At 38.0% G+C, this 70399-nt stretch overlaps 5 protein-coding genes and 1 long non-coding RNA gene across 13 annotated transcripts in view; 4 read left to right on the top strand and 2 right to left on the bottom strand.

Annotated features, from left to right (window-relative positions):
* mre11a (MRE11 homolog A, double strand break repair nuclease) overlaps positions 1-7385 on the top strand; it is a 10619-nt gene extending 3234 nt beyond the window's left edge. For all 4 annotated transcript variants that reach the window (XM_085183943.1, XM_085183941.1, XM_085183942.1 and 1 more), the window contains 14 exons: positions 1-64; positions 183-297; positions 1593-1778; positions 1868-2120; positions 2198-2324; positions 2469-2569; positions 2660-2830; positions 2911-2970; positions 3040-3211; positions 4398-4484; positions 4633-4694; positions 4798-4859; positions 4955-5051; positions 5250-7385. The exon at positions 1-64 is cut by the window's left edge and continues 78 nt beyond it. In XM_085183943.1, the coding sequence (XP_085040069.1) occupies positions 1-64; positions 183-297; positions 1593-1778; positions 1868-2120; positions 2198-2324; positions 2469-2569; positions 2660-2830; positions 2911-2970; positions 3040-3211; positions 4398-4484; positions 4633-4694; positions 4798-4859; positions 4955-5051; positions 5250-5282 (1590 nt within the window). In that variant the 3' untranslated portion in view covers positions 5283-7385. The remainder of the gene's footprint in view (positions 65-182; positions 298-1592; positions 1779-1867; positions 2121-2197; positions 2325-2468; positions 2570-2659; positions 2831-2910; positions 2971-3039; positions 3212-4397; positions 4485-4632; positions 4695-4797; positions 4860-4954; positions 5052-5249) is intronic.
* Positions 7386-7457: 72 nt separating this feature from the next.
* tmprss4a (transmembrane serine protease 4a) lies at positions 7458-21543 on the bottom strand. Of its 3 annotated transcripts, none has more exons than XM_085183958.1 (13): positions 21398-21543; positions 11333-11387; positions 10899-11048; positions 10638-10790; positions 10431-10557; positions 10205-10324; positions 9596-9639; positions 9167-9329; positions 8851-9017; positions 8555-8650; positions 8300-8442; positions 8038-8190; positions 7458-7872 (listed from the first exon to the last, which is right to left on the bottom strand). In XM_085183958.1, the coding sequence occupies exons 3-13, from the start codon at positions 11017-11019 to the stop codon at positions 7861-7863; spliced, it is 1299 nt and encodes a 432-aa protein (XP_085040084.1). In that variant the 5' UTR covers positions 11020-11048; positions 11333-11387; positions 21398-21543; the 3' UTR covers positions 7458-7860. The 3 variants fall into 3 exon arrangements, with proteins under 3 accessions (XP_085040084.1, XP_085040083.1, XP_085040082.1); XM_085183957.1 differs by lacking the exon at positions 21398-21543 and adding an exon at positions 18774-21330; XM_085183956.1 differs by lacking the exon at positions 21398-21543 and adding an exon at positions 11465-18767.
* A 4690-nt stretch (positions 21544-26233) lies between these two features.
* LOC146503935 (uncharacterized) lies at positions 26234-34185 on the top strand. Its single transcript, XR_014877832.1, has 4 exons — positions 26234-26574; positions 27267-27401; positions 28252-28279; positions 28397-34185. It is a non-coding gene; the product is annotated as an uncharacterized LOC146503935 (long non-coding RNA).
* il10ra (interleukin 10 receptor, alpha) lies at positions 31194-35680 on the bottom strand. Its single transcript, XM_085183947.1, has 7 exons — positions 35072-35680; positions 34425-34548; positions 34021-34190; positions 33778-33923; positions 33458-33623; positions 33037-33155; positions 31194-32886 (listed from the first exon to the last, which is right to left on the bottom strand). Exons 1-7 carry the CDS (start codon positions 35157-35159, stop codon positions 31975-31977), a joined length of 1725 nt encoding a protein of 574 aa, XP_085040073.1. The 5' UTR covers positions 35160-35680; the 3' UTR covers positions 31194-31974.
* A 7920-nt stretch (positions 35681-43600) lies between these two features.
* Positions 43601-58192, top strand: tmprss13a (transmembrane serine protease 13a). Its single transcript, XM_085183954.1, has 13 exons — positions 43601-43814; positions 50443-50617; positions 50764-50871; positions 51416-51586; positions 51956-52082; positions 52671-52766; positions 52856-52899; positions 54428-54590; positions 54855-55033; positions 55675-55773; positions 57039-57181; positions 57299-57451; positions 57534-58192. Exons 1-13 carry the CDS (start codon positions 43797-43799, stop codon positions 57546-57548), a joined length of 1491 nt encoding a protein of 496 aa, XP_085040080.1. The 5' UTR covers positions 43601-43796; the 3' UTR covers positions 57549-58192.
* A 105-nt stretch (positions 58193-58297) lies between these two features.
* fxyd6 (FXYD domain containing ion transport regulator 6) lies at positions 58298-70017 on the top strand. 3 transcript variants are annotated; one of them, XM_085183966.1, is made up of 8 exons: positions 58298-58489; positions 65675-65728; positions 66064-66090; positions 66773-66805; positions 66983-67057; positions 67296-67332; positions 67454-67503; positions 68744-70017. In XM_085183966.1, the coding sequence occupies exons 2-8, from the start codon at positions 65680-65682 to the stop codon at positions 68779-68781; spliced, it is 309 nt and encodes a 102-aa protein (XP_085040092.1). In that variant the 5' UTR covers positions 58298-58489; positions 65675-65679; the 3' UTR covers positions 68782-70017. The 3 variants fall into 3 exon arrangements, with proteins under 3 accessions (XP_085040092.1, XP_085040091.1, XP_085040090.1); XM_085183965.1 differs by having other exon boundaries at positions 58299-58489; positions 65672-65728; XM_085183964.1 differs by lacking the exon at positions 58298-58489 and adding an exon at positions 63425-64332 and having other exon boundaries at positions 65672-65728.
* Positions 70018-70399: the final 382 nt, after the last annotated feature.

Below are 70399 nucleotides of genomic sequence, written 5' to 3'. Positions count from 1 at the left end.
AAGATAGAGATCAGTCCCATTTTAATACAGAAAGGCATTACCAAACTTGCCTTATATGGTCTTGGTAGGTTCATGTTTCCAGATGGATCAGTAGTGTCCATTCCTAAAATAATCTTGTTGTTTCACTAAGATTTGTCAATCAATCAACGATTGATTTTAATTTTGTATTAATATGTCTCAAGGTTCTATTCCAGATGAGCGCCTGTACAGGATGTTTGTCAACAAACAGGTATCCATGCTTCGCCCGAAAGAAGACCAAGATGGCTGGTTTAACCTCTTCACCATCCATCAGAACAGGTAACTACATCATTTAAAAGCATTTGAGATGCAGCTGTGTCAAACTATGGAGTGCTGAAAGTGTCAAACAGTATTAAATAAATACATAAATAAATAAATACTTCATCATGTAATCAGTTAAACAGGTCATTAATATATTAATTAAAATTTGAAATACATAATAAATAATTTACAAAGTACATAATTAAGTAAACAGTGCTACTGGCGATTTAATTTGAAATGTATTCTGGGATACCTGGATACTCTAAATCCACATAGCCACCTATTGACATTGACACTGCATCAATCCATAATCTGGGATTGGGCCATCTTGATTTGCTGTGCAGGGTAACCAAGCAGATGTGTGGGTCTGTTGACGAGTTGTTGTGATAGTTTAAATGACTTCATGATCCAGGAACCATGAAATAAAAATAAATAAATAGTGCAATAGTAAAACATGTTTTTATGTTTTTAACTAATTAATGACACATTTAAGTAATTATTTTCTTTTGAATTTATTTATTAATTTGTTGAATTTATTTCCTATCTTAGTTAACTAGTCATACAGTTAAATAATGATGTCTTACCATGAATTATTTATATGTGTTAATTAATTAATTCAATAAATAAATAAACACACAATGGTGCATTCATTTATTTCATTTACTAAACAAGTCTGTCTCCAAGTGTAAGTAAAAATACAGGGTGTTGTGTATGTCAGAGTCTTATCTCTGATACTGCTGGATAAACAGAAACTCACTCAGGAACGAGGTCACACAGAGCTCAAGTTTTCACTCGCAAGAGGGAAGCAGTTGTCTCCAACCCACTTCAACTTGCTTTCCCCCTGCAGGTTGTTTTTATTGGTTACACACATGAATATTCATAAAGCTTGTTGCTGTATTACCTAAGAGAAATTACTATATCTGGTTACAAAGTGTAATTGTGCAAGCATGGTTATACAATGTGTGGTTATATGATGGGAGTGCAGCTCTCCCAGGATGTTGTCGGTGTCTCGTCCCAGCCAGGTGGCTTCCTTCATTGAATATAATCTGTTCTTCTCAAGGCTGCTTGTTCCCCTTATCGAGGTCGTGCACGTACTCATATGCGCGGGTTACATAGAGAGCAAATAGAAGCATTCTAGCTTTTTAAATGGCAACCTACAACACATACATTAAACCTAACAGTGTATATGAGAGGGAAGTTGTGACCTGAAAAAAATCTTGTATTAGTATAACTTGTTCATAAATATCTTTTTACTGCAGCACCTAATTACGTAAAAATACCAATAACTTTTTCTGTGTTTGTATTTTGTCAAGGAGTAAACATGGTCCCACAAACTACATTCCTGAGCAGTTCCTGGATGATTTCCTTGACCTGGTGGTGTGGGGTCATGAACATGAGTGTTTGATTAAACCCACACTAAATGAACAGCAGCTCTTCTATGTGTCACAGCCTGGAAGCTCTGTAGCTACATCCCTTTCTCCTGGAGAAGCCACAAAGAAGTATGAATGCACACATTAAATGAATCACATTCTGAATGTATTTTAATGTCAGTTCTCAAAACACTGTTTGTCTGTTTATTCGTATCTAGGAAAATTGGTCTGTTGAGGGTGAAAGGTCGTAAAATGAAATTGCAAGAGATCCCCCTGAAGACTGTGCGTCAGTTCTTCATTGAGGATGTGGTGCTGGCTGATCATCAGGACTGCTTTACACCAGATACACCTCATGTAACAAAGAAGGTGGAGGACTATTGTTTTGCAAAGGTCACAGAGATGCTGGACGAAGCAGAAAGGGAAAGACTTGGATGTCGGCTTACACCTGAGAAACCTCTTATTCGCCTGAGAGTAAGATGGATACACTGTGTGCATACATCCTAATGTTGCTGCTTAATTTAAACCTAAATATGAAATTCTCTTTGCAGGTGGACTACAGTGGCGGTTTTGAGGCATTCAATACCTCACGGTTCAGCCAGAAGTTTGTGGATCGTGTGGCCAACCCGAAAGACATAATTCACTTTGTCAGACGCCGTGAGCAGAAGGAAATCAAAGGTTTGGCTGCTGTGAATCTCTACACCATTAACTCAGCACTGAATAAATCCCATAATGTGGTGTAACATGCTTTTTTTATGTAGCTCTGCTTCAGAGAGTAAACTGACCATTCAGCCCTCTGATTTAATTCATTTTGCTTTTTAGATGAGAGCAGTATTGACTATGGGAAGCTTTTCAAACCTACTGCTGTCGAAGGGTTGAGAGTGGAGGACCTTGTCAAGCAGTACTTTGAGGCAGCAGAGCAGGTGTGCTCATCTTAAAACCGGCATGTTTAGTGTATGAAATCTCTTGTTTTCATCTGGCATTTGATCTTTGTATTCTTTCTGTATGTCTAGAAGGTACAGCTGTCCCTGCTGACTGAACAAGGCATGGGTAAGGCCATTCAGGAGTTTGTTGACAAAGATGAGAAGGAAGCCATCGAGGAGCTTATCACTTACCAGTTGCAGAAGACACAGCTCCATCTTCAGTCTAGAGGAGTAACCACAGAACAGGATATAGATACAGAGGTAAAAGAACGTGGCATGTAGTGGAAGTGGAGTGATTATTGTGGTCATATTATATATTTTTCATGTTTTTATATTTTCAGGTTCGGCTATTCAGAGATTCCAAAAAGAACACAGCTGAGGAGGAGAAAGACATCCAAGAAGTAAGTAATGACTTCACTGAAGCCTGAAATTCATTTCTGTGTTTGGTTAATTGTCTCTTTCTTTCTCAGGCTATGAACAGAGCCAAGGCTCACCGGTTGGAGCGTGGTGATGGTGACTTCGCAGATCAGGATGTTTCAGATGTTAATATGGACTCTGACGAAGGCTCAGTTCCAGTTGCTGCACCTACACGAGGCAGAGGGCGAGGAAGCAGAGGCCGTGGTGGCCGAGGGAGGGGCAGAGGTGAGAGCGATAAAGAGAAGCAGTAAAGGTGTATTTAAAAATCTTGATATGCAACAGTGCAGTGACTACGTACAAGTTCCCATAAATGTGTGGCACTTGTAGGTTGACTTGCTTTCACTCTTATGTCCAGTTCATCCCAAACCAGCTCGATGGGGTTTAAGTCTGGAGACTGTGTTGGCCACTCCATGTTTTCAAGCTTACCATCTTGTTCATTTTTTGTGAGGAGTTCTGGCATAGCTTGGACTTATGTTTTGATGTTGATGCCACACACTGTGGAATCATCCTTTCGCCTACTGACGCCATTCAAAGACCCTGCATGATGAACCGAAGATTTCAAAATTTGATTCATTAGTCCATAATACCTTCTTCCAGTCCTCAGTAGTCCAATGACAGTGTTTCGTAGCCCAGGCAAGCCTCTTTGTCTTATTCTGACATCTTAGCAGTGGCTTTCTTGCTGCAACTTGTCCTGTTAAACCTGCAGCTCAAAGTCTTCTCTTCTGAGACTTGTTTACTGCAAACACTATTAAGCTGTGCTTGAAGCTTTTGTCCTGTGTGCCACCTATCACGCAAGCTGTTAACTCTCAGAAATTTGTCCTCTGATTCAGTTGTGGCTTTGGGTCTGCCAGAGCTCTTCCTGTCAGAGTTTGCCCCAATTTCTGAGTAGCTTTTGATGGTGAAAGAAACTATAACGACTCCTTGACATTCTTTGCAATTTCTTTGTAGGAAGGACCTACATTTTTAAGTGTTATGATGCTCTGTCTCTCTTCCATTGTTAATTGCCTTTTTCTCACCATTTGTGTAGCAACACACTAGTTTCTGCAGTACAGTACTGTTCAACTGATGCTCACAAGGGTATGGTACCACAGTGTGTTCCAACACTGCTTTATACAGACAAAGGAGGTTGTAAGTAATCTAGAAAATTTGAAACACCTGTAGGAATTGTAGCACCAGCTTTTGACTTCCATTGCTGCAGAACAATTTTAAATTGTTAACCCATTTTGTGTTGCATGAAAAAGGAGTTTTTTGTATAATTCTGAAATGAACATTGATGATAACATGATGTCATGATGGGATGTCATTTCGCATAAATGTCAACAAGGCTAATGTGATAGTACAGAAAAAGCAGCGTATATAATACCAATCCATGATTTCAATGACTTGTTCCATTATTTTTCGGGCTGTTCAGGTGCGACCGCCTCTGAACCAAAGCCAGCTGGTCGGGGTCGGTCCCAGAAGTCCTCAACAACATCCCAAAGCAGGAACATTTTGCAGGGTAGGGGAATGTAAACTTCTGTTAGTGTGACTGTCTGTATGCACACATGTTGCACTTGTCTATCCACAAAAAGAACCACAGAAAATTCACAGAAATCTGTCCCACATCTGTCCCACGTCCACTGTATGTTTCCTCCCTCGCTCTTCAGCATTTCAGGCATCCTCTCAAAAGCCTTCTCGGACTAGAGCCACCAAATCTTACACAGATGAAGTGAGTTAATGATAAACGATAACACTCATAAACTCACACATCTCTATTTTTAAGTGAAGCATACCATCCACTAACATTTAATCTCATATTTATCCATCTTTAGGTGATCATTGATGACTCAGATGAAGATATACCTGTAACAAAAGCTGCCCGACCACCTCCAAAGTACGTTTGTTTAAACCTAGACTGTAGAAGTGTTATATAGTGTTGTATTTTAGAGCAATGGCTTTGCTTAAAATCTTTGTTCTTTTCTACACCAGACCGTCGTCCTCATCATCATCGTCCTTCTCTAAATACGGCTCTCAGAGCCAGAGCCAGTCAAGAGGAGTTGCATTTGAGGACAGCGATGATGATGAGGTAAAACGAGGCAAATTCATGTATAGGATGTGTCGTGTAAAGTTGGATTAACATTAAGTCATATAATTTTAGGTGCAATAAAAATGCATCTGAATTCATGACATCACACATATATTTATCCAGTATTGTTACATCTTTTAGTTTCCTCTGACTCGTGCCTTAATCCTTTTTTCTTCTTCTCTCTTTTTTTTGATACAGGATGATCCATTCAAAGCCCCGGCCAGAAGATAACCATAAGTCCATCTTAATTTTTCCAAAGTTGCAAGTTAGCTGCTCCGGTATTATTCTGAATGATTTCAAGGTCCATACAAATTCAATTTTCTCATCACTCATTCTTAATGTTAACATTTTCATCAGTCTTTTTTTTGGTGAAAGGTTAGATTGAAGGGTACATATGGGCAAGGTGGAGGTTTTGTCCTAGGTTTGCACAGTAAGTCTGTGCCTGTCAGTTGGTGGTGGACTGCATCTGTACATCAACAGTAACCACTAATGGGGTTTATCTCTGGCTTTTGTAGTACTTTTGTAGTTCTTGAAAAATAAATGTTGCTTTTGATATGTAATCAAGTGTTTTATTTTTGCAATATAACTCAAAGTCACACATACACTTACTGGACCCTTTATTAGGTCTTTCTAACTAGTACAAGGTCAATGATCACTTTTGCCTTACTCCTTTGTGACATAGATTCAAAAAGGATACTGGAAACATTTCTCAGAGACACAGATCTGGTCACTGTGGAGGGCGTTTGAGTACAGTGAACACATTTTCATGTTTAAGAAACAGTTTGAGCTTTGGTGCATGGAGTGTTACCTTGTTGGAAACAGCCATCAGAAGATGGGTGTACTGTAATCATAAAGTATAACAAGAAACTATTTTCGACACCTTTACACCAGCAGCAACGGCTCAAACCATTGCTACAAGGCAGGAAGGCTGACCCAACCATCTAAATTCTGCAGGAGACACTGGGCCTCCTTAGACTGCAGCTGTAGCTCATTTGCTTCAAGGTTTGAATGTTGTGCATTTAGAGTTGCTCTTCTGCATTTCTTGGTTGTAACAAGTGTTTATATAAGTTACCGTTGCCTTTCTATCAGCTTGATACAATCTAGCCATATTCTACGAATTCTGAATAACACCATTTTAGAAGTCAGGTATTAACCCTTTAAACCCTAACCTAATTTACCCTTTAAACCAGGGGTAGGGAACTGCAGGCCTCCAGGGCCGGTGTCCCTGCAGGTTTTAGATGTGTCCTTGAACCAACACAGCTGATTTAAATGGCTAAATTAGCTCCTGCAGTTCTCCAGAGGCCTGGCGTTGCCTACTCCTGTTTTAAAGGGTTAATGGAGTAAAGTCCCTGTACTTTGTTGACCATAAGGGGGCAGCATTTCTTTAGTCTTCAATCATGCTGAACAAATGATTGTTTCTCCTGGCAAGGTGGGCTATCATCTGATTGTGCAAAAAGTTTGAATTAAAAGTTTGATCTAATATTTCATAATCTTTTGTTCATAATGTAAATAATGATAAAAAAAAATTAATTCTTCACTTTAATTTAAGGTCTGTGGGTGTTTCTTTGAGGCTGGGATGACACTGAAACATTTAACAACACACAATTAAGAATAGAACAATTGTCCCAGTTAACATTGTTTTTATTGTCTTTGCAAACAACTCGTATATTAAACAACAACAACAACAACAAGAATAAAATGGAAAATATTCACAAATAATAATCCCCATGGCACTCATACTCATGTCCAACTCTATTATAATAAATATGATATAAAGTACTTTTTTTTTTAGTAAAGAAACAGTGTTAAAACAAATTCAGGTTGATTTCCTGTTTGAATGAGTTTTGGTTGAGTGCAAAAATTAACCAACTGCAATAAATTTGACAAAAACAAATTCTGCAGTACTTTTGGGAGAAATTCCCTTGCAATGAAGGAAATAACTTGATGAACACTAGTTGGAATATTCTGGCTATAGTGAAAATAGGAGCTGCGCATAAAGTGAGGTCCTTTAATTCTCACTTTCCACTTAAAGTGCTAAATCATCTTGAGGTCAGAAGTATCACATCTGCAGTCCTGCAAAAAAAAGAAAAAGAAAGTGCCTTTGCCCTTTAATAGGGTGATCATCTAAAATAGCACAATAAATGCATTAAACTCAGACCTTTTGTCACTTTTAAAATATTACCGATACCTGATAATAAGGTATGTTACCTTTCTCTGTAGCAGTTGGACATATTAACCCTAACCACACATTCCTAACCAAAAGTCAAGGCACACAGTAATCAAGTACATTATATCTGAGGCTTGCAGGACAAATTAGTGACAATATAAATAAAATAAACTTTGATGGTTCTTATCTAAGAAAAACAAAACAACAACACAAGTCAATTACTTGGGTCTGACAAAGACGCATACAAACACAAAAAATGCTTTAAAAACAAAAACATGTATGAGACTCTGCTATAAAGATCCCAAACATACTAGTTCGCACAGCTACAGGCATAAATACAATTGTCCCCTGAGATAACGAATATGAAATGGCACGAGCAGCACCTGACGTGTGTGTTTGATGAAGTGTGTGCGTGTGCTCGCGCACACTTTGTTTATGCATATGGCTGTGTTTCTGTTTCCATTTTGCTGTTGAGATCTTCAACTTCCCCTCTCTCTGCAACCTTCTCTCACCTTTTGGCAACCAAAATGGAAAAAAACCCTCAAAAAACCAAAACAAAACCAGGTTTGTTTAAGTTTCACACTCTATCAGAGGTAGACCGCACTGGATTCTCATGGTGGTTGTTTATCACAGTGGATGACATCATGGGTTTTTCTGTAGAGATGAAATAGAAATCATCTTGAGGATTGTATATATTAAATTACAATATTATGTTTTTAATATTTTTGAGGTAAATTCTTAGCCAGTGAAGTGACAAACATGTTGTGATGTGACTTTGTTTCAACATTCATGGTGCTATTATTAATCCATATGCAGTACCTCAATGACTGTTTGGATCCAGTTGAGCATCACTTCCACGTTGGTGTAAACACCTGGCTTTCCCTTCCGGGCACAGCCAACACCCCAGCTCACCACGCCTACCAGATTCCAACTGGAGTTACTGATATGCACCAAAGGGCCTCCACTGTCCCCCTGACATTTAAAATACATTTTAAAAATGAAGTTTGTTCACCAAAAATAACTATAATACCCAGAATACAAAATCTAATGTAAATTAGAAAATAAATTGGAGGCCTGTTACCTGGCAGGCATCAACCTTCCCTTCTGGGAAGCCAGCACATAGCATCCTATTTGTTATGGAGCTACCATAGACTGTGGGGCTGGAGCATTCTGACTGAGCTATCAGAGGGATATTGGCCTCCTGCATTATGTCAGCAACTGCACCTGAAGGCAGAACACAAGCACACAATGTTTGCAACCTCATAGACAGGCAAAAGTATCTTTTCTGTTTGCATTATTAGGTGATAAAGAATAGGTTACATGTAGGATTTCTCACCATTTTCTCGTTGGTATCCCCACCCTGTCACAGTCATGTAGGTTCCAGCTGTAATGCTATAGTCTTTAGGAGGCAGACAAACTGGTCTCCTGACATCTGGAAGAAAAACATTTAACAAAGTGGAAATTGTTATTTGTTTTATGTAACTTTGAGAGTTTGAAAATACATACAAAGATATAAGCTAATTACACAGACTGAATATAAGTTACTACGTAGTGACGCATAGCCACTAGAGGGCAACAGAGAGGTTGTTGAGCCTACTGAATACAAACATACCGAATACAATTGAAACTAACCTGACACTGTGATCGGCCTAGTGAGTCTCATCAGTGCTATGTCATAGTCATTTGTTTTTGCATTGTAGTCTGCATTCACTATAACTCTGTCCACAGAGGAGCCTCCCAGTGTGATTATGCGTGTCTGGCCTGACACCACTGCCCATTGCCTCAACTCCTTATTGCTTCTGCAAAAAAAAAAAAAAAAAAAAGAAGAAGAAGAATAAAAGAGAGAGAGAGAGAGAGAGAGAGAGCAAGAAGGAAACGGGATCATGAGGGTCATGAATAAGACAAAGCAAATTTAGTGGAAATGATATAGTATGGTAACTATACTGACCCAGTGAAGCAGTGGGCAGCAGTGACTACCCAGCGCGGTGACACCAGTGAGCCTCCACATGTATGTTGGCCAGACCGCTGCAGGCTGACCTGCCATGGCCAGCGGTCAATGGATGTATCAATGCCCCCAACGATGCGATCATCAGCGCCCACATTTCCACAGTCTGATAAGATATAATATTGTTATTTGCAAGGACCCGTGGTTCATTTCAAACTGCATTTTATATTATGTCTGTTTATTTGCTACTTTGTTATATGTTGCTAGGAAATAGTTCTGCTGTTTCCTGGAGACATGTATGGGCCTGTTAGTGTGAAACTCTCCACACAACAAGTAGTCTTCCACTTACAAAGCCAAGAACTTCACTCTGCCTTGTTAGGTGTTGTAAACAATATTAGTGACAGGTGCTGCCTTTGTAAAAATAAAACTCACCTGAACAGGATAAAGATACCACAGATCCAGACTGGCATACACTACTGTTGAAGAGATGTAAGAGGAGTTGGTCAGATGTCAGACATTATTCAGATGATCACAAAACAGCCTCACAATTAGTCAAATACAGAAAACACACATCCAATTGCTAACTTGTCTTCACCCTCATGCAGAATTTTGTTTGCATTTCTGCTGGGGTTTTATACAAAGTAAAATCTTTGTTTTGTTCACTTTCGTAAAGGATGAGATAGAAGGAACAAAAACTGTGGGACTTTTTGTCTTTCAGGAATAGAAACTAAAGACTCATTTGAAGGGGTTGCATATGAAAAGGGGGAAAAAAAGTGAAATCTAAAAAAGAAAAGGAGAGAAAAAGTGAAGATTTTCCTAACAAACAGGGATACCAAGCATGAAAAGTGTATATTGACATCCTGTTTTTAGCTAAATGCAGAAGCAACTTGCAAAGAGCCGGTGCTTCTTTGTAAGAATACATTTAGCAGAAAGTGACACACAGAAAGTTCCCTTATTAGCATTTCTATTTTGTGTAGTTTATGTTGCAATGGCAAAACATGAAGTCATGATTTGGCTCCCATATGACGACATCTTCCTTACCGGTCAGCAGTGGCTTGTTGTATGGGTGTGTTTGAGGTCCCTGGCCTGACAGCTGTAAATGGTCCAGTTTTCATCGGTGACATTAAGGAGCTTACTAAGATGTTTTTGCTAGTAGGATTCCTGTGGAATCGGGGGGGATTTTATGCTTGATTTCAGATCACATAACACGGATGTTAAATTTGCAAGGTATTCCTCAAATTTCAACACCTTGTGATTGTAAACTCACATTGTGTATCCCAGTTGTGTACATGCCGTCTGTGTGTGCGCTTGGGTCCAGTCGTCCGAACAAACAGTCCGCCAACCTGAGCCTGGACTGTAAACTTGCAAGACCTGATCATTCGACTGGAGTCGCACTGGAGAGAGGAATGAGGAGGCATTTTTCAGTTTTTCGTTTATTTATGATGACAAAGAAAGAGTGGGGAGTGCACTCTACCTGGAAACGTAGTGTTTACTTTAAAGGTCGTCATGCAGGTAATTTCATCTTCTGCTCCTGCACAGTCAATGTGCCCATCGCAGGTTTTGTCTAACGGGATGAATTTCACCGACCGTGTGCAAAAAAAGTATTTGCTTTCAATCAAGTTTTTAACTGAAAAGAAAAGAGAGGGACAGGATCACAAGGGTGTGGCCAGTTTTACATATTGCAGTGTGTAAAGTGTGTTTTGAGGAAGTATATTTTTTAGGAATTGTAACTCACTGAAGTATGCTGCAATGGCCAGTATGCCCAGTATCAACAGAACTGTCAGTGTAGTGATCAACACTTTGTTGATCTTCGCTCTCTTCTCTTTCTTCTGTTTCGGGGTGTTTGGAGTCGTCATGGGCCTTCTGTGGCGTCCTGGCCGAGGAACTGCAGAAAGAAGAATAATTAGAAGTGAGATAACAGAATGTAAAAAGAAACGTAAGGACGCAATCAACAGGAAACTGCGATAGCAGAATAGAAACCGCAGAACAGAGACCAAAAAGGGTAGAGAAATTTGTCAAGATGGAAAAAAAGAAGTGTGCACATGCAAATTCTAATTACTGCCTGGCCTGGCTGTTTCCAAGTACTTATCATACTATGCATAAAAACATTATTCCAGCGCAGCAAAAATACATATATTGATCCCAAACCAACACAAACTTATAGCTTACCTGGGTTTGTAGGATTTAATGGCCTTGAGGTTTCCTCAGGGAGCTGAGCAGCTGTCTGAGGACAGAAGAGACAAAAGCAAAGGTGAGGACTGGGGTGTAATCACATCAGGTGCCTGTGTCTCTAGGTTATACCTCCTTCAACTCCCCGAGCATGTACATGCTTTATTTACCATGCAAATGTCAGTGTAAGTAGCTGAGCTTGCACAAACTCTTTCAGCAGAGCTTTTTTGTGTTTACTTCCAGATAAGTGTTTAAATATGTGTAAAAATAGCTCTCTTAAACTTAAGTTTCCTGCAGTGCCTTTCTCTTCTCCATTGTGTCTTGTCTTCGTCTGAGTTGGGATGTTTGTGTGTGAAACACTAGACCCAATTTCCTAGTCTGCTTGTGACTGATCACAGCTGCCCTTCATCTGCCCATCTAGACAGCTGTGAATAAAAGGTAGGCCTTCATCTCCTCTCTGTTACATTGTTCAGTCTGCTAACATGATGGTATCAGTGGTCGTTAGGCCACCGGACCAATTAGCTTTGATTACCTTTTGTTGCTTTAGCTAGGGTTGTTTTTTTTTTTGTTTTTTGATTAACATCATTCCTGTAATTCAGGACGATCTGCCATGTTGTCAGTATGTTTCAATTAATCAACAGTGCTAAAGCCATTCAACCTCTAACCCATTTCCTCTTTCAGCCCTCACCCAGCCAACTACAGTAGGCCTGCCCCACCTGTTTTCACAGCTTTTTCAAGTGCTGCCATTTCAGCTCGCTTAGCCCTTCTGCCAGTAACCAATACTCATGGTTTTACCATTTCTTCAATTCTCTAAATATTAACAGTAAACCGGTGGATCTGTCTTTTATGGGTCTGCATTTGTAGATCAGTGCATAAAATACAATCTATGTCTAGTGGAGGATCACAGAAAAAGACCAGTTATGGAAACATGGCAGAGAATGTGTTGTTCACATTAAAACTGTGTCTTTTTGGAATAATCGCCCAAGCACAAAATACACCAACAGTACAAAGTGTCCCATGTAGTGAGGAGTATTGTGACAGGCTGTACGTGAAATTTCTGTTTAACTGAAGCTGATACTGTGGAAACAGTATAAACTGATACATCAGGGTGAGTGTCCTTCACATAAAATGAATCAGGTTAAAGGCCCATATTATGCAAGTCAAACAGCTTGTGTAAGTGCATACAGTCTATTTCAGTCACGAAATTTCAGTCACGAGTAATGCCTATATTCTTTTTGTTTCATTTTCATACTTTGGCTTTCAGATTAGGAAATGTGTCTAAATGACCTAACTACAGAAGACTTAAGACAGCAGCAGATCCATGATTTCAAATCAGTACACTTACTGATGACTAATGACACCTTGATTTTGTGATTTTTCATAAGGTTGAATTGTGCTTGAAAAAAGCTCTGCAGTGTCTTTTTAAAAATGTTTACCTTACACAGACTTCAGTTAGAAACGTGAATGTTTTTTCAGTAAGCTCATTTTACTTTGGTCTCTTTAGTGGAGATCGGTAACACCAAAGGGGTAATAGGAGCAGATGGTCTTTGACTCTGACATAAGTTGTTTGAATAATCCTTTTTTCCTGCTTACCTTTTTGCTTAACAGCACACAAAGTGGCTGGCTAGCTTACATTAGCCGCAGCATAGCAAGATGTTACTTTAGCTCATACATAACAGTTGTTCAAAGATGACTTTTGGTAATATTATTGCCATAGTTACTGTATATATAGTAACCGGTTATCCATTCCTTATCCACTCTGCACCATTGCACCATAAATATGCGATACATGTTGTTATGTGTTGTCTATGTCATGTTGATGCCATGTTTTCAGTATTGTCTGTTGTGTACACGGTGAGCAAAGAAATAACCAGTTTCTTGTATATGTACACATATTTGCTATATCAAGCTGATTCTGATGGTCAGTAATGATAACTAATGTAACTAATGAGGCTGGTTCCAAATGAGCTCTATGGGGTAGTTAGAAGTTGGCTTCTGATTTTACATCATACAAACAGCAAACAATCAGGCAACACTGACAATCAGTGTACCTCCGAAAAGTAGAGTGAGTGCTACATGTGCTAATTATCAAATGTGTCATGGGAGAGATTTGGGGTTTAGCCAGCGAATGGTTACATTCACATTAAAAAGACATTAAAAAGGTATTTGGTGCTGAGCTTGAAGAGTTTTACAGAGCTTGTGGTTAAAAACAGATGCTCCAAAGCTATTACTCAACTTGCAGGCGAGTTAATATACACACTTTTCTTTCACTCATTCGTTGCCTGTACTACACCAGAAAGTCAGTCACTACCAAGATTGATTGATATAATTTTATTTCGAACATGCAAATATAATTGAAATAACAACAGAAAAAAAACAAACAAAACAAAACATATAAATCATCAAGTTTTCATGTATATATCTTTGTCTACAGAATGCGTGTGCTCGAAAGGGATACGTGTCTCTTGTTCAATTATAAGTCAGAGTAGCATATTTTATTCTCTCATTCACTCAGTCATTTCTTCAGCTCTGAGGTGTCTCTCACATTCATACCATTAAGCTATTATGTGCATATTCATTACATCTAACCAGTCCCTTTCCTGCCTCACTGGCCCTCATTAGCTGTTGTTGACAAGACAAGCTACTTTTAGAAAACAACAAGAACAACTAATCTGTGAAGAAACTCAGGTAACAAATTATTTGAAGAATCAGGACCTACAGATTTCAGATTCAAGTAATAATTTACTAACTATTAAATCAACAGCCAGACAAGAGGAAAATTAATACCACAGTGCAATAAAGTAGTGAAGAATGATTTGCCAACATTGCAGAGGAGGATGATTGCATCAGGACGAGATGGAGGTATATGAACAGTCAAAAAAGAAGAAAAAGAGGAGAACTGTGACATGTTGTTTGACATTTACAGGTTTTATCAGGGCTATAGTTCATAATCTGAGAGTAACAGGGGTGTTTGTCTCTCCCTGAGTTCCTGTTTTTGAAACTTAAATGTTTCAGATCATCAAACAAATTCAAATATTAGGCAAAAATAACTCAAGTAAACACAAAAATGCAGTTTCTAAATGAAAGTGTTTATTACTTAGGGGGAAAAAAATTACCTTCATGGCCCTGTGTAAAAAGGTGATTGCCCCCTAAACCTCAGAACTGGTCGGGCCACCCTTAGCAGAAAAAAACTGCAATCAAGCATTTATGATAGCTGGCAATGAGTGTTTTACAGAGATGTGTAGGAATTTTGGCCCTCTCATCTTTGCAGAATTGTTATAATTCAGCCACATTGGAGAGTTTTTGAGCATGTACCACCTTTTTAAGGTCATACCACAACGGGACTAGGCCACTCCAAAGTCTTCATGTTGTTTTTATTAAGCCATTCAGAGGTGTACTTGCTGGTGTGTTTTGGATCATTGTCCTGCTGCAGAGCACACTTGGGTTCAACATAAACAAATGGCTGCACATTCTCCTCCATGTCTTGATAGACCAGAAAAATTCATGTTCCTGTGGTTCTTAAAGTTGTACTGGTGGTCTTTTGTGACCTCCTGGATGAGTCATATATGCTTTTTTTTGCAATTTTGGTCGGCCGTTCACTACTGAGAAGCTTCGCTACTGTTCCAAGTTTTCTCAGTTTGTGTATAATGGCTCACACTGTGGTTCACAGCGACCGTGGCTCAGGGGGTTGGGAAGCGCATCTGTAACCGTAAGGTCGGCGGTTCGATCCCAGGGATCTCTGTCCTGGTCGTTGTGTCCTTGGGCAAGACACTTTAGCCTACTGGTGTTGGCCAGAGGGGCCGATGGCTGTCAGTCTGCCCCAAGACAGCTGTGACTACAACTGTAGCTTGCCTCCACCAGTGTGTGAGAGTGAATGAATAGTGACATTGTAAAGCGCTTTGGGTGCCTTGAAAAGCGCTATATAAATCCAATCCATTATTATTATTATTCACTGGAGTCCCAAAGCCTTAGAAATGGCTTTATAATCCTTTCCAGACTGATATTGTACATGACAGTAACTTAGATTGTTGCATGATAGCCTGCTTTACTTTGTTGGAAAGGTTCTTTTTAAGCAAGTTCTTGATTCAACAGGTCTGCAGTAATCAGGCCTGGGTGTGCACAATGGAACTGAACTCAGATTTCCATGAAATGTAGTTAATTCATCATTTAAGAAGAGAGAAAATTACTTTTTTCACACAGGACCAGGTAGGTTTTGATAACATTTCTCCCTTAATCAAAGACATCATCATTTAAAACATAAATTTTGTATTTAGTCAGGTTTCCTTTGTCTAATCTTTAAAGTTGTTTGATGATATGAAACATATAAGTGCGACAAATATGCAAAAAAAGAAGAAGCAAAAAACAAAATTTAACCTAGAAGGGGGCAAGCACTTTTTCACACCACTGTATATACTGGTAAAATATCTTAGCTTTGTTTAGGTTCAAAAAACACTTGATAAACTTATTACCTTCTTTATTTCTTGTACAATAAAGGGACTGGGAAAAAAATCTATTTAAAAAGTATGGTGTTTCTGTCATACCGGTTTAAACTGCTCAGTCAAGCATGTAGAGTGTTCATAAATTTCACACAGCAGCGAGCAAAATACCGTGGTGAAAGTGTACAACACAGAAAAATTCCCATGGCTTCGGCTCGGAGTATCTGTTAGAGTGATTTCTCATGCTTGACTGCCATTACTGTTCCTCAAGTCCAGTCACCTTTGCAATTAAAATCGCAAGTTGTGTTCTTAATAAGAATGTAAAATTCTATAGTCTTTAATAGGAATTAAATAAACATTTTACTGAACAAAACTGGAGAAATCTTTTTCTGTACTGTGCTGTGTGAAATAATAACTACATTTTCAACTTCCCTCTTCAACTTCCTAAAATGCTACTGTAATGTTATTCCCCCTCGACAAATGCAAACCTTTACTTGCTTATCCCCAGCATCTCAACAACATATGTCAACATTTTGAATCTCAACCACTTTTATGCCTTTCACAAACAAAGGTTATCTGTGTTTTGCTATGCTCAATTATGACTGTTAGTCTCACTGCATTTCCAACATTTGGCACACATTATGCTAGTCATTGGGTTTCGCCTGTAGCATCATACTGTAGATCAAGTGTCACATCAATGTGGCTGCTGACTGGCCCAACAGAAGATTTTAGTATACGATATATTTTGTTACAGAGGGGTAGCTCGAAGAGCATTTTTCATCTGCCTGCTGTTCTACCTTTGTCTTGTCCTCAAAGCTCTTCAACCGCTAGATTACAAATACATTTAGCGTAGCACGTATGCTTCATATCGTCTGGTACAAAAACACAACATGTAGGTCACTAACCAGTGAGGACTTTCCAGAACCAAAACAAAAAACAAAAGACAAAGATTAAAACTGAGAAGAGTTATTTTCTTTCATTTTCACTACTGCTTATTTTTGATGCAGAAGTATCAGGTAATCCACCCTTCTATTTGCACATTTATGTGTCACTAGTGTCACTTAATTTGGTAGAGCTACAGAGAAGTATGAAGGCTAAATTTTGAAAACAGATCCCATAACTGCCACTGTCTGTCAGTGGAAATATACAAGTTGTGGAGAGAGAGGGGCGAAGAATGCTGTTGGGCAGGTTTTTTTTTTTTCTTTCTTTTTTTTTCTGAACAGTAGCTCAGTAGCTCTATGCTGGTTTTGCTCATGTGCTCATGTTCAGCATTCAGCTTTCATCTTAAAGTACAAGAGTTGAATACAGTGTATAAAAGAATGTGACACCTTCCTCTTTGTTTCACTTACTGACATTCCAGAAACCAACTGGAAGTGACGTTTATGGGGGGAAATAGGTAGGTACAGTAGGAGAAAGTAGGTTATCGTCTTGTGGTATAAATTACAGTTATTTCGGGAAGAAATAAAAGCAGGATGAACAAAACAGTGGGCAGGCCATACGACATGGGAAACCAGGAAGCCAGCTAAAGAAATTTCCCTGTAGTGGACCTTCCTGTAAAAATGCATTGTCATGCCATGAGATATGACGACAGTGTACTTGGAAACTTAGATGTTGTCATTGGTAGCAAGACAAATATAAACTATTTTATGAGTCAGGGCAGTATTTCAAAACAGCCTGGTAGTACTAGTTAGTCACGTGTTATTCAGAGCAACAACTAACCTGTTTATGAAAAACACTGGGAGTGCTGCACTGGATCAAAAACACTGTTGGTAATGTTTGCTCGTCAAAAGGCCAGTGGTGAAGTACAAGTGGGGAAAAAAATGACTGCCTATAAAACCAGGGGCTTCTATTGATAACAATGACTTGATATGAATAGAAGTCCTTGGTTTTACTTGGCTGTTAACCAAAATACTGTATGTAAATATAAATGTCCTTTATACATGAATTTAAAACAAACAAACAAAAAAACCCAGAACAAAAACCAACAGCTTTGTGTTTGGAGTTAAGGATACTCCTTCTAAGGGTATAACTTGCGATCGCAATAAGGTGAGATTCCTTCTGTATTGCCACCTACAGTAAGCTTCCGGTTTTAATAAGCCTAGCTGATTCATACAGTGGACTGCTGCCAAAAAGCCTTCAAGGGAAAAAGTACAACTGGGTCAAGTTTAACAGAAAAAAGCCGTTGATACGGTAAGCTCAAGTATGTTTCCCTTACTGCTTTGTTGTAGTAACACACACACACACACAAGAGTAATCCTCTGGGAACGTGTGTGATACTTTGTCCTTTTTCCTTTTTAACACAAGACCATTAATTGTTTATTGATGTTTTTAAAATCATAATAAGGCTGATATAATATATAGTTTTCTTTGCAATAGCCAATGCATGTTGGTCTTTCCTGTAGAGCCATTGTGGAGCATCGCTTGTTGCTTGGGATGAGTGTGAAGCTACTAATTTTAATATAACAAATACCTAGATCTCTCTCTATATAAAAAAAAAGACTTGACTGGAATAATTCTTTATGAACCCTGAAATGAGTAAACGTACACACTTCTTGTATACCCATGTTTGCGTTAAGTGTTACTCAGTTTTGTGAGTCCAACATTAATGGCTGTCTTTTCCGTGCTGTGTTATTATGAAAAGTATTGTATTCTTCATACGGCCTTGCGCTACATTCAAATATCAAAAATTCTATTGGCAAAATTATGAATGTGAAATGTTCCTGCGTGTTACTGCTACTTGTCACAGATCGTTGATAAGGTCCTCAAAATATGTCACTACGCAACATCTGTTCTGGTTTTGTATGAGCTATCATTTCAACATAGCTGCTGTTGTAAATAATATCAATGCAAAAGGTCTATCCAGTGTCTTTATATTACGTTAAATATCAAGTTTATTACCACGTAATATCCAGAGGTCATTATTCAAATCACTTCTTAAAGGCAAGCCATTGACTGTATACCTACACGATGTAAATAATGTTGATTGTACTTCCAGTTGCACTTACCCACATGGTGAAGGTGTCTCTTTTGGTAAGGCTTGATGTAGCTTGTCACAGAGTACAGAGTAAACACTGCCCTCCCTTTCAGGAGGTGGGATTGCTCAGAAACTTTGCTGTCCCTTGGCTATCTTTGTCCCCTTCCTCTTACCGCTCAGTTGAGTCTCCCACTGTCTTCCTTCTTCCTTCCTGTTTTCTTTCTGTATTACTGTAACTTAATCAGATGCCCCTCTTCAAAACCCCAAGGCCGCAATGAAGCTTGATAATACGTAGCCTTTCAAATCAACACGGAGAGCTTCTTTTAAACGATCGATTCCCACTGACAAAACAAAACTAAAGTCCAGGTAACCTGACACTTTAACCCTCCTCTTTCCCTTGCTTTCTGTCTCTCTCTCTACCTGTGCGCTTTTCTCATTTCTGTCCCTCCTCCCACACCGTCCTCCATATCTAAACTTCTTTAGCCTCTGCGACACAAAGCATGCTCTCTTTGTATTTTTCTCCTGTCATGTTCTTTAACCCCCCTTTCAGTCATTCTTTGGCTTTCAAATTTTACCCAAACACACATTCATGTGGCAAGCCATCTGCATGTATACAAATGGATGCAAAAACACAAACGTAGCACACAAACCAGTAAAACTTGAATTTTCCAGTGGCACGGCATACGCTCGGAGGTTTAGGTGTGTCTCCAATCTGGTTTTTTTTGACAGTCTAATGATTACTTTAATAACTTAGATTACTGTAATACTATATGTACAAGCACACCACAGTTGTAGTGACAACTGTGGTGACTGTTGAGATTGTGACTAAAGGTCCAACATCCCCGTCTGTTTCAGCCATGCCGCAGAATATCTCTTCTTAATATTTTGAAGAGCTAAATTATCTTTTAAAGGTGCGTTCAGTGACCGACCTGGTCACTAAGTCAGAGTTTCTAAAAATGAAGCCACTGTGAATGTCATGGGACACTGAGCATAGACGGCAGAGCAAGAAAAAAAGCTTCATTGGGAATGTTCGAGAGAGAAGACTGATAAGGTCATCTGAAGAGAAAGAACCATTGTAAATAAACAGGAGCTGACTGTGCTGTTTGACCAGGGCTACTAAAAGAAACAACCCTTCATCACTTGGACTCTCATATGGTATCATCAGTTGTCTCACAGCATACACTATATAAGAAAATAGAGGGACTGATAGTACTTCAGGTGTGCTGCTACAATATACAGGTAGACTTGCCGGAGTGAATCAGTTTGAAGCTAATCATTTTTGCTTAGGTCTCTTTCAGCCAATAACTGCTGTTACTTTGTTGGAATTCAGGCTGGGGTAGAATTAATAAGACATTTAGAGCCTCCACCCTGAATTACATGCATGAATTCTTTTTGTGAGTTTACCCATTGAAGCCTGTGGAAAATTGTCATCACAAGCAGCATTACACACTGCCACTTTTACCACAGTTTGCAAAGAAAATCAGGCATCATTTATACCCCCTTTGCTATATTACATTTCTCACAGGCAAACAATGTAAGTTGCGTGAATGCTGCAGTCGCAATATTTACCCTCTCCAACAGTCTGACATGATTAAACAATAGCTGACAAAATGTTTGCACACACGATAAAAGAGAAGACGAGAGACAGCCAGGGATCTAATAAAGCTATTGTAAGCCCTTGTTTGATTCCATTAAAAGACTGCTTCTTCTTCTTCTTCTTTTTTTTTTGACGATCCTATCAGTTCTGTGACGTGACATCCAGTCTAATGCAGATAAAATTAATTAACTTCTTTGTGGAAGCCACCTGTTGTGTTGTGCAAAGCTCAAGGACGGCATGAACATCTTGGTAATAAGTTACATATTAACTTAAATACATGTGTGTTTCTGCTGAGACTCAAAAGTAATGACGATGAACATGAACCAAATAAGAGAACTTCCTATTTTCAAGCGTTTGTATCGCTTATTCTACGAAAGCATTCTTGAGCGACAATTATTTTAGCAGCACATTTGAATTCTGTGCAAACCTCAGAAGAATTTAAGCAGAGTGATTTTGTTTCACATATTAGGTCGTTTAAAAACATATTAATGGCGTCGAGTATTACAATGCCAAATTTGCACAAATTAAAATAAAAATATGCTTGCAGAAACAACTCCAAAAATCTCCTGTTAAAACAGCTGATGATGTACTTTAGCCCATCACGAATGGACGCAACGCATACATGTTAATTCCGTTTCTTTTCAATGACATCAGAGATTGATCTTATCATTCCATAAAATTTCAGTGAAAGAATATTCATATGAAGAACTTTAAAATATGTGGGACTACAGAAATTTTAAATCTGGGAATCCCTTTAAAGCTAAGACATCTTTATCAGGCATGCTCTTATCAGAGTTTAGTAAAGCCGAAACTTGGAAACAGAATTATGAAAGTTTTCTCTGAGCTGGTGAAGTTCCCCATATCTGTAACTCATACAGGATGCTGTTCTTTCCTCAGTTTTCCCTTTTCTGGATGAATACAATCAAACACGTATAATGACGTAGACATTACCTAGATGCCATCACGATTGCAAAGTTGTAAAAAAAAGAAAAAAGAAAAACCACACTACTGCAGAATTTATACATTAACACAGATAAACATATATTGCTTTTCCTTACTTGAGAGATGGTTGTCGCTGTCAGTTCTTCTCAGTGAAGTTCTCAGTAAAGCATCTATTGAACAGGGAGCAGCCTGGTTGGAAGTGACACCTGGTATGCAAACTTCCACTCTGTAGACCGCTTACTTGAATGTTCCCTCTCTCTCTCTGTCTCTCTCTCTCTCTCTCTCGCCATCACATGCCTGGTCAATGTACCATCAAAGCTATTTCACTACTACCTCCCCACCAGTCAACGCAAGCCCTCCTTTGTCCACACAGGTGTGTATTTTGTGAAACTTGATATGTCCTCAAGATACCTGCGAGACTCAAAAAATAAACCGTTAATGATTAACAATCTCACATTTCAAGTTCCCGGGTCTCTCCACTTTCATCTCAAATCAATCCTTTTGTAAAAATAGGATCATTAAATAAGACTGAAATTTGTTTTAGCTCAAGAGAAAATTGACTCAAAAGACACAAACAGATAAATCAGTTTAGATATTTATTATATTTTAAGATGAATAGTGCTATTTTGGAACATGAGTGGACTGGATAAAGCAAATAGGGTTCATTTTCTTATTGGAATATGAATGTCTATCTCAACAAAACTCTAAATATGTGAGCCGTGGAAAGTAAAATATGCTGTGTGGTTTAATTGTGGAGATTTTCCGGAAACTATGATCATAACTCTGGTATCTATTTCTACCGGGAACACATTCAATTGTGTTATTGTGTCACCTGCCACCCACCCGCAGTATAAGGACTACTGCCTTATGCCCAGAAGTGTACTCTTTTACGGTACTTATGTGTGCCGCAAGCAGGTAGTCTGATTGTGAAAGACGATATCTTTATAGATGCAGGGCGGCGCAGCCTGGTTTTCTATGATTACTGTCATTGCAGAGGATCAGTGACACTTCTCAGTGTGATGTAATAGTAAAGGAAAATAGTTTACTGTAAATCTGCTAACTTATTTCCAAGAATTTTTTAAAAAAGATTCTTTTCAAGAAATGAATGGATTCGTGCTCTTATCAACTATTTCCTGCAGTACAGAAACAAGGGTTACATTTGAAGATTTGGATTGCTGATGCCTGTGGAATTTTTCTGAAATTTATGAAAAAGTATTCCCTGGTCTGATGACCGTCAATTCTGCTGCAGCATTCAGATGTCAGAATTAAGAATAAACAACATGATCTCATGAATCGGACTGGTAAATGGCCTGTATTTGTGTAGAGTTTTACTTGGTCCCTATGGACCCCAAAGCACTTTACATTACATTCAGTCATCCACACATTCACACACTGGTGATGGCAAGCTACATTGTAGCCACGGCTGCCCTGGGGCGCACTGACAGAGGCGAGTCTGCCAGACACTGGCGCCACCGGGCCCTCTGACCACCACCAGTAGGCAATGGGTGAAGTGTCTTGCCCAAGGACACAATGACCTAGACTGTCGGAGCCGGGGCTCGAACCGGCAACCTTCCGATTACAACTCTTGAGCCACGATCGTGGTAGTATAATACTATGAAGGATATTTTCTTGGTATATTTTGGGCACCTTAGCATCAACTGAGTGTTATTTAAATGCCACAGCCTATGTGATCATTACTGCTGATCATACCCTTCCCTTTATGACTACAGTGTACCCATTTTCTGATGGCTGTATCAAACTTGTTTCTTGAACTTGATAATGGGTTCACTGTACTCAAATGGCCTCCACAGTCTCTGTAACTTCTGAAACTTAATGATGGCCATTGTATCATTTGTCAACATCATATTTATATATATAGATATTAAAATACAGGGTGGGGCATTTATATGGATACACCGTAATAAAATGGGAATGGTCGGTGATATTAAAGTCCTGTTTGTGGCACATTAGTATATGTGAGGGGGCAAACTCCTCAAGATGTGTTTCCCTCTTTATGTACTGAAGCTGGCACGTTCCCTGAGTATTTCCAGCAAGCTGGTGCACCACCACATTATGGGTGCCAGGTCCGAGCATTCCTAGATGAAAAGATTCCTGGAAAGTGGATTGGTCGTCGTGGGCCAGTTGAATGGTCCCCAAGGTCTTCCGATCTGACCCCCTTAGACTTTTATCTTTGAGGTCATCTGAAGGCAATTGTCTATGGTGTGAAGAGGCGAGACGTGCAGCACCTGAAACTACGGATACTGGATGCCTCTGCTGGCATTTCTTCTGCAGTGTTGCTATCAGTGTGTGAAGAGTGGGAGAAGAGGGTTGCATTGACAATCCAACACAATGGGCAGCACATTGAACACATTTTATAAGTGGTCAGAAACTTGTAAATAACTCATGAAAGAATAAAGTTATGTTGAAACCAAGCACACCATTGTTTTTCTTGTGACATTACCAATAAGTTTGATGTGTCACATGGCCCTCTTCCTATTGAAAAAGTTGTATCCAAGATGGCCGACTTCTAAATGGCCACCATGGTCACCGCCCATCTTGAGGAGTTTGCCCCCTCACATATACTAATGTGCCACAAACAGGACTTTAATATCACCAACCATCCCCATTTTATTATGGTGTATCCATATAAATGGCCCATACTGTAGATGCAAAACTTAAGAAAGGCCTCAACAGTCACCATATTGTTGTTATTGGGAAAACCAATATATGCACTACAGTTTTGCAAAAAGAGACTGAAAGCAAAAAAAAAAAAAAGAAGATAAAAAATAAGGCTCAAAATAAAAAAAAATACTGTTAATCATGTTACTACAAATAACAATAAACATCAAACTAACATTTTCTGTTTGATAGAAATTGCAAAGCAAAGTGCTCAAATATCAGGTTTAGTTTTGCCTGCATATTTCAGTCAGACATCTGGCTTTGGGTGTAGGTACTGCACCCGGCAGCGTTGCTCTGTGAGCCAAGCTTCTAATCAGCAAGCAGCAGCATTTTGTGGACATCAGCAACGTGCAGCCACAGGAATGCAGTGACTGGGCATACGTTGCCAGTGGTCAAAATAGATAAAACTGCAGGAAGGTCAGGATCACTGTGCACATATAGATGGTTTGGGACTACAGGTTACACTGTTAGTCTCGATACATGTGAACTTCTTGTTTACTGTTCACATGCAAAGTGCTTTGTCACCCCTCCACAGCTGATCAATGATGGTAAGAAGTGCGGGTGAATGTCTTTTAGTTTCAATACTTATTTAACTGTTAAAAGCTAATGCTTACTGTGATGATTATCTTATTTTAAGAACAACAGGAAGTAAATGTCATTATGGTTAAAATTTTGGATGATTTAAAATTGTGACCATATGGTGCTGCGCAAGTAAAGTCAGTGAACTACAAAAACCCTCAGGAGCCAGAACTGAGGGCAAATACTGTTAATGTGGCTGGTCGAGTCAAAGTAGACTGGCTAAGTGAGATAAATAATACGCAAACTAATAATTCAAAAGTAGAGCACAACTGCAACAACAATTTCTTTGCTCTCTTTTGGTTCCTTTCAATAAGCAGGAATTTTCCCACAAGTAAATGCTACAATTCCACGTCATAAATACCTGGAGATGAAACAGCATTAAGGGTAGAAAAGTTGAATAATGGAAGGAAAAATAAAAGGGCTAAATGTGTTACTGAGGTAACACATTTAGCTCAAATTCCAGATAAATGTGGAGGTGTTAAAGACATTTTGATCTGGGTTTGTCAGCAGCAAGAGAATGTGTCACATTTATCAGTTTATGATATGCAGTTAGGGAAGGCATTTAACTTGCTGTGCAGCGTTGTGGTTTGCATTTTGTGATTAGGCTCGTGATGTCATAATATGATTCACTCAGACAGTTTTAATAACAGGAAACATTTAACCACTGGTAATGGCTCGTGTGTCAGCACGTCTTTTAGACTTGTTTTGCACAGTACTTGTTAAATTGTGGTGAGTTTATAGCAACCGTTTTCTATTCTCATGTGCAACAACACACAGATAGACAAAATATGCACAATATAATACAACAACATACAAAATACATATTAGGCTCAGTTTCAAGAAAACTTGTGAAGGACAAAAAATATAAAAATGAATCCCAAAAGGTTCACTTTAAGAATAAATGTTAATAAAGTCTTGAAGCTGGTGGGTCACTGCACTGGATTCTCCTTGTATATTCTACAGAAGCCCACCTATTATGTGATACTTTCACAGGGAAAAAACAGAAAATAAAAAACAACTAGCCAATAACAAAAAATTATCTTCTGGCTGGACTTATACAAAACCTTTGCAGCATGTTGTATTTTCAGACTTCTTTGTATGCAACTTGTGACTCAGTACCAATACTGCTTTTTTACTCAGATCTATTCATATGCTGTTTCACCTAGGTAAAATTTGGTTTCACCTACTGTTTGCTGTCACAAAGATGTGTGATAACTCAGCCATCCAGCAGGAGTCCCAATGCACCACCTAATTCAGGTGTCAAATAGATGGATAGTAAATGAACAGGATTTTATGTAGAAGACTTTTCTACTCAACTTGAGAACTTAAAGCAGTTTGTATAACATGCCTCATTCACCCATTCATACAATCACTTTTTCTTACATTTAAGTACTTTATATCAGGAGCATCTTGGGGTTCAGTCTCATGCCTAAGATACTGATACAGGGGCAAATACAGGGACTGCAGTCTTTATCTTAATGGCAAAGAGAGCCAGAGATTTAACTACCAATCTTACAGTTAGTAGATTGCTCTATGTCCTGATTTAAAGTCACAAAATAGTCTCATCACAAATGTAAGGCTCTATGTTCAACATAGTATTCTTAAAGCTTAACTTTCTATTTTTGAGTTTGCGTGTCCGGTTATTTAATCATCAAACTGGTGACTGATTTGTTAAAAGGATTTCCACTGCTCGCAGAGTGACAATGCAACAGGAATGACGGGCTAGTAGAACCACTTCTATTGTTCTAGCAATTGTTAATGAAGGTAGGGTAGAAGAGGTGGAGAATATAGAAAGAAGATGAACCGGTTTTAAAGCATGACTGGTATGGGGACATGGAAAAGCAGACGCAGGCGAAGACAGCGGACGACAGAGAACCTTTGGTCTAGTTCACAGTTGAGGCAAATAACCTAAAAAAGGCTGATGTAAAGTCGAGAAAGTGAGTGACGCAGCTCAACTCCAAACAGACGGAGGAGACTCAAAGAAAGAAAAGTGATAACAACAGTCATCCTGAGAAATCAACTATGGGGAATGGTGGTAAGAGTCTTTAAGCTGAGATACCTTTTTTTAGTTTTGTTTACAGTAAGTGTGACACACTCGAGAAAGTATCAAAAACTGTTCTGTGTAATGAGTCAGATTTATCTTTCTTGTCACGTACTGGACTTTCGCAGAAAGTTTTCTTCAAACTTCATTTCTTTTTGTTTTTTCTAGAGATACACTGCCTTTAAATGTGTTGCTGGTTTTGCTTTTCTGTTTCATACAGTGACTAAGCGTTTTACATGCATTATGTATTACAAGCTGTCAACTTTTAACTTACAGAGATCTTTCTTGAAAGCTGTTAACGGTTCTGGAAGTTTATAAAGAGTTTATGGTGTGATACTTGTTTTTATTGAAAGCAATACTCTTAACTGTCTGTACACTTGGTCTCTCAGTTTTGCATCAAAGAGAACCACAATGGCAATGGCCAGTTTTATTTTTTGCTACAGATTGATTTTCCAATCAGAATCAGGGACAATATTCATTCAAAACAAACACATATATATATTGATCTAATTAGGCCCAAGAAACCAGACAGACTGTTGGTAATTCATTTTTGTTAGAAATACCTCATGAAATTCAATTTCCGTGTCATTTAAAACCTTGTTTATTATTATTTACATGCCTGTAAGGCTATTGGAAAATGTATTAGTCTGTAGTATTGATCTAATTAACTAATTTTCTATTTGCAGAAAGCAGAGTAAACTCAACGGCCGTTGGGATTCTTGTTGGCTTTGGAATCCTGTTCATTCTATTCACCATAGGCATTGTACAATTCTGCTGCAAGTACAAATGTAAAACGTGTAAAAAATGCTGCAAGAAAAAAGGTGAGATAACAAAAGCATACATTTTCTAGTCTCCTTTTGGTCACGAAGAATATAGCTTGTGTCTGCAGCATCTCTGCTGCTTCCCCAATTAAAAAACGTACACTTAGTCAAGTCTAACAGTCATTATAAGTCATTATACTAACCTCTGACTGTGAGTAACATTAGTAACACAGTAACATCGTTTTGTTTGTTAAGCCACTTCAAACTGAAGTAAATTACATTGAGTAATTCAAGCATAAAAAAGGCAACTAACTCAAGGGACGAGCCAGTGTTGTATGGAGACATAGCATAAATTTAGAATCTGAAAGTCATGTTCTTAAGAAAGAGGAAACAATCCAGCAAAGGATTATTTCCTGACAGATGCATCTGGCTCTTCAGCTGATCGATCTACTGTGCACTAAGGCTTAATCAGAAATGGTGTCAGTGGAAAGGTGGCTTTCAAGTAGCCATTGTTAAGGAAGGGAAAAAGGGAGAAGAGGTTGAGGTATGCGAGACTGAAGATCAGTGGCAACAAAAAAGTTAAACTTTCCAAATATGAAATTTTTGGTTCTATTCAAAGTCAGTATGTACAGGAGGTCAAGAGAGAGTCAGTTCCACAGAAGTGGAATGAACCAGCTTATTTTTCAGAATCATTGATTTCAAAATGCACAAAAAAGGAAAATAAAAGAAACTATCCACATGGTGTAATAATTTGACTGAAACAACTCTCTAAATATCCTTCTGAAACTGTCATATGTGTGGTTAAATGCTTGACTGCATCACTGCCCAGCAGTAATGCTACAGCATGATAAATCCACTGGACTATTGTGCTTTAGAAACCTTACTTATTATGTCTCCTTTTATTCTGTAGCTCCGTCGGTGAAAGACAAAGTGCTCACGTAAGTAGATTTTTTCAACAATGACCTTTGAGTGTAGACCTTTCACATCATTTTAAAAGTTTTATTTCCTCCTTTGCTTCATGATCACATGGGTGCTTTTGATTTTATGCTTCACAGCAAAGTCGGCCTAAAGAAGGCTCCCCCTCCCTTCTCCATTAGCAGAAGCATGAAATAACACCTTGTCTGTGTTTCGATCATCACCTTGATGGAAGGCATTCAGTCGTTTGTCACTTTCCTACACACCACCTACCTTTTTTCAACATGTTTGGCTCTGTTCCTGCTTGTTATTTGCTGCTTTATGTTGGTGTAAAAACCTGAGGAAAACCCAGACTGAGGGGTTTGTTTACTATGTTACTTTTTGATTCCTTTTGATTATATTTCTATCATGCAACAACTTTATTCTATAGTTATGTTTAAGAAAATGCAAACTTATTCTTAAAACAAGGAGAGGTGTTGCATTTTTTCTGTATATGCAGAACTATGTTGCTGTTAATATCATGTGATTTTAAGAATATAAAATTATACATGTAAATAAATATTTGCATCCAATTTCGCACTGGCAGTTTTGTTATGTGTCATGAGAAACTGACAAGATGTTGCGGTGTCCCGTGATACAGATTTGAGTATGCACACACACATGCACACACACCAATGGGAGGAAGCATATATACACTTGTATTGCAGAGGAGATTTTTTTTTTTTTGCATTGAAGGCAGAATATCAACAACTCAACCACAGCAACACGGCAGTTTTCTGGTAAGCTGCAGGTGACTTCCCTCCTAATGCACATGCACATAATGGTTCCTTTCTGATACTTGTGATAGTTGGTAGAGTCCTTATAGTCTCATTATTTTATTTCCCATAATGAAACTGAACCTTGTCTAACTCATGTATTGAAAAAACAATGACCTCTCTGAGGTGGGGGTGAATAAATGTCATCTTTTGAATTCAGTGAAAATGAGTCATATCTCACAAAAGACAAAAGTTTTTCACAACTGAAATAGTTTTAGATGTTTTTTTTTTTTAACTCAAACTGTAAAAACAAACCTTCATATCTGTACAACAATACACTTACATCCTCTACTAAAGCTCTAAATAGAAAATATAATGTATTACTTTCAGTGCCCAAAATAGTTCACTGACTGCACATAAATTTTCATGTGAAGATATTTGCAGTCACTGATCATTGGATATGCATGGATTACTGAACTGACAAAAATCAGCTATGAAACCCCGGGGCAATGCATAAACCTTTTGGTTTTAGACATTGAGGTCTTATATCTTCACAACATCACTCAGATATTTTTTTTTAAGACAAAGATGTTTCACGTAGTTTAACAAGTCTCAAAAAATGAGTCAGCAAAGAGTAAATATAAGATTACATGCAAAACTGTCTTTTCTAATAGTAATTCTGAAACAGTTCCAATACTCTGGTTAACATTTAACATTTAATATTTATTGTTTTTATTGGTAAACATCACCAAAAATAGGTAAATAAAAGTTGCTCTTTTTTTACTTGGGTTCAGATTTAGATTTGCTGTTGTTTTATTGCAGGAATATTAGATTCTCAGCACTGATCAGTTGTATTGTTAAGGATTTAGTATCTACAATGTATTTTCTATAGTAGGATAGTAGTTTATTGACTCAGTGACTCAAGTGACAGTGTTTTATTATTAAATGGAGAACAGTTCCATATTTTTGTTATTTCATTGGGAATTAAGCTGGCGATCATGTGAGGAAGGCTTTTCATTTTTTTGATGAAAAGATGAAAACTGAGACTTTTCTTCTAACGTGTTTTATTTCTGTGATGTTAGTCTTTGCTGGCAACATAAGATAAAGCATAAGCTGCACTATAGTTCTTGTGATACCTGCCATAACCTGTCTGTGCATTTGCTCTAGTACTGTAAGTACAGTAACTTCTCAACAGAGAAGGATTTAATCTAGCAATAATGGGAAAAACAAAGTGACATGTTTCTCATTGTTAACTTATGTGGGTGCAGGCATATTTTGAAATCATACAGAGGACAAAACCCAGTTTTGGAAGTTTTGTGTTGCATTTTAATTGTCTTAAAATTAGCCAAATATTTTTCCAGTTTTGGTAATTGAACTGGGAGTTCCCCTCAAGTTCAATTACCAACCTGGAAAATGCACAGACATTCAAAAAAAGTAGGGGAACAGCAGGAGCGCAAAAAGAAAGTTTTACCACAGGAATTCCCAACATGTTAATGTTCTACAATAATCATCAGTGTATATGTAAAAATATTATGATAAGTTGCATGAAACTGTCTTACTTCCTGTATGCAGTTATACATAGAATACTTGTCACAGGATTTCCCTAATGCTGTGTTTGGTGTATGAAGATCAACCCATATTGACAATATTCATTCTCTTCTCGGGACTTTTAGAAATGGGGTAAGGCCTGACAGAGGAAGTGTTTGTTTCTCAGTTTAGAAGCTTCAAAACCACTGACCTGGTTCCTGTACATAATTTGCATATGGAGATCCCTAGTAGCCTACAGATTGTCTTGTGTAATGGTTCTTTAAAGAAGGCATCATTTTGTTGTCTCAGGGTTTTCCTTGGGTTTTCTTTAGTCATGGTTTCTGAAAACAGCATGTTGTCTGTCAACTGGTTTCACTGACTTGTGAGTGTCTAAAAATAATCTTCGCTTAAATCTAAATTGGATAAAAAGTTTGCTGTTCAACAAAATACATTGCAATGCCACATAAAGTTGCAGGTGACTGGATAAGACTTAAATTCGAATAAAAAGAGTTTGACTTTTTAGCTTACGTTAATAATTCTTTTCAAAAAATATTTTCACGTTCCACTTTCACTTTTTCCACTTTTCACTCACTGTTTAGCTAGGTTTAGGCATTGTTTTTAGGAATCTTGGCAACATATGAATTTTACAGACTAGTCCAAGGATAAAGTTTTAATCATGAGTAGCACATGTATCAACAAAGACATTAAATAAATAGACTAATAAATAGATTGAACAAAGAAGTAGCTGGTCTTATAAGCACAAACATGAAAATATTTTGCCATGTAAGAAAACATGAAAGAGAATCAGACACAAAATGCTTTTTATATCAAAGTTTGCTCGTTACAATAACAAGTAAGGTGAAATCACTTGTTATTGTAAAAAGTTTGTGGATTAAGTATCACAAAACTGTGTGAATTAAACACACTGCTGAGAAACAAGAACACTCCAATGTGGGCAACGGCAATAAAGTTCATTGTTGGCGGCGATGAAATCACAAAATGTCCAAGAGCACATAACTATCAAGCCGTTTCTCTTCAGTGCTCCCCGCACAGTTTCACTTCCGGCAGACAACACATTAGTCAGTTGTAAATAGACTCAGTGAAACAGGGTTAAAAAGGGCGTTTCTTAGAATCTTCTCAGTCTTCATCATCTCCCAAGACTCCTTCCAACAGTTACCAGTCAGTAGCTCTGTAATCTAACCTCTGTTTCCTTCCTACAGTATGTTCAGTAACTGCCTGTTAACCACTCGGTTTTATCCCCAAGATTTCCGCATGTTTTTTCAGTTTCTGGCACTGGAACATTTTACCTCACTCTAGTGCTTCTGTTTCATTAAGTGTAGAAAATGTGAGTTTATTGCTCCAGTATTGCACTGTAACATGCGGTGGCAGGATTCTTTTCTTTTTAAATAAAGTGTTTTGTCACATCTCACAGTTTATCAGTCAATTTTCAGCTGTACATCGCAGAGAGAAAGGGACACATTGTTCATATTGAAGTCCTGCCCACACTTCACTAAGGGCAGTGGGGACAGAGAGGTAAGCAGAGGAAAATCCCTCAGTGGAAAGAAATTTGATTCTAAGTCATCCATCATGTGTGTGTCAGTTTGTTTCTCTCTAGAGTAACCTGGATGTGTAACATCTCCTTTGTAAGAGTCTATTAAATCAGATTGGCTTACAAGTTGTCCATTTTCAATAGACACTTTTCTATATTGTTTGATGACTTTGGTTTCATCGTGGCCTTGCTGATGACACCAAATGCACTGACCAGCTCCTGAACAGATACACGACTGAGGCCCAGCTCTGTAGCCCGTGACCACCTCGGCCAAAACCAAGTCTGGAAGTATCTGTTTAAATGTTTCCTCGTCATCAGAAGCTTGCCTCTGCACATCTGAAGGACTCTGGCTGCGATAGTTGCCTCCAGCAGCAGACTCTTTTAGAGGCCCACTGTCCTGCCCATCCAAGTTAATGCAAGAAATCATCTGGCATCCCAGACCCACCCCACTGTCCTCTCTTTTCCGAATGGAATCAGCCCGCTCATTCTCAAGTGGGTAATCTGTTTGGCTGCTAGTTGTGCTTTCAGGTCCTCCCATGCTTCCACAGCCACTGTCATCTTGTCTCATTGGTGGATTCTCTTCAATGTTTGAGTTAGACTCCATACTGAGCCCACTATCCATGCTGGTCCTCCTCTCCTCTTCTTCATTGTCCTCTGTTACTGTAAGATGACTGATTGGGTCTTTCACACCATCTTTCATGTCTTTTCTGTATGGTGACAGAAACCATCCTTTGTCTGTAACCACCTCCACAGTCCCATCTTCAACATAGAGTGGAAGCCAGCCACTAGCAGGGGATTTCTAAGGTGAGTCAAAGAAAAAAGAAAATTAGATTTGATTTATGAACCATTGGATTAGTGTACATTGTAAGATCTCTTTTTAAAATACTGTTTTTCTGTTTTCCAAATAGTTGACACTACAAGTGTGCGCAGTTGTCTATAGTTTACTTACCAGTGCAGCAGGTGTTTTCTCTGGACGTTTCAGGTAACACAGCAGGAAGACTGCTATGACTGCAATTAATGCCAGCCCACCCACAAATGATAGGGATGATACGGCAATAATGTAATACTCTGAAAAGAGCAAAAGCACCAAAGAATTTAGCAAATGTGAGTGTCTTGCTGAAAAAAAGCAAGGCTATAGCTGAGCTTTTATCATACTAACAATGATACTTCATAAAGGTGTAATCTAAATCTAATCAAATCTACCTTACACAGTGGATGATAGATGCTTTATTAAGATTTGTTTTAATGCTGAAAAATGTTCAAATGTTTGGCATTTAGCTGCCATTCCTGTTTTCAGGCCCTGTGTAAATGTGTTTTATAGTAGACCTAGTTAATAATCTTCTTAAATAATCTACCATTTTTTTCTTTACCTTGCTCTGGCAACAGCAGACACTGTTTTTTGGAAACACTGCTGGTGGGGAGATTTCCATTGCCCTCTAACTTGACGCTGACACAGTACTCTTTACCCCAATGGAGAGAAGTGAAAGTAGTCTTCTGATCCTCTTCCATGTCATCCTTCAAGTATGCTGTAGTATTCTGTAGGGCAAGAACATAGTCAGCTGTTTTTTTCTTTAAATAAGCTTTAAATAATGAAAGTAAGGGCAATTCATCATTATATTTTCCAGGCTTAAATTGTGAAGTTGTTGGAAAAGGTATAAAAACCGTATTGCTTTAACCTAATCTAACCTACCTTATTATCTTGTCCTTTCTCCTCTAGGTAGATGGTGTACCTTAAACCAAAAGGAAAAATCTTCTTCAAAATGGGTTTTGGGTGAACAGAGACGGTTATAGTGCTGGATGTAGCCCACAATGTGAAGGAGGGAGGTTGCAGTTTGCCTATGATCAGAGAAGGGAAAGAAAATAACCTTATTATGTGTCTGAATTATTAATTAGAGCATTTTAATCTAAAAATAACACAACAAATTGTACTTACTTTCATTCAGGAGAAATTTCTTACGAACCCAAATAGACTCATCACCCCCTGCTACCAGCTGAACTCTGACCTTGTAGCCAGAATCAAAATCAGTTATAAAACTGTTAAGGCTGCAGTAGGTATCATTAATCAGTGTGCAACTTGCCAACATGGCCCAGTCATCTTGGTACCTAAGGACAGAAAACAGTCACCAAAATAAAAATACGAACTTAAAAAAAGGTTTAGTAACTCTTAGTTGAAAAACAATTAGCATCAAATGCTTGAAAAACAAACTGAAGACAAAATCAAAATGAAGTCACACAGAATAAAAATGTAATTAAAAAGAAATAAGGATAAGGAAGTTCAGAGATTGACATATTGTAAGTCTGTAATAGGATTCTTACTGATATGTAAGTTAAACTTACTTTGCCATTTCCACATTGTAGTAATAGTTTGAAGGTGCATCCTCGGGTGTGTCCCAATGTAGTATTACCTCGCCATCCAAAATTTTCACCATCACTTTGGCAGGACCAGGAATGCCCTCTGCTCCTGATATTGAAAAAAAGAGGTTAAGACGTACATTAATTGTTACAATAATGGAAGTTTAAAATATATATATATATATATATATATATATATATATATATATACACACATATCTTTTTCAAACACAAAGCTTCGAATTCCTGTATATGGGGAATGAGCTATAAAGTTAATGGTAATGTAAAACCCTGTTAACATATTCCGAAAGTGTTACTGCCAGACGTTTTTGTGTGAAACTTGTGGTCAAAAGCTGACAAGCTTTGATTTATGGGATCTCCAACTAAGTGACTCTGGGTTTTTTGGAAAGGGAACAGAATTTCCACTCTTGCTGTTGAGCTCATTTACTGGTATGATTGTATGAGGCTTCATCTGATCATAGAAATAATACAAATATTATAAATGATCATGAAGGAAAAATATAGTACCTTCTAAATAATTTTTAAATTGTTATTTAAGTAAATGATCAACTGTGAGTTTTTTTCATACTAAGTAAGATTACAAATAGATTGTAAGAAAAGCTTTTAATTACCTGACACAAGGCTCATGTAGATCATTAAGAAGACGAAACCCAGCAATTTGGCTTTGATATCCATTTCAAGTATCTGGAAATACACCATTTAGTTAGAATCCGGTTTGTAGTCGCCAATAGAGTCCCTTATTCCAATCATCACCGACAGAAACATCCAGCCTCCACAGTGGCTCTGTGTAACTGTACAGAAGAACTAAACTAAACTGTTGATTAATATTAACAAGGAGGAAGCAGCTGTTTTCTGCTGATACTGTGCTGCCTACACATCTGCGGTACGAAGAAGAAGAGGCCCCTTGTTTTTCGAAAATGACTTTATTTACATAGTTCCCACCAAGTACCTTCGTCGCTCGCCTAACTCACCTCCCTCTCAGATGATGAGTTTCCTGTTGTGACTATATCCGTGACGTTGCTGCTAGTTTCATCTCTCGCTTGCTCTTGCCTTTCTCAACAAGAGAGCCTTTTTCTTCCTCTTTTGTTTTTTCTTTTCCCCTTTCCATGCTCTCACCGGGCTCATAATGTAATTAGTGTTGAGCACTATCAGAAAAAAACACAGTTGGAGTGTGTCTACACCAGATATGAGAAGAGGAAGCTTTCAGGAATTCCCCTTTCACTCTCTCCCCCCCCTTAAAATGTAGGCAGTAGTTACTATCAAAGACTCATTCTGGTGTTTATCAGTTCACTTTGTATACTCTTTTGTTTATGTAATTTCTGTTTTTTCACTGACAAATATAAAATTTAAACTCAGGAAACTCGTCTTATTACTGGTTTCCTCTTTTAGGCTTTGTCTACCTTTTCCTGTGACACTTTGTTCAGCACGACCTCCTTTGTGGTTTGATGCATTGCATATGTTGTTTCTTTTTTTTTCTTTTGCACTTAACCATGGCTGAAGATAGAAGAACAGAGACAACTAAAAATCTATGTTAATTATAGCCCCAGTTTGGGTGAATGTGCTTACTTTTCTGTACTAACACTTAAATAAATCAAAAATAAAGGTCTTGAAAGTCAGACTTCACTTGATGATAAGAATAAATTATGAGCTTGTGTGGATAACAGGCATATAGCTTCATCATGCATTAAGCCATATTAATATGTTGCCAGCATGCGAGTTATTATGTGTGATTAGGCAGCAATATTTTTCCATGTTCTTTAGAAACTAACATTATCTAACATGAGGGATGCAAGGCAACCTATATCTTTAAATATCACATGAATAAAGTATGTACTTTTATCTACAGTATGTGTGCAATAAACCACAGTGACTATCAGGCCTTATCTCTCCACCTCATCCTACACAAAATTTCAGTAGTTCAGTTCATTACTCCTGTTTTGCAGATTAACAAAGAAAGCTGACGGCGTAATGTGTGTTATGGGTAGATATATATCGATTTCTGGTTAAGAAATGACTCATAAAAATACTCCTTGTTAAACCGTTAACAATCACTTATACCTGCACAATTCTCCGATTTTTCACTGTGTCCATCATTGTCTCTGCTGCATATCAAGGCTTAAAAGCATCACATACAAATTACTTTTCTTCCTCTGTCTGCTGGATTCTGCTCATTCATTACTGTAAATGTGTAAAGGGTATTGATTTACTGGTTAACATAAGTTCCCTAAAACAAATAGGACATAGACTGCTGAACCTGCAATGTCATCTAGCCTTCCTCATCTTTTTAAACTGTTTCAGGCTTTACCCAGTTTTTCCAACAAGAGAACGAGTCTGGTGCCCATGGGAGTACCACACTCTTTCTTTTATTGTGATTGCATGTGACTTATGCTTAGTCCACTGAAACTGTATCAGAAAGAGGATTGTTGGATCCAGCACAAACCTCAATATCTAAATTATACCAAAGAGAAATACATTGGGATGTTGATTTATTCAAGGAGCTTTTATCTAGATATACTTTAGTAAAGAGTGCCTTCCATTTCTGAGAAGTAGCTTTCTCTTAAAGTTAGCCATATATACCCCCATGTTTTCTCACCTCCTCCTCTCATGTGATTTCTTTTTAGTTTTACTTCCCAGTAAATGCAAACAGGGTCTCTGCAAAGCACACCACATCTCTATTTGATAATGTCAGGTGGACAGAGAGCCGCTGACTAAATGTGAGCAGTGGGGGAGGGAGTCTTTTTTAAAAGGTCACAAGATCAACTGCTGTTGTTAGGAACAGGGACTTTCTTGCAAGTCACTTTTTAAGTTATAAGTGCCCTTTGGCTTCATGCACAATAAGATCACCCTCTAGTGGTGTGAAAAGGTGCATCATAACAGTGAATATACTCTCTAGTGTGTATCACAGACTCAATGCATCATTAAGTATCTCATTAATATCAGCCATGAATAAACCACTAATGAGCAGACAAATTAAAACGCTGAACATCAGGTCTCATAATATAGATCTACATTACAACACCTGGATTACACTTAAGCACATTTCCTTTAAGGTCATTATCTTTTATGCATCAGTTTTACAGTCATGCAGAGTCACAACAAAGGAAACTTGGGGGAAGATAACAGGCGGATGACGTATCACAAATCATCTAGATTCAGATCTAAAACTGTGTTTACAGTTTGCGAATGTCCCACATTCATGTTTCCAAAAAGTTGATTCTGTTCATCTGGATTATGCATTCAGAGCCCGAGGAAGTCACCTGGATGAGTCATGAAACATTTCTGAAACTGTAAATTTAACGTCCAGATGAACAGAATCAGCTTCCTGGGATTCCCTTACCTGGATGACTTGAGGATACGTGAAGACATTCATGTTTACAGTTTGTAAGATACATATTATGCAACATGCTCAACAACGGTTCAGCAAAGATGAGCAACAGAGATGCAAAGAGTTTGCAGAAATAGTATCCACTACACTAAACTACAGATGAGTGAAAAAATTAAAGCCAGAACTAAGACAAAGTTGGTATTAACATTGTGTTAGACCAATATGTGCTGCCATAACAACTTCACTGTGTGTTGTATTGATGCTATGAGCCTCTGGAACTCTACAGATGGAAAGAAGCTGTTTTTTTGCTTAAAAGATATTCCATTGGGAGGGTAATGAAGAGCGCAAAAGTTCAAAAGACCCAAAAAACACTCCAGCAAAATGCCACCCGAAGCAAAACATTTGCTGGATTCCATCACTGTAGGGAAGATTTGAGTTTTTTTTTTTTTTTGTTAATTTTCACCAACCTACCAGTATTTCCCACTTGGTTGGGAAATACTGGTAGGTTGGTGAAAATGATCAGCCTAGTGGGACTTTCAGATTTTCCAGAGTCTCAATGGTACGGTGTACATTTTAGGACATCGTCAGGTCTCAGGAAAAAAGTTGTCAGGTCTCAGTCTCACATGAAAAAATGTCAGGTCTCAGACTCACATGAAAAAATGTCAGGTATCAGTCTCACATGAAAAAATGTCAGGTCTCAGACTCACATGAAAAAATGTCAGGTCTCAGTCTCACATGAAAAAATGTCAGGTCTCAGACTCACATGAAAAAATGTCAGGTATCAGTCTCACATGAAAAAATGTCAGGTCTCAGTCTCACATGAAAAAATGTCAGGTATCAGTCTCACATGAAAAAATGTCAGGTCTCAGTCTCACACGAAAAAATGTCAGGTCTCAGTCTCACATGAAAAAATGTCAGGTCTCAGAACACGAGCTATCAGACAGAGAGAAAATCTTCCTGCAGGTAGCGCTGTTGTCACGTCCCACCAATGACTGTAGTGACAGCTGCAGTCACGGAGAAACTTGCGTATCTCTGTTCGGGAATAGCAGCTAGAGCGTAGGCTCTGAGAGGAGGACCAGCGTTTACGCTTCGAAAACACGACCGAGTGTTTTAACCTGACAGCCTGAGGTGTTCTTCAGTAAACTGGACTACCCGACAGAAGGACCCGAGGCCCCGCTGCACTGTTTCGGTCAATTAAATGTGTTTGTAAGCTACTCCGTAACTACCGTCCTTAGCTAGGTCCTGAGACCTAGCTAGCTAAGATGTCAGGGTTCGTTTAGCTAATCTGTGCAGGTGAATGCATTTACTAAAGAAATCAAGAGAAACGCCCCTGGCTGCTCAGTCACTAATTACTGTTACTGTACTTTTATTACAAGTATTATACTTGTAAGCAACAGGCTGCCCCCTGCTTCAGCTCCTGTGCAGAGCTGAATATTAAAGATGTGCAAACAACAGCATGTTTTCAGTCTCTTGCCACATCTGTAAAGACAGTAACATTTTTTTAAAAGCTTGTACTTCAGTAACTCCTCATTAATCAGGAACTATGGATTAAAGTACTATAGTGTACTGTAATACTGAAAAAAATGTAAGAGAAGAACTTCAGATCCTGAGTGTGTGAGGACAGAAGAATCTGTTTTATTTCAATTTTGAGGGATAAAATTTATATCTGAGTTTGATGGTTCTGTTCTCTTTGTGATTACAGGAGCTGCCCTCAGATTCAGACCTCAGCCCCATCGAGTGACAGCAGACAGATCATCCAACATGTTCATATGTTAACTGTAAAATGAACTGATGAAAACAGTACAAAGGTTAGAGTACCACATGTGCTGTAGTGAAGGCTGTAGCTTTATTGATAAAGTTAAAGACAAAAAAACAAAAGGATTAATCACTCATGTAACTGTGTCACTATATATCAGCATTAACAGGACCTCAGTTTGTATCTCAGACCTGCACAGCTTCCGTTTTAAACACTTGATGTACTCAGCTGCATGAAGAGCATATGAGATTTTGTCTAACACAATTAAATAAAACCTGATGAAGGTCAAAGGTCATCACTTGTATGTTGAACTACAAACTTGTCATCTGGAATTCATTCACTGTTTTTTGCAGATAGTGTATTATTTACCATAAAGTGATTCAGAGTTATTCATACCAGAGTAACCAGAGAGGATCATATATTTTTAAATATATAACTTTCTACAGGACTGAATATCATATATTTATATAAAAGTCTGGAGCCTTTGGGGAGTATCCGAGTATTTATAACATTACACAAAGCAAAGGTCTCATCACAGTGTTCATGAAATGCTGGGTTTATCCATCTCCTGGGGCGGGCCTACGGAGGAGTGCTGAAGATTTCCCTGTGAGGGAGCTGCTGGTGAAGATCATGAGTCCTGCTTGATCAATGTGATGAGCTTCAGTCTTCCTGGTGTTTCTTAAATGATGCCTTTTTGAGTGGGTCAACAGAACTTATGGCACAGGACAGCTGTGATGAAAGAAAGGGAAGAAGTTTCTCCAAACCTCTGGACCCAGGAAACCCAGCTTGGTCCTAATGGTCTCCCTCACTAGTTTCTCTCCAGGGTGAATGTAGCTGTTGATATAATATGGACTCTATTATTAAATGAAAAGAACAAATTAGACTACATTACTGAGACGTTCTGCTGATGTTTTTAAAGTCTCCATGTTACCAGGATGTAGAGATTTAAACAGTTTTAGATCCATTACACTCAGTCTTATGTTAAAATCTCAAAGGACAGCATTATATTTTTGATATTAACAGTAACTCTGGGCTTCTGTAGAGTGTGCAGATGATCTCATCGCTGTCTAAAAATGTATAACAAAACCTAAGGAGTGCTGAATGCTTCAATAACACAGACTATTAGAGTTAGCAGGTATGTAGCATCGCTAACTAGCTAGCAACAAGCCTCCAACACAGTGCGTATGCTAGCGGCTAATCTAGCAAACGAATTAACAACAGAGTGATTTTAGAACTATAAGATGATAAACTGTGTGTCTTTTTTTATAACAGTGACATGGTTGTATTTACCTTAATTAAACGAGTCGTCAGTCGCGGTAAACCAGCAAAAAAAACTCGAGCAGCCGGGCTACGTAAAAAGTGTAGGGGGGCGTGTTTGCGGTCATGTCCAGCGGGTGTGTGGGCGGGAGCGTTACACAGTCGCTCCACCTCAAGTCACTACTCCAAATTTGCAAGATGGCAGCCTCCATCTGAGACTGAGATGTTACCTGGTTTGGTAATAAGGTGGTGCCTGGTTTGGCACCACCTTATTCCAGTTGAATAAGGTGGTGCCAAACCACCACCTTATTCCAGTTGAATAAGGTGGTGGTTTGGAAATGCAGCGACGCTGGAAATGCAGCGACGCTGGAAATGCAGCATCGCCTCAATATTCCTAGATCAAACCTTAAAAGCAGAGGTGATAGAGCCTTTTCATTTGTGGCTCCTAATTGAAGGAACAACCGATCATTTCACATAAAAGCCACCCACTCTCTTAGTCGTTTCAAAACACTGCTTAAAACCTACTTATTCTTGCATAGCGTATATCTCTTAGAACCTGTACAACAATTGAGGTTGTTTAAAATCTGCTATAGAAATAAATTCCGACCTGACTTGACTTGTCAGTTATACATTTTGCAATAGTCAAAGTGAAAACAGCGATGAAAGTTATGTTTTAGTTTCAAATTGAAGGGGGTAAAAAAGAACAACTGAAGAAATGTGTGGCTGCAAGAGGAAGTAGAGATCATACGTAAAGTGAATCTGGCAGGTGCAAATCAGAAATACCCAGGAGCCACATCTGTGCAGAAAGGCATCAACTTCGTGAGAAAAATGCTTTCTCGCACATCCAAAATTACTTGTATTACCACAATTTGGTTCCTTGTGATTTTGCCACCAGTATTTAATTTTGCTTAATGTTTTAAAGCCCGAACAATGAAATAATTACCATACAATTCACTTTATAATAATGTCTTTATAATAATGTCAAAGTATTAACTACAGTTAAGATATTAGTAAATCATTAACATGTACTTAATTCATAATTTATATAGCATTACCCCTCCTTATTATGACATTTATAAATACAGAGATATTATTATGACTATGATTATGATTATTACTAGCAGTAATGTAGTAGCAATGATAGCTGTACATAGTTACACCATGTACAGTAGTGATAGCTGTACATGGAGTAACTGTAACAGATATATTTATAAATATAATATTAATACAGATAAAAACACATCTATATTTGTGAATGACAGACTAATTCAACATAAATGATGATTTAAGCACTTGCTTATACATTAATAATACCTTAATACTAATGCTTAGTAGTGTGACATCAATATAAAGTGCTACCTTTATTCTTTTTTGAAAGTGGAATGTTTATTTAGCCTTCTGAAAAAAATGAATTCAATACAAATTTGGATATTTTAATTTTAATTTGTAGTAATTATTATGTATTATACAATGTAAAATATATTGTTCAATTTATTTTTGTTTTTAAGAAGTGCTGTGCAATACTTCAAATTCTGGTATCAATGTGATACCAAGTAAATACTGGACCAGAATTGCCAATAGCGATACAGATACATAGGGGAGAGCAGTGTGTCATGATTTATGAGATGAATCATCTTACGATGATAGAAACAAAGTATCAATCCTATCGTGCCAGTATTTCCCCTTGTGGGACTAATAAAGGTATATCATATCATATCATATCATATCATATCATATCATATCATATCATCCATCCATCCATCCATCCATCCATCCATCCATCCATCCATCCATCCATTCGCTTCCGCTTATCCTTTTCAGGGTCGCAGGGGGCGCTGGAGCCTATCCCAGCTGTCATAGGGCGAGAGGCGGGGTACACCCTGGACAGGTCGCCAGTCTGTCGCAGGGCCAACACACAGGGACAGACAACCATTCGCGCTCACATTCACTCGCACATTCACACCTAATGGCAATTTGGATTTTCCAATTAACGATCCCCACAAGCTGACATATGCTGAGATATGATATGACATATCATATCATATCATATCATATTGATCTGATAACAATACTAATAAACTATCAATATTTGTATCGATCCACCCCCCTCTATTTTTCAGAGGGAGAAATCGCACTAATAATGTAGAAGTCTTCCTGGGTAGATGCTATGTGAAACGGAAATGCTGTAGGTGAGGTCAGACGCTGGAGACTTGTGGGAATAAAGATTAAACAGACACTTTTTAAAGCTTAAAACACACCAGAAAATTGACAGACAACAACACATATCTGCATAACAATGTCCAACACCCTGGAGGACAACAAGGAGAATTTGGATGCTCTGAAGGAATACACTGACTGGTGCTTCGACGCTATAGTCAGAAAGAAGGCCCAGAGTTTCTCTTCCCCAGCCAAGAACGAGATGCTGTCTTCCAAGAGAAGTCATGGACCAGACGACCAGATAGCCAGGAGGAGCTGGTCGTCTGTTCGAGGTCCAGGCTGATGGGCTGCTCTGCTGTTGTGGGGCCAGGCAGTCTGCTTGTCTCCAGGGTTTAAATACACTGTGGTGAATTCTACATCCATGAATTCCAGATTGAAAAAGAAATCATGTCATACTCTCGGGAGAAGAGGCCCTGACAGCTCAGCTTAGGTTATTTGAGCTTCATACTGTGAATCAATGTCAGTATGCTGCTGCTACAAAACTGGTCTGACAGGTAGGATATTGGTGCACTGGACACACCCGTCTCTGTGAAGCAAAGAAGGAATGATTTACATGGGAGGTATTACGATGGGAGGGGGAAGATAGGCCTACCTACCTATTGCTTGGTTTAAGTTGAGTGGGAAACACAGTTGAGTAGAAAGCAGAGGAGACGAAAGGAAGGAGAAGAACAAACGTGCTTAATGTTTCACCACCATGCTCCAGACTGTGTAAACCTGCACTGAAAAAGCTCCACCCACCTGCTCTCACCTCCACTCTACACACTTTGCTTTCCTGAATCCAATGGATAAACATGACCCGGTAGGTTCTGATTCTTGCTGGCGTGTCTTCATTCAATAGTCAAACTTCCCACTTAATTACTGCTCACCTGAATGATGGCTGTGTTTTCTGCTTCAGTTTGCATTATTTTGAATTTAGAGAACTGTGTTGCTTGTGAGTATATGTAGCATTCCCCAGAAGGCTGAAGAATGTTGTTCAGTATAGAGATTACAGAGCGAAAGGTTTGACTTCAGGCTTTCTGTCTTAGCTTATCTAGTCTATATGGGCAATTATTTGTATTCTTTATTCAATTTTAGACTGTGTAATATAGAGATATGGTATAGATGCACGAACACATAAACAAATCCCTGTGTCTGTGAAATTGTGTAAATTCCTGATGTGATGATGGAGGAAATAATGTTATTAAACTTCACATTTTCATTGTACTAACTCTTGTCTTTTTAGATAAAATAAAGAGAGAGATAAAATACCCGTAATTGCAGCTTTCTGCATTTCATTGTATGTTCTGGATATTGTGTTTGAATCTAGAATTATTAATTTTGCCCATACAAGGCTGGCAGATTAAAAAAAAGGGACAGTTTTAGTTTACCATTTTATATCAGATTATGTTGTAGCTTACCCTGAACTGTGCAAGCAGAAGAAAATGGATGGATGAATTTTGTAATTTTAGATGACATGGTTTGCGTGAGTGATGCTGTTCTTTGTGTTGCATAGATCCTCCAATTTTTCCACCTTTTATTCATAATAATAGCTGGAGAGCAAACTGTGAAATATGACCGTGTGCACTATGCTGAGAAATATGACTATACCTCCACCTAATTCTGCTTAGGCATTTGATTACAATAAAGTAAGGTTTATGCTGCCTATAGGTCTTTTTAAAAAAAAACAACAAAAAAAAAAACTATACATCTTTGTTGGTGAGTAATTCTTGCCTTCACAGTTTTTTTTTTCAACTTTTACTGAACTTAACTTGAAACAGGCATAATAGCAAATCTAAATTTTGAGAACTATATGCTCGTCTCCCAGTTTATGCACAGCAAATCCAGCATGTCCAAATTAACACTGTCAGATTTGATTTCAACACTTTTAAAGTGTCTATATGGGTCCACACCAGAGAGTGTTAATTTAACTCTTTTTGGAGAGTTGGTATGTTAACTCTGATTTAGTGTTAAACACCAAATCTGTCTGGAGTTGATAATTTAACACTTGGTGTTAAGAGTTTATATATTAACTCTCAAAGAGTATTTTAGTTTAACTACGTAAGAGTTATCTTCTAATTAATTCTAAAAAGCGGGAATTTTACTGTTCTGAACTTCTAGAAATTTCTTTTGGAAATAAACATTTACTAAAAAGACGCAATGGTTTTTGAAAAACATTTATTCTCAACTGTGCACCACAATTTCAAAACATTTTCTGAAAGATGTAACAGTGTACATGTTCTCACTTTCATTAGAATTTCGTTTATCAAAAGGTCTGACATAGGTGAGCTGGTAAATGCAAATAACAGCATTCTCATCACTTATTTCAATAAATACAAAATACAATATGCATGTCCTTCATTCATCACTTTGTGGAACTGCAACGCACTTCTGCTCTCCCCCATATTCCATCTTCACAAGCATATCCTATGTGGAGATTGAATAAAAATTAGTTGACACTAATTAATGGCACAAATCAATTGCAGCACAGTAAAAAAAAAAAAAAAAAAAAAAAAGGAATCCTTTTTGAGACATTACTTGTGTAAAGTATTTTCCCAAAAGATAAGGACACAGGCAACAGGTAGTACTGAACTAAATGTAAAACCGTGTGCACAAAACTCTGGAGGGATCTAAATGCTAACGTAGAACCCAGTCAGGACATCTGCTACTGCTGTTTGCTCGTTTTTTATGGGAGATCGTTTTCAGGCTTCAAGTAGCACCATTATATCAACATTTCACATTCTACACATTGTTTTAGGTGTATTTGACCAAAAAATTTAACCGAAAATTCACATGCAAGCTTTTTTTCAAGGCTGTGGTATTTGCCGAAAACAATACCTTTCAGCTAGCTAAAACAGCGAGCGGTGCTATCAGCGAGCAACATGGCTAATGCCTTTCACACAGCTTTGTCTCAACTCCAAAGAGCCACAGAAGTAAAAGCTAATAATAATAATTGAAACAATCTTTGAAAAAATGACTTACCAAGCATGGCAAACAACTCAAATATGTAGAGCAAAATGTTCTGAAACGGCTTCACTCCAGCTTCGATTGGAGCCGTGCTGGGGGCGGAGTCTGTGAATTTACTCTATTGGTGTCATAGCCCCTGTAGGAGTTCAGAGTTAAGAGGTCAAGAGTTAATGTTTCCATTGTAACACCTCCAGATTTGAAATAGAAACACTCATTTTTAACACTCGATTTTAACTACTATCATTTTACACCTCAGAGTTACATTAAAAGCATGTGACTCTACTTAGAGTAAAATTAACTCTAAGACTACTAACACCAAAACATTTAACACTTTTGAATTTGCTGTGTGGAAGTGTAATCACATTGATATTAGAAAAAGGTCTCAACAGCTGAGGAAAGGCAATGGTCAAGCCCAAAATTTAGACTGCATAAAGGGAAGTATTTTTTTAAGGGTTATTTACCAGTGACCCTTACACTAATAGCACATCTTATTTTTTCTTAATTTCTTGGTGCGGTTCATACACAAACTGCAAACTGCTCATAGCAGCAGTTTCAGGATTGAAATAACTTACAACGTGACAAAAACTGTTTAAAAAATGTATGTATGTGAAAACAAATGCTATAAGAATGTCAGGAGGTCAAATGACTCATCAGAAACTTGTTTTTTCACATTGTATGACTTTCTACAGAGGCTTAGTTGATAATGGAAACAGGTGATTAAGGCATGCTGTGTTCAAACAGGTACAGCCACAGAGCATTTAGCATTTGTAAACGTTGATATCACCAGCTGCGTTCCTGCATGTCGCATAAAGAGCACAGTACTAAAATTAGCACACGTTTTAATTGCTGTACAAAAATACTTTTGCTTAATTTAGCTGAAAATAGTTTCACATGTAAGTTAGTGACATGTTGGTTGGTAGATTTTGTTACCTTTAGACACAACCAGGCACCAGTAGAAGGTTTGCCTCATTAGACTGATCTACAAAATATATTTTTATTTGCAAGTAGGAAATTCCAGGTCTTTATCCATTGTTTTACAGTGATTTCAGATATGTAATCAAATTAAAGCTTGCGTGTCAGGTTTGTGACATACACATCACTCATGTTTTGATACTGCTGAACATCAATATATCAACACAATGTTTGGAATTGTAACTATTTTCTGCCAAGACTATTTTAATTTGTTTCCTTTGTAGGCAAACCAGAAGAAAATACTAGAGATATGTTAAAGCAAATCTCTGTTAATTTAGCTCTTGGTTTTTCACTTGTACTGCATGTCTGTTTGTCTTTGTAGGGACCAAGAGTTGATATTGGCTTTTTATTTTGATGAAATCCATGAGCCATGCTCCAGCAATGAGCGTGGCAAAAACACACACACTTTCAGTATGTTATCCAAAGCTCAGGAAAACCTTTTCCTCTGTGACTGCTAAGAAAATTCTGGACAACCTAGTTGAGCTGGGTTCAGTTTCATTTGGAACCAATCATCAGACATCCATTCACAGATTTCAGGACCAACAAAAATGCTTTCCTTAATTTTGGTTTTACTTTTCGTGAGACCAAACTTATTTCTTAAATGCTGAAACATCATCCAAGTTGGCGAGTACGTAGAACATAACTTTCCAGTTTGGTGTCAGCCAGTAAAATCTGCTAAAATACAGGTGAAAGAGTCCCAGAAGGAAAATGCTTGTTGACCAGTGTTGTTATTCTTATAACAACTTATATAAATTAATCAGACCATTTGTCATTAAAACAAGAAAACATGAATATTGAAGAAATCAGCAGAAAACTTGTTTAAAACCAAAGATCATGCTGTTATTGATGAAGAAAATAACAAATCAAATTCACATTTTTCTGCCCAAATTTGATTTAGCACAGTGGACATAATTTATAAGACTTTAAGTACTTTGTAATCATATAACTAGGTAAAGATTGACTCTATCTGCATAACCGGTGTGAACACATGAGGATGAATCTTCTTTAACTTGTTTGCTCTAAAACAAAATTGCGGTCTATAACCAGTGCAGTCTTCTAATAAATAAATGTATCTTAATTTTAAAGCTTAATTAAGATTCAACATTATTTATGACCGAATTCAATTGAAAAAATTATATTTTAAATAACAAAGAAAAAAGTGTTTTCTTCAACCAACAGATTCAGATTCATCCCTGACAAAAAATAGACAAACATCTTTTAAAGCAAAACAATGGGCAATGAACACCATGCTATGTTACACAAGTGCTACACCTATGGCAATTATAGTCCATTGTGCACACTCACAGGGTTTTTTACTGCTGCTGACTGGGTAGCAGAGTCACCTGAATCACCTAGCCAGTAAGAGAAAACATACCTAAAATGCCATTGCACACTATTTCAAGGAAATGGTGCATGTGACACTGAAACACTAGCAGCACAGGCCAAACTCCTTTCAGAATAAACACAGCATGTCTTGGTGCAGTGATTCTCAAAGTGTGGGGTGGGGGCCAGGGGTGAGAGACAAATTTAAAATTAGATGGGAAGTGAACAAAGACAAAGAGATTGCTGATGCTCTAATGCTGACCTTCATTTCACTAAACTTTAACCTGGGCAAACTTTCATTGTTAATAATTGATAAAAATGGGGAGGTATGGCCCACAGACTAACTTTATCATCTTAGGAAAAAAGAAAATAAGGCACCGGGTCAGTGTTAGGGTGCTAGATTGCTGGATTGTTCTGTAGTAGAAAAACAATCAGAGAGATATTGTTATATGCAGTGATTCCAGTCAATGACACCCTAAGGTTGACAAATGCTTACTGGAACTTTTTTGTTAACCAAAAACAATACCACACCCTCTTAAAACAAACAAAAAGAAAAAATGCATTAGAAAGTGTTACAACCTCCTTGTTTTGCCCAGATTAACCTCCAACACATTTGGGAAAACTTAAAGTAACACTTGCTAACAATGAAGTGATACCAAAACCAGTTATTTGGTAGATACAGTAGGGAAACGCACTACCACACACACACACACACACACACACACACACACACAAAATATCACTGACAGCTGCTTAGACACCATTCTTTTACCAAGGTGGCTATCTAACTAGTCAGTAGTCCGTGCCATGAGTCACTCCCAATGAACACATGGTAGACCTTTAACCCATGTGGATTAAAGTATTTGAGCCACTTATTCCTCTAAGAAAAACCCAGCGAACAAACTTGTTCTTAGGTGCATTTTTCCCACTATCATTTTGCGCCAACTTGTCCCATACAAGTCTCCAAATATGGATTAAGACCTTTGTTTGAAATTCTTGATATGGCTACTGGCAGAGACGATATCACTGAGAAATGAGGAACATACTCCTAAATCTGATCTGTTAGACACTGTTGCCAGGATACATCACTTCTTTCTTTGTGCCTATAAGGTTGTTGAGCTGGTGTAAACTTGATAACAGTGTTTGGATATCATGGAGGACAATAGGTTACATGCAGACTCTTGACAACCACAAATGTGCAGAGTCTTAACAACAAGAAACACATATGGATGATTTACCATTCTAGCTCATGTATGTCTAATTGTATATATTATACCTAATATATATGCCTTAGAACATGACTTAGTACTGGAAAAATCCTTGTTGGCAAGCACAGGGGTCACCAGGTTTTTACTTATCTCAGGAAGGCCTACTTTGGCCCACTTCTCTTTACAGAAACACTCTAAATCCTTTAGTTTTCTTGGCTGCTGCTTGGCAATTTGAAACGTCAGCTCTCTCCACAGATTTTCTATATGAGTGAGTTCTGGCTATGCCCCTGCATGACTTTGACCATGGTCTTGCACATGGTGGTGGTCAGAGTCAGGTTTCTAGCTAGGCTGTAGAGCAGCGGTCCCCAACCTTTTTTGCGCCACGGACCGGTTTATGCCCGACAATATTTTCACGGACCGGCCTTTAAGCTGTCGCGGATAAATACAACAAAATAAAACTAGTACCATTACCAAAAAAAGTAGATTTATTCATAACACACGTGAAAAGACCCAGGAAAACCGAGTTAATGATAAAAACAATAACAAAATAACGCTGAAAACCGATAAAAACCCTGAAAACCATACATTTCACACCTGAGCTTCAACTCTCGGGGCCTGGTACCAAACGACTCACGGACCGGTACCGGTCCGAGGCCCGGGGGTTGGGGACCGCTGCTGTAGAGGACCAAATACTAATTTCACTCATTGACATGCAAAACAATATATAACTTTGATTTAATTTGGTTGAAATTCAGAATGTTCAGGTTCTCCCCATTAAAATAAAACTACTCTAAAGATAAGCAAACATACAAATTCAGCAGGGTATCAAATAATTATTCTGCATCTTGTGCCCAAGGAGTGATTACATAATATTGGACATAGACTTCACATGACATTGTTTGTTAGTCCAGTTAGAGATTTTATCTATGAAATCTTGCAGAGTATTTGTTTTGCCCTCATTGTTTTTGTCTTTTTTCTTAGGACACCCCCCCTCCTCCCTACTACTCTGTTGCTGTCCACACGCAGCCACCCCTCAGGTCTTATGAAGAGGTGGTGTATGGCTTCGGTCCAGGGATGATGCCCCCAACCCAGCCACATTACATCCCTCGGTATCCATCATCTGTGGCTGTTCCCCAAGTCTCACAGCCCATCACAAGTGAGTTATACCTGCTCCTCCCATATTTTTCTAGGAATAAAATCCACGTATTGCAAATGTACAAACAAAATAAATGTTGAGTCAGAGTCGCTCCAACGATCATTAATATGTGTGTCACTATATGCTTTTGTTCTGACTGTGTTTAGTCCCAAAGAAGAAAAAGGGATGCTGTGAGAGCAAGAAAAGGTGCATTGGTGTGTCGGTGTCAGTCCTACTGTTGCTTGTTCTGCTGGGTGTGGCCATTTGGCTTGGAGGTATACTTTGATCACTGAACAGTGTCATCAAAACTTGTGAACTAAGTTATTTGAAACTGTTGTATCTGCATGTGAAGCTCAGTTACTTACAGTATTTTTGTGCCCTTGTGGTCCTAAGAGTGTAAGAATTTATCTATTTTCATTTGCTCATTTTTGTGTATGTTGGTATTTAAAAACAGTATGAAGCATAAACTCAGTTACTAAACGTCATTACCAGTATATGACACATTATTTTGCAACTATAAATAAAAATGGAATGGAATTATATGAATCTTTTTACTTCCACAGAGATTTGTTGGCACTGACAAAATGTTTTCTCTGTTTGGTCCGTCGCATGCGGTGCTCACTTTGAAAATCATTTATGTTAACTGGAGTACGTATGAATAGTTGCTGATATTTATTAAGTGAGATGGAAAGTCAATTTTAAGATGCATATTACTGTTCTTATTTTATTTCATTATTTTGTTTGTGTGAAGTATAACAGTAATGGCACACTCTACCTCTACTTACTTTAAAATCATTACTACATACTCTCCAACCACAGTTGTGTACAGCACCAGGAGTGCAACATCAGCGATCCACTACGATGAGCATGATGGGAGCAATGATGAGAAAACCCAAAGTGCAGTTTTGCCAAAGGACAACTGCCCAAACAATGCTGTCAAATGTGATGGAAAACAGGACTGCCAACATGGCACTGACGAAGCATACTGTGGTAAATCAGCACACTCATAACCTTACCAGGATTGGGCTAATACAAGGAAAGAAGATGAAGTAGGATTGGAAAATAACAATAATAATCTATAGAAGGAATATGTTTCAATATATGTAAGAATTCTTAGGGGATCCAACTTAAATCTGAAACATGTATAATTGTATTGGCTTTATTCATATTATACACTCTATGTAATGCCTAACAACAAGGTAAATATATTAGAAGAATGCACAGGAAAGGTCTTGGCAAATTAAACATTTTCTGCAAAATGAAAACTAAAATTGCATAATAGTCACATATGCACATAATGGACTTAGGAGATTTAAGGTATATTCTTTTTGTTATCCCTTCTTGTTATTACGTCTCCAGTGAGGTTTGGTGAGGGAAACAGTCTGCAGGTCAAAACAGCCACAGATGACCGCTTCCTACCAGTGTGTAAACAAGGGTGGGATGACAATGAAGCCAAGCAGATCTGCAAGCAGCAAGGATTCAGAAAGTATGATCACCACTTTACCCTGCCTATTATTGTCATAGCTCACCTAAAATGTAATGAACATCATGTATAAAAAAGTTTAAAGATAGCTGGGTGCTGGTATAGTTCAGTAGAACAGGCAACCCAGACCATTGCAGAGGCCTGGGTTTGCATACACCCTGAGGCCCTTTACTAGCTGTCTTCTCTCTAGTGCCCTATATAAATAAAGGCTAAAATGTTTAAAGGCAGCTGAGAAAAAATTTGGATCAAAGGTAATCTTCGTAATATATCTTACCATTATCTATCATCATTTAGACCTAGCACGGGCTTCATGAAAGAGTGATTTAGCTCGTCATTTGGAAGGGTCGATTTCAACAACAGCCCTTAAACACGTGGGCTTCAAACCCCAACCTGTAATTACCCACAGAGGTTCATGAAACATCACCTGATCTGCTGCTGTGTTTAGGGTTGAATTGATTCTCCACAGGAATGACTACCAGTGGGGCATCTCAGTATGATAGAAGCGCAATTAGTTTACAGATTCACTCAGATATTGACTGCAGAAAATGGTCTCTATATGTGCACGTTTATGATTTTTCTCTCTGTCTCCAGCGTCTATATGACAGATACAATTCAATCAGATTCCAAAGGTTTAACACTGAACAACAGTACAAGATCTGCTCCAATCCAGGCTCGGGTAAATGTCAGGTACATATGATTTGTTGGTTAACAACATCAGCATTGGTTGACTGCATGTACCCATTTTAACATGTTTCCCTTATTGTGGCATCATGCAGTTCTCCCTGTCCGAACAAGCAGACTGTCTCCCTGCAGTGTGTGGGTAAGGAGCCTCCATCTGTTCCTACAGTCATATGTCACACACTTCTTTTTATATGTCTGTCTTATGTTACACCCAGTACCTATGACTGAAATGCAGTTTTTAGCCAGTGCAATACTAACAAAAGTATCTGAATCATTTTCTGAAAATTTCAAGGTTCAAGCATTTTTCTGTTAGAATTTTTGATAGCTTTGGTCAGTACACACGGCCGCAATCATGGGGATGATTGCTGGCTGTACGGTTGTTCAGATGATGATAACTGACAACCTCCAGGAGGGTGAGCCACAGAAGGTCACTGCTGAAAAGGCTAACTCTAACAGGCAAGATGAAGCTTTGAAAGGATTGTCAAAGAACTTGGCAGAGCTTTGAATTTGGGAAAAAGGCTGCTATTTTAGCATTAAAAGCCACCAAATACATCTTGATATTAGGAATGTGAGAAACAATATCAAAAATTTCTTACCTGCACTTTATGTCCAACGTACTCTTAAAAGATCAAATTACATTTTGCATTTCATTTGTAAAGCAAGGTCCTGAAGTCTGGAGGAAAAGTGGAGAGACAGAATCCAAAGTGTTTGAAGTCCTGTGTGTTTTTGCTGTCTATGATGATTTGGGGCACCAAATCATGTCGGTGGTATTTTATCATATCAAAAGTTAAGGCAGCCATATACCAGGAGAGAGAACTTCATGAGGACTTGATTTCTAGTTGGAGATTCCTTTTCCTAACGGAATAAAAACCTATCCACAATGCCATAACTACTGCTAAATGGTTTACCAATCATGATGAGAATGCTGATAATTATTACTGCATTTGGCCAACCGGTCTGATCTGAATCCCAAAGAGAATCTATTAGACATTTAAGAGGAAGAAAACCCCCAAAATATAGATGACCTGAAGGCCAAAGCAAAGTAACTTGAGCTTCAGTAACATCTCCAGATTGCCACACCTCCATGCCTCTCAACGTAGTGTAAATCCATCGATTCTGGATTTCTATAGATTTCTATAGATTATGATGAACTATAAACCCAGGACCCACCGCACCAGCGTAGGGTGCGACAGTGGATCCAATGATCTAATCCCAATACCTAATAGCAGTCAGGGGGGCATAGTCTAGCCTGCAGAAGTCTGTTCATCCTCTCATGAATATGGTTCCCCAAACCATCATATCACCATAACATACAGGTTTCTCTAGACCCTTCTCTCAGATATGGTAAGGGTGAACCTGCTCTTACCTGCGAAAAGCACAGGGTGCCAGTGGTGGGTCTGCAATTTCTGGTAGTGAGCACAGGGCCAATAGCGGATGTAAAAATAAAAATTACTCAAAGAGTTCTTAAGTTATAGCCAAGGTGTTTTGTTAGGTGACCTTGATAACATAAAACATTGTGACTCCTGTGAAGATCTAACAGCACTGCAGCAGCAACGCTGGCACATACAATGTATTTTTTTCTGCATTCATCAAGGATAAAACTGCATGCTGACAATAGTTTTGTTTCCCTTTCTTTCTTTTCCATGGTACCTTGCATTGTTGTCCAGATTGTGGTAAGCAGCAGGCCACGTCCCGGATCATTGGTGGCACCATAGCTAAAATAGGTCATTGGCCTTGGCAGTTGTCGCTACAGTTCAGAGGATCCCATATCTGCGGAGGAGTCCTGATCTCCCCTGATTTTGTGCTTTCTGCTGCCCACTGTTTCCCAAGGTGACAAAAAAAAGAAAAAAAAAAAAGAAAACAAACATACCTTTGTAAATTTTTTTATCGCACTCTCTTAAATTGACCATAGTCTACCTTAATAAACTCTCTGATTCCTAGAGTCTGCACATTGTAATTGTAGACATTTTAAGGTCCAGCTGCAGTTAACAATTCAAAATGTATACATTTTAAAAACCATAATGCCCATTATTCTGCGCTGAAAATTACATTAATCTGTTGCTGTCCATTGAAGAGTGTCTTTCGGGGTTTCAGAGACGGCTCTGCGGCTCTATCCCCTCAGAACTGGAGAGTATATGGTGGAACGGTGTCGCTGAACAACCTGCCTGCTCCGTACTTTGTTGAGAAGATCATAGTCAATGAGAACTATGACACTAAAACAAATGACCAAGATGTTGTTCTTCTCAAACTTACATCCCCAGTCACTTTCAATGGTCAGTTGATTCTTTACATTCTTTAAAAATGTGTGTAGTCATCCAACCTCTATAGCTGTGTTCAGATTTTAATAATCACATAAGCATGTGTGTGGGCATCATGTTGGAAAGCAGAGTGTGTGAAGGATTTAATTGCTTCCTCCATGGAAATATTCAGCACAGAAATCCTTCGATGATGAAACCTGTGTTTAGTAGCACTATGGAGAGTGTTATGCATATATATTCTGTACAGTATAGTGGGGGAAATAATTATTTAATCCCATGCTGAATTTGCTCAAAGAAAGGAACAGTCTTTAATTTTTGTGGTAGCTTCATTTTAAGCTTCCATACACATCACATAAAGTTTTTCCAAATTCAGCAGGGGATCAAATATGTTTTTCTCTTACTCTCTGCTGTATATAGTCTACAGTAGATTATGTAGATTATTAACAAAAACAGGACACTAAAACAATACGCAGGATAGTAATAGCAATGAAAATGTTTCCTTTGCTGCTCAGTCTGAGCTTTGAAAGCCTGTGAGTTCACAGTTCACAGTTCACAGTCAAACTGTTAATCTTCTTTACTACAGTACTATCCTTTTGAGCACACAAGGCAGCTGATATGTTGGCAAAATTTTAAATACATATTTTTGTGTTAACCAGATAAAGTTCAGCCTGCTTGTCTGCCAGCATATAACCAGAACTTTGTCCAAGGAACTCAGTGCTGGACCTCGGGTTTTGGCACCACACAGGCCAGTTCAGGTAAGCAGAAATTCAGAAATGTTAAGTATCTAGAAATCTAGACTAGAAATCTAGCAAATGACCAAGTTTGAGTTATTCATGAATGTAATTTATTTTACGGAATTCCCATGATTTCCATACTAATGTGTTGGGCAATACAGTCTGCCTTGCGTACATCTGCATTACATGTTTAAGTGCTGTTGTTTCCAGTAGCGTTTGATTGTTTTACTGTAGATAAGGCTTTAAAAGTTTAGGTTTGGTCTATGAGTGACGTTTAGCCATTTTACTCACTAAAACTAAAGCCTTAAATTGTAGGAAGTTAGCACCCACCCAATGCATTGATAGAACAAAAATACAACATGAGCATAAGTATTCGCAGCCTTTGCTGTGGCACTCAAAATATGTCAGATGTTTCTACAACATGACTGAAGTCCATCTGTGGTAAATTCAGTTGATTGGACATTATTTTGAAAAGCACACATCATCTATATAAGGTCCCATAGTTGATGGTGCTAATGGATTGTTGAGAAAGAATTGTATGGAGTCATAGATCTGGGGAAAGGTGCAGAAAAAAAAAGAAAAAGAAAAACTTCTGCAGCATTAAAGGTTCCAGTGAGCATAATGGCCTCCATCATCCATAAATGGAAGAAGTCTGAAACCATCAGACTGTCTGGCCAGTCTGAGGTACTGGGAAAGAAAGGCCTTAGTTAGGGAGGAGACCAAGAACCCAATGATCACTCTGACAGAGCTCCATCTTTGCTCTGTGGAGATAGGATAACCTTTTAGAAGAACAACCATTTCTACAGCACTACACCAGTCAGGCCTGTAAGGCAGAATGACCAGGCAGAAGCCACTCCTCAGTGAAAGGCAAACTATTAAACATTGCTGATGCAATAAAAAACAAAAACAAAAACAAAAAAAAATCTGCAAGCTGAGAAAGAATGGGGAAGGATTACAAGAAAGCAACAACAATGCCATCAGGGAATGATGAGAAAGTAACTAGTATCTGTTGTCTATATAATCATCTGATGAAAAATATGCTTGAAAAAATAATGTTAACGACTGATGGGTGGGTGACAACTCTCAATCAATAAACAAAAGACTGGGGAATTATTAATCATAAAAACTGAAGAAAAATGAAGAAAACAAACAATGCACAATTTCTGTTGCTGAGACGGTGCAACTCACAATAATGTGTAATATTTACATCAGGCTACTATTGTGGGGTATTATATTGCCATGAAAAGGAAACAATGACCTTTTTTTGTTTTTTCTTTTTTTTAAAGGTGTTGTCTCGAAGGATCTGATGGAAGTGAGTGTGGACATCATTGATACACGGGTGTGTAACAGTCGTGATGCTTATGGAGGTCTGGTGACCAATAATATGCTTTGTGCTGGGAAACTCGAAGGAGGCAAAGACTCCTGTCAGGTGAGCAGTCAGTATTAAGGAACAGCTAACAGAAATCATATAAGTATGCATGGATTTGACTATCTAGCAAACTTTGGAGTAACATTTCTGCTAACCAAGTATAATATATTTTTCCAGGGTGACAGTGGTGGACCTCTGGTATGCCAGGGAGAGAGTCGCTTTTACCTGGTGGGGATTACCAGCTGGGGAGCTGGCTGTGGTGAAAAAAACAAACCCGGGGTTTACACCAGAGTCAGTAGTGTTCTGCCCTGGATCTACACAAGCATGCATGTAAGAGTGAAAGCAAAAAGAATAAATAAGAACTAGAAGGGGAAGGCTTTCTCTATGTTAACTCCTCCTTTGCCTCTTGCAGAGAGCTATGGTTTGACATCACTTTGCCTCCTGCTGGTGTTTTCCTCCCAATGAAGTCTGCACTATGAAGTTGTCTTGAGGGAGTAGCAGCATGACAGAAATGCCCACATACATTCATTAATGTTGTGCTCATCATCTATTTAATATATTTTACACTACCCACATGTATACAAGCTAATCAATGCACTGACTTCAATTTTGATTTTATTCTTTTGCGTGTACTAAAGCTTATTTTTTAATTTAAGTGAGCTTTAAAAGCAGATTCTTTTTTTTCAATTGTATCTTATTGTAATTCAATGAAAGGCTTTACTGAGGCTCTACTGAGATTTCCTTAATCGGTTTGTGGTTGATTAATGTATGATTGTATATAATTATGCATGATTAATTATTATGAAGGTGTTTTTTTCTCTCAGGAACACAATTTTAACTGTTGTGTACCATATTAAAATCAAAACATTTTGTGCATTACCTTGCACTTGAGTCACTAAGCAGTGCACTTAAGCCACTACTCATGTTGGGATTTTTCTTGAAATTGTTCTTGATTGTATGCCATTTTTCCATATTCTTTGTTATGTTCATGTCATAAGTTTGTGAAGGATTGCGCGAATAACAAACACAACATATATCAGATAAAGAAGGAACCATCCACTCCCCTTTATTGGGGTGTTTAATGATTTTGTGAGCAGGAGGGTCTGTGGTGAGCGTGCCTGGTGTGTGAGAGAGGGAGAGATGCAGAAAGGGAGCGGCAGGGACGATTCCACGCACTAAATAAGCAGTCACTCCAGGAGTCACACTGTTGTCGTCATCACATCTATTTTTCCAGGGGAAGTACATATGAGCAGGTTGCACATATTGACAGATGAGAATACTTGAAGCAGAGTCCTTGTGAGACAAACTGACTGATTTTTGCGGGTGGATATCAGTTTGTTAACCAACGGTCCGCTGGAGAAACAAAAGGTAAGTTAATAAGCGACATATTTGATTGTGTTATTCATATAAAGACAAAAAGGGATCCAGTGGTCTAAAAAGAATATGAGTGCAATAAGACTGTAAGGCAAGGCAATTTTATTCATAATGCCTCTCCAGTGTGCATAAATTGTGTCTTTCGTGCAAACTTCTTTGTGGAATTATTTTAGGCAAACGTGTGGTGTCATTTATTATTATTATTATTATTATTATTATTATTATTATTATTATTATTATTATTGTTTTCAATAATAACCACCTGTCTGGTGTACATGGTTACAGTAACTAATCGAGATGGCATTTCCAAGGCTGCTTGTTATTTACCACGCGAACATGTACCACGAGGGTGTGTCTGTTGGCACTAATCGCTGGCTACGCGGATATTGCAAAAACGGGATAAAAATCATGATTAATCCACTTGTCATTTCCAAGTAAAATGAACTCGTTCGTTATGACACTGCTGTTTAGCTGTTTCAGTAAAAAGGAAAATCACCAGGCGGATGATGGCTCGGGTTTTCTCAATCATCACATAATCCACAGGTTGAGACACGCAAAAGTGGATCAATGCGAAGACGTCACGCATCGATATTGAGGCATATTGTGCAAGGTGTTTTTTTGTTGTTGTTTTATGTCAGTCAAACCAAACAACACGTAACTTACCTCAGAGCCTTGATGGATCGTCACGAGTAATAGAGAGGTTATCAGTGTGTGTGACTGAGGTCTCCCTTTGTCCCCGACAGGCGACTTTATCTGGCAACAACCGCTGAATGTACGGTCACGCTCATTATTTATTTATTTATTTATTTATAAATCAGTTATCTTAGAAATGGTCTCAATGTAGGCCAGAGATTTCGACCTTAAAGATGCGTGCCACACCCCTTATTCTTGTTTAAGTGGAGTCAGTGTTGTCTCTGCTTTAACCCATTTCTCTTTCGGCGCCACAATTGTCAGTTGGAGACAGTTACCATGGCGATAACTGGACACTAAATTACGATGGCTGTCATAGTGGTTATAATTAAATAACATCATTATAATGGTAGATATAGAGGTCAAGGCTGTTTTTTGTTTTGTTTTGTTGTTTTGGATTCATGTATTGTACAGCTGCCCCACATTGTATTGATGTTAATATATAGGGCTCTTTTCATATTTAGTTGGATTTATTGGGTTTAGATAATGCCTCAGGGTTATTAGTCACCCAAACTAATTTCCTTCAGACACCCGCACTACTCCGAAGTGTAAAGTGAAACAGGAAGATATGGCCCAGTTATCCCAGCCAATATTTTAAAACTGTGTTAAAAGATACGCCTGATATCTAACCAATAGATCTACAAAGCAAATAGTGTGGTATCAGTCAGGGAAGTGCAAATTGAGGTGCAAATGAAAACTACATGAATTTGCACTTCCCTGGCTTTGAAGCAGACAGGAAAAGCCAGTGGGGAAAAACAACAAGGACAACAAGAACAAAAACATCTGTCATGTGATAATTTCAAATTTCACCTAACCTGTGTTTCATTTGGTACATGGTAGGCTATTGATAGAACTACTATACTATTATAGTAGGGTCTCTATCTTGCAATATAAAGCGCATTGAGGCAACTGCTATTGTGATTTGGCACTAATATAAATTAAATTGAATTGACTGAGTGTTGGTGTTAGTGGGGTGTGGTCATCTGTAAAAACACACACTGTCATTTTAGGATGGATTTTCCTTCATGACCTTGTTGTTTTTTCCCCCACAACTCATGCATGAGAGTTACACATTTGCCAAGCAGTAATAATGTCAAAGGTTAAACCATTATTTTTTTCATGTCTCTGTGATTCTGGAGCACTCTGCTGCCCTTGTGTACTTCCCTATCTCACTGCTGTTATTGCTTTGTCCCTCCTTGGCCTTTGTTTTTAAAGCTCTGTGAATGTTATACTGTAAATGTCACTACAGTACAACAAGCTGCCCTACCACAGTCCTCTCCCCTCAGACAGTGTCTCCTCTGCATGCCCTTCACCTGTACTACCAGACAATGTCTAACCCTGTCAGCCTGTCTCCCAGTCTCACTGGCTTTCAGCTTGTCCTTTCCTCGTCCCAACATTACAGGAAACAGCCTCCATTCAATGTTGTTGCCTTTTCCAAACAGATATCATCACCACGTCTGCCCTTTTCTAGTTCTGTACTCTCAGAAAATAGAAAGCCTGGCTGAGGAACTTGATATTACCAAACAATGGTGCAGATTAGACAGAGGAAAGATGGAAAGGCAACTGCTCAGGTGTCATGTTCACACACAGGGAGAAAAAGGCTGGCAGAAACAATCAAATGATACATTAGATGGGGAAGTACAATTGTGCCAAATCTCTAACTCGTTCTCACAGGAAAAATATGACACTGACCCACCCAAGGTCAAAAGTTCTACACTTCCGAAGGAAGCCAAATTGAACTCTAACAAAAGTCATTGTAATTTTTGTACTCATCTGATGGTCATGGATATTGGCCAGAGAAGTAAGTAATGTTAAGCTAAACCTATGAAGCCGATATTTTAGTACTGGTGTATAAATGTTTTGTCTTCATCCTTTTGTGGGATATTTGATAGGACTTGGTAGATTACAGGTTTATGTCATATACAAGTACATTGTAAACCGAATTATGATATTTTCTTAAATATAATCAAGTTATTTAGTGCCTAAACCTTACCTAACAGTGAGTAAACTGTTAAACTGAAGAGTGACTGAAACAGAAAAGAAACAGTAAGCAGCAAAGTATAAAAACTCCACTACTGACTAGCTTATATATAGTGTTATATATAAAACACTCAAACCTAAGGAATTTCATTCCTTCAAACACAATATCGTAAAAAGGCAGTGTAAAATAACAGGCATCAATCATTTTTCTACACATCTCATCTTAATGTCTAGCACTCTAAATAAATATTCTTCTGCTTTTCAGCTATTAATAATCAAGACTTTTTGCAGGCAATCTAAAATCAATCTAAAACCAATGCCTCAATTGCTGAAACCGTTACAGAACTTTTTCCAAGATGATTTTTTTTACTGCTCAAGGGACAGCTCTCTATGTCCTTACAAAGAGGGATGAGTGTTGCGGTCTGAATAAACTTGCTATATTTTGTGTGACACTGATTGCTTGCCCTTTAACCTCAGACTATCTTTGGCTCCTCTGAAATCAGCTGAGGTTGTCCGGCTGGCCACTTAACCCTGGGCACTTACTGTCATATCTATGCCATTAGCAAGTGCCTGAGTGAGAAGGACACAAAAGAGCATCAGACTTCTTTCCATCAGCCTCGGTATGGTTCTGTCTACTTTTTCAAAATTCTCTCCTTCCATTAGCACCAAAGTGACAGATCGAGCTTTAGATTACCAGTGCAAGAGAGCAGCTGGCTGACACACATTACGCCATATTGCTCTTGCTGTATTATGTTGAGACATATTATGCCAAGACATTATTCACATGAATAAGTGAACAATTCCCCATGTCAGTATGACCTCAGATTATGCTATTTGATAGAAAAGCAATCTTGTGTATGCACACACACACACACACACACAGGTGACATGATACATTTTCCTCATAATGTTTACTGATGCACAGCCGGTGGTAATGCATCAACAAATGTAACATATTCAGGGAGGAATGATGCCACGTTGTAAGTGCTAATATTTACTAATAGCCACTTGAGGTATTGCAAAAACAAAAAACAAAAAAACAAACCATTGAAAAAAACCATTTTCCCCTTTTATTATTAAAAAGCCTTTTAAAAAGCATTAAGCTCACTCTCCCTCTATCATGTTCATAAATGTAATTTTAGTGATGTCATCACCAATTAAAGGCTTAGTGGAAATCTGATCTGTGGGTGGGCCCAGGAGGATAAAAAAAAACTTTCACTGACTAGTGATTATTTCTGATAAAGGCTCATCAAGCAGCCAACATCTTTTAGAGCACAATCGATTCTTGGTATCTGCCTTTTTTTTAATTTATCGCATATCATCCTGGATAGTGTTTTTCCAACAGCAGTTTAACAGCATGTGAAGAGTGAAAGATGAAAGTGAAAGAGTTGCAGGTGGCTCACGGTCAAATACCTTCCTTTATTGTAACCATCATCACGGCTGTCAGCTCTTTGATTATTGCGATTTTAGCCACAGTAAAACTAGCATGAAAGATGAAGCATTAAAGATTAAAAAAAGAAACAAAATCAACTAAGCAATTGTCCATGAAACAAGGAGTGTTTGACAAAATAAACATAGATGACCTGCTTAGTTAATGAATGACCTATATTTTTTTATGCCTGCTGCATGCTGCACGTGAGCAGATGCAGTGTTTATTAATAAAGCTGAACTGCATGTTAATCTTCCCAACATGCACACCTTGAGAAAAGAGGACAGAGCTTTCTGTCTTGTCTGCTTAGTAACAGGTGTGAAAAAAAGGTCCTGCGCTAAAGGAAGCTATTTTCTTTTCTGTCACTGGGATGTTACATAGAACTTTAAAGGTCTTAATAATGCAACATATAAATGAATACATTGATATTATTTATTTAAAAGGGACATTGCACATTGTTGAATATATCAATGTAAATAAATAGAGTTAGCCAAAAGGCTACTTTTCATCTGTTGTCCCTGGCAGGTCAGACTAAAACGATAAATAAGAAATTCAACACACCATCAAACAATGTACACCAATCTAGTCCAGACAACAAATTTAAAACATAAAATTTCATAGGACAGTAAGAAAATGCAGAACAACAAATACATATAAAATACATTAAAAATAACATATATTAATATCAAATTCCTGATCACAAATCTGATTCCCCTTTAGCCATTATTTGAGATGAGTTTTAAATCACTCTTCCAGTGATGTTGGATTTTAACATGATGAACTTACCTAATGGTTTGATTCTCAAATTATCACCTTATGATTTGAGAATCATAAGGTGTAATCTATAGAAATATATTTGTTTATATATTATATATTTCTTCTGTTCAAGATCACATGCAAAGATTTTTGTTTCAGATGTATCATTCTATTGGATGGGACAGCTTCATCTGTTCCTCCATCGTCATCTTATGTCACATCATTTTAGAAATGTCCCAGTTACTATTGTGCTGTTTAGATCTGTTTATAGCTCACAAATCAAATAAGTGGAGCACAACATACAAATTGCAAGTGCGCAGGAATGCTGTTGTTCATACTACAGCTAATGACCATAATGGGATAATTTGTTTGCTTAAATGCATTATGTCCTATACCAGTGATGCAGCTGAACACAGGCAAATAGACAGATGGCTAGATGGACATAAATAGACCCAGTCAATCAGAGGACCAGTTCAATACTCTTAGAATTAGTAGTCGATACTCTCAGTTAACAGTACTAAAGTATGGGTTATAAAACCTCTGGAAGGGGCAGTGCAGACATCCCATGGTTTGTTTATAGATCATGCATGTTGAACTGCAGACATGTTTTGTTTTATTAGTTCACACAGAGCATTGTTCTGCTCCATCAAATCCATTGCTGTCATGCTGTGTTTCCCATCTATATTAATTTAGAGTGAAGTATTATAGTCAATAGTCACTGTCAGCTGATCTATAACAATCTATCAGACACTTTATTTGCACAAGCTAATTTGATGGGGCTTTGGACTGCTCACTACACACTGATCCATGACACGTATTTGCATTCAACAGCCATGTACAGTGGTATCATGATATTAGAGTGACAAAAAACAGAAACAGATTAACTGAACCTGCCATATGTTTTGTTTGTTTACATGCTACAAAATGAAATCAAGAAAGTGGTCTAAGTTGGTGTCAGAGATTCAAACACTAGAGGTCAAAGGTGAGACTCATTCATTATGCACCGATCTGCTAAAACACAGCCAAAAAAGACCCAATCTGTTCATTTTACACATTCTCACACACCTGAATTTTTATCGCCAGATGGTCTGGATGATGTCAGAATGCAAACTGATTAACTGAGTTTCAATGTTACTATAATTCCCCTTACAACTGATCACGGAATAACTAGGAGGGAAGAAATTTCATAAATTGACTTGTTGTAAAAAAAATATCATCAATTGAGGGTATAGAACAACTTGATGCATATTTTTTCAGCACTTGAAAGTTGAGCCCAATTCTGTAGTCCTTGGATTACTGCACTGTGTCCAAGGACAGATTTTGCAATCTTACAACTTTTCTAAAATCTTACTTTAACACTGAGAAGTTTTGGGACACCCAACGTTATTCACACAAGTTTTTCTCAGTGGATTCAAACCAAGCAACATGAGGCAGCATTTAATGTCTAGAAACTGCTAAAACTTCCCTTCCATCCATCCATCCATCCATCCATCCATCCACCCATCCATATGTGTAATACCTTTTTAATATTTATTATTAATTTCTATGTTACCGTGAATTGTGTTAATGATATTGTGAAAAACAAACTTCCCTTCCCTGTGCAGAATGTCATGACAACCCACGTAATAACGCCCTAGATATTTTAGTCTGGGTCAAAGTGGGGAACCCACCGGCTGATTGACACTCCAACATAGCGAGTTGTGGAGCCATATACCTTGGATGTCTAAAAAAATGATTAATTCAATAAACTGAAAATTAATAAATACATAAAATATTTTAGCTCATTATAGTTTGCCTGGACATAACAACATTATAGTTGCCTAAACATAAGAGATATCTCTGTAGCAGACATGGTGTGTGTCTGCACGTGGGTGCGCACTGAATAGCCTACATAAAAATAGGTCAAGGTTGTGTGATGCCCACAGAGACGAAGAAGCAGTCTCTGCCAGAAAAAGAGAACATGTATGGCTCTGAACACAGATCATTGTGCAAGATAAAAGCTGCATCCACAAGCATTTGACATCTGCTATACTCCAAAAGGCTGGACAGAGCAAGTGTTGTGCGTGATGGGAGTCCTCTTTCCTCTCACTCAATAGGTGTGTAATTGTGTGGTCACCATCTGCGCAGTATACCTTGAATGTATGTTCATTGTCGCTGTTTTTGTCTCAGACTGCAGACATGAATGTGCTGGAGTGGAGTGGGGAAAACAAACAATCAAACAAACAAACAACAAAAATCCCCCTAACTGTCTATTTTGTCTTTGTTCAATTCTCTCTCACCCCCCCCCCCCCCCTCTTTATTTTTTCATTACTCTGTGTCAGCAGTTGCCATGGAAACTATTTTGCTCATCGTCTCTTCACTCCTTGTATATATGACTGGTAAGTACAACCCTGCTCATGCAACACACACGTGCATCCATGCATACAAACACACATGCATGCACACTCGCCGATTGTCCATAGGGAGGCAGTGTTGGCGCAAGCGGTGACATTTCATGGAAAAGGACTGGGGGTGGACAAGTCAAATCCATAGAAAAACATCAGTTTAAGTGTGGATTTTACTGATTGCATGCCTGGTCTCTTATTGTGTGGGATTGAATTTGCAAAGATATGTTTTTCATCTTTCACTTATGGCCCTCTAATTTCCTGTGTTTCTCCCCTTTCTGTTTTCTTTCCACCTTTTTACTTTAACCACTTAACACTCTGCCTCGCAGCTGCAACAAACACTGATACAGAGGGGGGTGAGTACTCTTCCTGTGGTCTCTAATGGGGTCAAACGTTGATCTTAAGTGCTTTACTGATGATCTATTCATGTTTAGATCAGACTCTTCGGATGTACTGGTAGAGCCTTAAAATTACCAGACCAAGTTATTAACCCCAAACAGATTCTAGTTTTGAAGACATATGAGCAGTAATTTGGCAAGAAATAGAGTTGATAAAGTAGGATAAATATATAGGATTTCAAAATTTATGAAATCTGAAGTTTAGCATCTAAAGAGCACTGTTTCAAAGTCAAACCATCATAACGCTATTACTGAAAAATCACTGCTTGAAGTAAATGACATTTTATATGAAATCTATTTAATATGTGATATTATTATATGCAGTATTGTTTCATGCCAGCTTTCCCCTTATCTCCTATTGACATATATAGGATATAGTGGTCTTCTATATCCATTTCATTTTAATTAACAGAGCAATAATTTGGTAGAATGACTACCAATACCCTTAGGAAAGCTGATTTTAGTTTACTAATTTTCAAGATGAATCATAAAAATAATTATATAGATTACAAAAGAAGAAAGACATAGATTTGGTCACAAAACACTCAAAAAAGTGTATTGATAATAGTGATACATATATATGTGTTTTGATTTCTCATTGTGGTTTTATAAATGTGTTTGTTTTCCTCCGTGTTTGCAGCAACCAATACATCTGAAAACCCATTTATTTATGGTAAGTTAAAGCAAAACCTTCTGAAATAACTAGCACATTGAAAGTAATTAGCACATTGCTGAGACATAGACTCATTGTAAATCCCTCAAAATAAATAAATCAAATAATTTAAAAAGCATTATTTGCGATAAACAATGATTAAATTACACCCCTGCTGTTGCTTTCTTTCTTCTGCAGACTATGAGACCTTGAGGATTGGGGGATTGGCATTTGCAGTGGTGCTGTTTACACTTGGCATTCTTCTAATCCTCAGTAAGTTAACCATGTGTGTGTCGCTTCATCATGTCTACACGCACTCTCCACTATAACCAAATGTTACAATTTAATTAGAAATAATAAAAAAAACTGCATTTTCATAGAATTTTCACATCATTCTACTCCATGATCTTCCTTACACGCTGTTTCACAATCCAGTAACACTTTAATAGTGATGACACAGATGTTTCGTTCACAACAGAAGAATACAGCTGACAGTTTAATGTGTTTCCAGGTCGGCGATGCCGCTGTGGTATTAACCAGAAGCCCAGGTATGTCAGTGTCCCTGTCTGATTTACAGAAATGATTTTTTTTAAAAAGCTGCATGAAGACCTTTTTTGGGTTATACTATTTGATTTAGTTACCATGACAACCTGTGGATCCTCTCTTCAGGGCCCCCGGAGATGAGGAGGCACAGGAGGAGAATCTGATTGTCTCCAAGGGTAAGATGCACATTTTAACTCTTGTCATTTCCTCCTCACCTCAAGCTCACCCTCTGACATACATCCATAATTAAGTTTCCTTCTGAGAGAGCCCATAGAACACAGGAACTGGGAAATCTGCTCCTTTTGGCTACATTTCAGAATATCTGCAATATCTGCATTTTTTTTTTCTTTCGTTTTTTTTTACAGTTAAAAAACTTTTAAACAATCAGTCAAATGTGGGATCATTTTTTGCAGTGTTTCTGCTCTCATGTTATCCATTTGTCTAAAGCTACTGATGGAAGATGCATTGTGATCCTTTGGTCACATAAAACCAATAAAATCACAGCAAAAAATATGCTTTACAATATGCTATAAAAGAAAAAGTGCAAATATAAACAGTGTTATTACTGTAATTATTACATAACAGTGCTTGATATATTTCAAAATATTTTTAAATAACATCTTGAAGAGGACATATATTTTTACACCCCACAAAAAGTTGGTGTATATTTCATATATTTATATAAATACCGTATATTTCCCCATTATGTTGTTAGAAATATTGCTTAGACTTTTCATTTTAAAGTGGCTTTTAGTCCACTGTATATAACCTCTGTTTTAAAGAGATGTTTCAGCACCTGTTTCTTTAAATCTTAGTGAATCTTAGCTTCTTTTCATGCCGTCTTCAAGAAGAGCTCAGTGATTCACAAGGTACCAGGGAGAAAGTTTGTCTTTAGGCTTTAGACCAGAAAGTTTTTCTTTAAGATATTATTTTTAGTTTTGAAGTGAAATTTGGTTAAACTTATGCAACAAAACTACTTTAGGTTTGGGGAACAATCAAGGTATAAAATTAAAGTACACCTTTTCAAGAAAGCATATGGGCTATGTGTTTTAACTGAATATTTTGATATGATATTTATAGCATTTTTACTGAATTGCATGAGTTAACTTGTGTGAGTTATAAGAGTATCTTCCACTCTAAAATGCACATACCTTGTACATTAAGTGATGAGTACATGTACTCTACAGTAGTGCTCTTTGTTATAAGGTCACGAGTACAAAATCCATGTACTCCTTGCATACTTAATGGCCCTCAATTAGCAGCAGAGCCCTGAGCATTGTCCTTCACCTTCAAGTGATTGCAAGTGAGTGAATGTTTTGGCACAGGAGAGGAATATTTAACAAGAAATAACTCTGGGCAAGTTTAATGTTTTGCATGTTCGCTTCAGCTAACTCACTCATCATTGACCTTTTTCAGCTGCAGCAGCTGCCAAGGAGACTCCACCAGAGAACTGAGGCAACTCTAAAGAACTACCTTCTGAAATGACGATTTTATTTGATACTTGTCTACAATAATAGTGAAGGTGTGGGTGATTATTATAACCGGTCATGCGATAGGGTAAGAGGGGAGGTATATGTTTAGAGGAGTAATGCTGATATGTACATAATTCTTGTGCCTGCTGTTCTTCGTTGTGATCATGCCAGTCCCTCCCTCGCTGCCTGTGCTCTTGTCCATTCCTGTGCCTTTCTGTGACCGTGTCTCCACTTCATTGTCGTAGCCAGTAGCACCTTTAATGCAAGATTTTCTTTAAAAGAAAAGAAGACTTTCGAATCTTGTGTGACCTGCTGTTTCTAATTGTTTTGTTAATTGTCCAGCATCATATTTTGCCACACTTAGAATATAGCACACACATATATATATACAGTATATATATGTATCAATACGATATGTGTATAAATAGTACTGATAGTTCACAGAAACATGAATATCTTCATTTATGTTTAGGTGTGAATGGCTGGGTGTGTTTGTGTGGCCATATGAGTGTAGTTATGTGTGCATGCATATCCTGTATGTGTATGATTGTGTGTACATCACAAGTGCATGTGCATCTCTACATGCAAATGTGATGAGCCTTATATAAGACAATCTCAACTGCCACAGCTCTCTTGAGGGGGCACAGTAGTGTGCAGGTACCTGCATGGGCTCCTCCACCGCAGTGTTTAACAGTTCATAGTGGAGGAAGCTTCTGCATCAGCTATCTCACTGCCACCTTCTCCACATATCCATTCCACTGCTCTGTCACTGGCTCCGTCAGGATTAGCTAGTCTCCAGCAGGCTATAATTAGTTTTCCCATACACACTCACTGGTGCCGCAAACCTGTTGAGCCAGGGTATCGTTCTTTTCTCTTTGTTATTTGTTTAGTCAGTCTCATGATGTTTTAAATAACTAGACATGCATTACACTGCCGGAAGAGAGATTAAGTTTGTCTGTGGAGTTTGAGAGTCGTGATATTGATATTATTTGTTTGCCAGACTACATTAATAGTAGCCTAATGTAAGCCAAATTATAGAGAGAGTATAGATCACTAGTCCTTGTTGTCACCCTGCTGCCAGGTCGGGTTTTAACCAGTATTAAGTCTGAAATTAAACATGAAAGCTATACAAGTAAATATGTTCATTCTTCACACAAGAGCCTTGTTGTGTGGCAACCTGTTGTGCTTTGGCATAAATAAAAGTGGCTGAACACAAAACGTGTATTTTTATGTTTATTTCTTTTATTTCATTTTTGTTTTCATTTTGCTGAAAACCTGATTTTGTTGTAGAATTTGGATTCTTATTGTTTTCTTCAGGGAACTTTCTAAAAACATTAATTTACATGCAAACGTCAAACAGCATTTGAAATCACTCTGCTGTTTTCCAATCAATGTCAGTCAAGGTTATAATACTGTCACTTGGGGCTATGAAACCATGTGTCAGAGAAAGATTTCTCCACCTGAAGACTCTATAACATGCCGCATTTTCTGTTACAATTCCAAAGGTTGAAGCAGCTTTTGTTTATTGGCACCAGCTTGCAAATTTTATGAGACTATAAATATGTAACTGAGCGGCTGAACTAAAATATGCCTGAGTGTG

Source organism: Neolamprologus multifasciatus, chromosome 14 (assembly GCF_963576455.1).
Source record: "Neolamprologus multifasciatus chromosome 14, fNeoMul1.2, whole genome shotgun sequence".
Lineage (NCBI taxonomy): Eukaryota > Metazoa > Chordata > Actinopteri > Cichliformes > Cichlidae > Neolamprologus > Neolamprologus multifasciatus.
This window is presented reverse-complemented; position numbering and strand designations above follow the sequence as displayed.

What these genes read in the sequence shown, in the direction of transcription:
- tmprss4a (XM_085183956.1), bottom strand. Translation starts at nt 11,491, where the DNA reads ATGTACATGCTCGGGGAGTTGAAGGAG. An exon ending in ATTAAATCCTACAAACCCAG is followed by an intron (nt 11,049 to 11,332) that starts GTAAGCTATAAG and finishes TTCTTTCTGCAG; the next exon opens with TTCCTCGGCCAGGACGCCAC. An exon ending in CAACAAGCCACTGCTGACCG is followed by an intron (nt 9,640 to 10,204) that starts GTAAGGAAGATG and finishes TCTCTTCAACAG; the next exon opens with TAGTGTATGCCAGTCTGGAT.
- il10ra (XM_085183947.1), bottom strand. Translation starts at nt 35,159, where the DNA reads ATGGTGTATTTCCAGATACTTGAAATGGATATCAAAGCCAAATTGCTG. An exon ending in TACAATGTGGAAATGGCAAA is followed by an intron (nt 34,191 to 34,424) that starts GTAAGTTTAACT and finishes TTCTGTCCTTAG; the next exon opens with GTACCAAGATGACTGGGCCA. An exon ending in TCTGCTGTTGCCAGAGCAAG is followed by an intron (nt 33,156 to 33,457) that starts GTAAAGAAAAAA and finishes TGCTCTTTTCAG; the next exon opens with AGTATTACATTATTGCCGTA.
- tmprss13a (XM_085183954.1), top strand. An exon ending in AAGCAGCAAGGATTCAGAAA is followed by an intron (nt 52,083 to 52,670) that starts GTATGATCACCA and finishes CTCTGTCTCCAG; the next exon opens with CGTCTATATGACAGATACAA. An exon ending in CAGGCTCGGGTAAATGTCAG is followed by an intron (nt 52,767 to 52,855) that starts GTACATATGATT and finishes GGCATCATGCAG; the next exon opens with TTCTCCCTGTCCGAACAAGC.
- fxyd6 (XM_085183964.1), top strand. Translation starts at nt 64,248, where the DNA reads ATGTTTTGTTTGTTTACATGCTACAAAATGAAATCAAGAAAGTGGTCT. An exon ending in TCAAACACTAGAGGTCAAAG is followed by an intron (nt 64,333 to 65,671) that starts GTGAGACTCATT and finishes ACTCTGTGTCAG; the next exon opens with CAGTTGCCATGGAAACTATT. An exon ending in GGTATTAACCAGAAGCCCAG is followed by an intron (nt 67,333 to 67,453) that starts GTATGTCAGTGT and finishes TCCTCTCTTCAG; the next exon opens with GGCCCCCGGAGATGAGGAGG.